This window comes from Capricornis sumatraensis, chromosome 18, assembly GCF_032405125.1.
Source record: "Capricornis sumatraensis isolate serow.1 chromosome 18, serow.2, whole genome shotgun sequence".
Lineage (NCBI taxonomy): Eukaryota > Metazoa > Chordata > Mammalia > Artiodactyla > Bovidae > Capricornis > Capricornis sumatraensis.
This window is the reverse complement of record NC_091086.1, coordinates 77427879-77496206: the sequence shown is the minus strand read 5'-3', so window position 1 is coordinate 77496206 and position 68328 is coordinate 77427879. Positions and strand designations below refer to the sequence as shown.

General features: G+C 66.8%; 2 protein-coding genes across 3 annotated transcripts in view; one reads left to right on the top strand and one right to left on the bottom strand.

Moving 5' to 3' along the window:
* Window positions 1–4762, top strand: part of NKD2 (NKD inhibitor of WNT signaling pathway 2) — a 21218-nt gene extending 16456 nt beyond the window's left edge. Inside the window, exons 4-10 of the mRNA XM_068990646.1 lie at window positions 504–564; window positions 946–1073; window positions 1396–1491; window positions 2047–2194; window positions 2686–2770; window positions 3143–3270; window positions 3390–4762. Of these exons, the coding sequence (XP_068846747.1) occupies window positions 504–564; window positions 946–1073; window positions 1396–1491; window positions 2047–2194; window positions 2686–2770; window positions 3143–3270; window positions 3390–3940 (1197 nt within the window). The 3' untranslated portion in view covers window positions 3941–4762. The remainder of the gene's footprint in view (window positions 1–503; window positions 565–945; window positions 1074–1395; window positions 1492–2046; window positions 2195–2685; window positions 2771–3142; window positions 3271–3389) is intronic.
* Window positions 4763–8898: 4136 nt separating this feature from the next.
* Window positions 8899–47696, bottom strand: SLC12A7 (solute carrier family 12 member 7). 2 transcript variants are annotated; one of them, XM_068990664.1, is made up of 24 exons: window positions 47573–47696; window positions 33397–33491; window positions 32941–33063; window positions 30331–30477; window positions 29217–29271; window positions 27922–28052; window positions 27382–27623; window positions 26671–26882; window positions 25614–25781; window positions 23492–23590; window positions 22798–22855; window positions 22329–22503; window positions 21766–21884; window positions 21577–21675; window positions 21212–21331; window positions 20515–20619; window positions 20035–20203; window positions 16179–16374; window positions 15800–15969; window positions 15005–15136; window positions 14395–14502; window positions 13937–14115; window positions 10629–10762; window positions 8899–10314 (listed from the first exon to the last, which is right to left on the bottom strand). In XM_068990664.1, exons 1-24 carry the CDS (start codon window positions 47694–47696, stop codon window positions 10223–10225), a joined length of 3252 nt encoding a protein of 1083 aa, XP_068846765.1. In that variant the 3' UTR covers window positions 8899–10222. The 2 variants fall into 2 exon arrangements, with proteins under 2 accessions (XP_068846765.1, XP_068846766.1); XM_068990665.1 differs by lacking the exons at window positions 30331–30477; window positions 32941–33063; window positions 33397–33491; window positions 47573–47696 and adding exons at window positions 13370–13384; window positions 29948–30013.
* Window positions 47697–68328: the final 20632 nt, after the last annotated feature.

The window sequence follows — 68328 nt, the reverse complement described above, 5'->3', positions numbered from 1 at the left end:
GGGCCGGGGCCGGGTGTAGGGGGTGTCTTCTGTCTGCGCCCTCAGCCCAGCACCCCAAAGGAGGCGGCCCCTGCAGCCCCGGCCCCCGGTTCCTGGGCCGTGCGGGGGCGCTCCCTGGCTCTTGTCCAGCTGGGGCGGGAGGTGCCGTGTGCCGGCCAGTGAGCTCGCCCGTTCACGGCCCGGCTTCTGGTCTGTGCCAGCTTTGCTCAGCAGAAGCCGGGGTTCCTGCTGCCTCGTGCCCTCCGGTGAAGGCCGGGTCCTCGGTGGGGGATGCAGGCTCGACTGAGAAGCACGGGCCCGACCTGGGCCCTGCGTCTTGCCCTGGAGGCGGTTCTGATGGAGCCAGCCAGCCCGGGGTGGGCGCGTCATGTTCAGAGCCCGAGGCTGAGTGGGCGTGGAGGGGCTGGTGCTCCTGCACCAGGAGCGTGGCGCCCAGGAGGCTGGTCCGGTGCCCGCTGAGCCCGGGCGGGCGTCCACGGTCTGCGCCGCCCTTCTCCCTGCAGGAGCTGCTGGGCGAGGACCCCAGGGAAAGGCCTTTCCACGACGGCCAGCGTCCCCTCGAGGGTGAGTCCCACTCCCCAGCCCTCCCTAGCGCCCCTGCCCTGGACACCCGGAACCACTCTCACCCCGTGCCCCTCCACTTACCCCCCAGACCCCGGCCAGCCCGGGCTTGAAGCTGCCGCACCAGGTGGGCAGGACAGGGGGCCGCCCCAGGCTGGGGTCATCCCAAGGGCTGCCCTGGCCTCCCTCCCAGGCCGCGTGATGCCCTGCGCCCGGACTCTTGGCTCAGACCCCTCTCGGGGGGGTTCCCACCGGGGGGGGTCCTACCCACCCCCCTGCCCCTGGGGACACTGGGCCCGCCCCCACCACCTGTCCCTGGGGACGCTAGGCCCACCCACCCCTCCCCCGGGCCGGGACGCTGGCCCCACCCCCAACCCCCCGCAGTGGTACTGCCTCCTGAGAAGGCCGAGGCGTGCGAGGGGCCAGGACAGCTCTTCTGCTTGGACGATGGGGAGAGAGCGGCGAGCCGCGAGGGCGCCCGCGGGCTGGGCAAGCGGCACCTGAACGTGGACGTAGGTCTTTGTCCCGCGCCCCCTCCTGTGGGTGCCCTAATGCGGGGTCCCTGTGGCTCCTGGGGCGGCAGGCCCTGCTGGGCAGAGGGATCCCCTGGTGCCTGGCCAGAGATGCAGCTGTGACCCCACGAAACCCACGGGACTTTCCCGAGCTTCAGTGCCAGAGCCGCGGGAATGACCCAGAAGCCAGGCCATGCACGGACTGTCCCGTCTGCCTGCCTGGCCAGGAGGGGCGGGAACTGGTCCCTGGAGGACGGGGCAGGGTTGGGGGCCTTGCACGTGGGCGAGGATGACCCTGTGCCCGTCCCCCCGCACCCCACAGGCGGTCCAGTGTGACGTCTCGGTGGAGGAGGACAACCACCAGGAGTGGACGTTCACGCTCTACGGCTTTGACAACAGCGGCAAGGCCACCAGAGAGGTGGCAGATAAGGAGGCCTGGGCCCCACGACGGGGACATGGCTGGGCCCCGCAGGCGGGAGGAGAGGCAGGGAGTTTTCCGGGCTCAGGCTGCGGGGAGGGAGCCACCGCGAGGCAGGACCCAGGTCACCCGGCAGGGCCGGCTGGAGCCTCGTCTATCCCCCCGTGCCCAGCCGCTGTCTGCTGCCCCTGGTGGAGCCCGGCACGCCCGTCTCTGCCCTGGCCCGCAGCCCCTCAGCAGGGCACTGCGGGTCCCGGGGTGCCCCGGCATGCGGGGCCCGCAGAAGGAAGCAGACGTGGAGGACCACCGAGGCAGCGTGTCTGAGTTAGAAGCGACTCTGATCATTCGTTGCTCACTAAGCCCTTTGAACTCAGACTCAGTTTAAACTTGAGAAGCTCAGAGAGGCATGGTGGCCCCATCAGGGCTGCGGGCTCAGGCCTCTCGTGCCTCCGAGGTGGAGAGGAAAGGGGTGGGGAGGCCGGCGGCAGGCGGTGTGGGCGCTGCGGGCTGGCCCCCAGTCCTCCCGTGCCCTGACGTCCGCCCGCCATCCCCCAGGACATGTCCAGCCTGATGCAGACCATCTGTGAAGCCGTTGACGCCTCGGTCCACCACTGCTCGGGCAGCAGCAAGACCCTCCGTGTGAAGCTGACCGTCAGCCCCGAGCCCTCCAGCAAGAGGAAGGACGGGCCCCCTGCCGCCCAGGGTGAGGGCCTGGGCTCCCGGGCTGGCAGCTCCCTGCGCAGGTGCCCCGGAGGCCCTGCCCTGCGTGTGGTCCCCACACCCCCGCCCCACGCTGCCACCCCCTCCCGAGGGCCCACTCACTGTGCGGGATCGGGGGGTGTTAACTATGACCTCCGCTCAGCGACCCCTCATGGCAGAGGGCTCCGTGGCGTCCTGAACACGGAGAGCGAGCCGAGGGCTGGAGACGGTCCCATGAAGGAGAATGAATGCGTGCAAGAGGGAAGGTGCGCGAGTGAGTGAGGCGTGACCAGCACGAGTGGGCAGTGATGGGCGAGTAAGGGAGTGGCTGGACGTGCGGGTGAACGAGGAGCGAGCGGCTGGACCGATGCTCGAGTGAGCGGAGGTGCAGATGAGTGAGTGAGCACGCAGGGGCTGGTGAGCACCTGAGCGGAGTGAGTGAGGGACGGGGAGCCGGGTGAGTGAAGGCTGCCTGCCCGCGTCCCCCGCTTTTAGACCGCGAGCCCAGTCGCTGCAGGGCGGAGGCGGAGCTCAGTGAGGACCCCAGGGTGGCCGACAGGAGGCTGTCTGCACATGTCCGGTGAGGGCCTGGGCCCCGGCTCTGCTCCCCTTGGACGGGAACACCCTGGCCACACGCCTGCTTCCCACAGGCCTCAAGGGCTGTCCCCTCGGGGTGGCCTCGGGCACTCCCTGCCATCGGGTGGGTGGCCGGCCCCCGGGTGGGAGCTGGGCAGGCCCAGTGTCGTCTGAGAGGCCGCAGGGCTTCACGGGCCCGCTTGCTTCCGGGCCCCATGGTTCCACCCCTCGAGGGCAGCGGCCACAGAGCCCTCGCCAGCTCCCAGTGGACAACGGCGGCACCAGGGTCCTGGGGCCCTGTGGGCCCTGCTTGTCCCTGACCTCGCGGGTCAGAGCGCCGGAGATCAGAGCTATATCCCTCTCCTGCTCCTCGCAGGAGGCCCAACGCCGACCCCCAGCCCTGCTCAGAGCGGGGGCCCTACTGCGTGGATGAAAACACAGAGCGGAGGAACCACTACCTGGACCTGGCCGGAGTCGAGAGCTACGCGTCCAGGTTCGGGCCAGGTGAGTCCCGGGGGCCCGGGCCCTGGGCGGCAGGCCTGGGCGTCGCGGGTCCTGGCAGCAGCGAGCCCAGCGGGACAGAGCCGGCCCCGTGGAGGTCCTCACAGCTGCTGTGTCTGCAGGGTCCCCCCCGACGCAGGCCCGGCCGGAGCCCCCCGCCAGGGCCTCGCACCCACAGGGCCGGTCCCGCTCACAGGAGTCAGACGTGCACGCTGCCCACCATCGCCGCTGCCCGGGGCTGGCCGAGTTCGCCCTGCCGGCCGCTGAGCCGCTGCCCCGGGCCCTGGACCTGCCGCCCCGGCCAAAGGGCCCCGAGCGGCCGTTCCTGAGGTCCCCCCAGGGCTCGGGCCGGCCCCCTGGCGTGCCCAGCGGGCCCAGGCCCGGGCGCTCCTTCAGCTTCCACCCGCCCGCCCCCCTGCCACAGGCGCCCCCGGAGGCCCACCCCCTCCCGCAGCCGCCGCCCCCGCCCTACGGCCACCGGCGGTGCCGGCAGAGGGCGCGGGAGGGCCACTCGCCGCTGAAGGCCGTGCCGGGCCCGCCCGCGGCGCTGGAGCAGGAGCTGCCGCCCTCGCTGCTGGGCGAGGCCTTCGCGGGGCCGGCCATCCAGCGGCATGAACACCATCACCACCACGAACACCATCACCACCACCATCACCACCACCACGCGGCCTAGCGCCCCCGGCCCGGCTGCCCTCCACCACGCGGCCCAGCGCCCCACGGCCCACCCACCCTCCTCGCCAGCAGCCCGAGGCCATGCTGTCCCCCAGCCGAGCTTTCTGTGTCGTCCCTAAACACGCGTTCGCTTCGAGATGCCTGCACCCGCTTCTGTCGTGATTCCAGCATGAGGCTCAAGGGCAGGAGGGAACTGCCGGCCACTCCTGGCCTGTTTTTTTCCCTGCAGAGCAAGCGCTGGGGGGGCTCCACTGGGAGGGGGCGGGTGGGCGTGCGAGCCTTCTGGCCGCCCGGGACTGCTTGGACGGGGCCCTTGCGGCCCCTACAGCTCGTCCGTCATGAAGCCGGGAGGGCGGTCAGGGAGCCCCCGCTGCCCGAAGCTCCAGGGTGTGCGTGGCCCGCAGACGGGGGAGGCAGCTCCCCTTCAGTCGTCCGGGAGCCGAGAGGAGGTAGGCTGTGGGGGTGCCCCCAGCACCCTGAGAAGACGCAGAGGCCGCGGCGGGGCTGGGGAGGTGTGGGTTCCCCGAGAATACATGTGGACAGCTGGGCGGAGGCGGCCTCCCATCCTCCATGGACTCGAACGTACCCCATGGAGCGCCGCGCACAGCTTCAGCTTCGGGAAAGCGCCGTTCCTGCTGGCAGGCCCGGAGAGGGCTGCAGGGAGCAGGGCGCCCAGCACCCTGGAGCCCCGGCCTGTGACCCCCCGAGGCCCGACGCGGCCACCGCTCGGCCCCAGACGAGCCGCTTGTGACTCCGTGCCGCTGGTTTTGTGTCTGCTGCCTTGGCACTGTCTTTACGGATGAAGCCGCTTGGTGGTCGACCTGTGATGCGTTTTCCCGTCATAATAAAAATGCGTGCATTTGGTGACGTCACACCTCGTTTTCACGTGAGTTTTCAGTAGAGTTGATCGGTGTGCCTCTGCCAGCGCATGTGGCCACAGGTGGGGACAGCTGGCCGCTCGGCCGGGACAGGCGTGCTCTTCGCGGACACAGCGTGTCCGTGTCTGTGACCTGCAGGCAGGCCACAGCGCCATGTGTACGGCCCACTCTTGCCCTGCGTCACTGCTCCCAAAGCGAAAAAAACCTAAGCCTGGAGCTGGGTTTGTGCCACGCGTGCGCGCTTGCCTCGCCGCTTCATCATGTCTGACTCTGCAGCTCTGTTGACTGTGGCTACCAGTGGGTTGCTATTTGCTCCTCGGGGGATCTTCCTGATCAAACCTTTGTCTTGGAAAGACCCCCTAAGCCTGAGATTGCGTTCATGCTAAGGGGCCTCTTCGGCTGCCGTCTGGGGGGCTGTGTGGACCGAGGTTAGGCAGCAGCTTTGGCTCTCTGGATGAGAATGTCTGGAGAAGGCGGCGCCCTGCGACTCTGGGCCTCCCCCTCCAGACCCTGTGTTTGCAGCTGCTTGAAAGACCCCTTGGGGTTCCCCAGGAGCTGGTCGTCCGTGAGCTGTGGCCTGCACACTCGGGGAGGAGCTGGGGTTTCATTTCAGGGTCTCGGGAGGAGCGGGCCGGGCCGGGTTGGCCCAGAGGCCCACAGCTGAGCGGGCGGGGTCCGGCCTCCTCGTGACCGCATCTCGTGCGGTCGTCGTGAGCCCCGCTCCATGTGGCCTGCCCCTCAGCCTCGGGGACCCACAGGACTGTCCTCCCCAGCCCTGGCCTTCCTCCGTGCACAGACCCGCCCAGCCCTGCCGCTGCCTGCACCACCCTTGGGCACAAGCTCGCCGACCCGGCAGCAGCATGGGGAGGTCTGCACTGGAGCCGGAGCCCAGACCCTGGCTTTAAGGACGAAAGCTAAGGGGAGGCCACCCTCAGATGGACCCGAAGCAGAGCGTGTCTGCGGCTTGTGGCTCTCCGAGGACGGACGCCCACCCCCACCGACCCCAGCACGGGTCCAGGTGGCGGGAGGGACAGAAGCCGCGGGACAGCCACCACGCATGGGGTCCTGTGTCACACGGACGCGGCGACCAAACGCCCACGTGCGGACGGCGCCTGTCTCCCGGACGCGGTGGTTGCCCTGGGGCTGGGGGCTGGGCCCTGGGACCACCCAGGTCGGGAAGTGGACGCCCTCCTGGAAGAGGCTGTGATGGCCAGAGGGAGGTGGGGAGTCGGGGGGCCACGTGCGGCCCGCTTCAGGGGCAGCCCCTGCCCGCTGACCGGAGGCCCCAGGGCCAAGTCACTCTTGCTGTGCACCAGGAAGGCCTCGTGGTGACCAGTCGAGGGAGGAGAGATGCCTTTTGTAACAGAAACAAACAAAAAACGAACTTACTCGTTTAGACCTGGCTCCTGGATGACCTCAGAGCTGGGCCAACCTGTCTCACGTTTTCGAAGCCCCTCTGGAGGGCGGCTGCCAGACGAGCCTAGTGCTGAGGGGGCGAAGGTCCCCAAGACTGCGGTGCGGCCTCGGTGCCGCCCGATTCCCGGGCTGGCAGTCGGCTCGGCCACCAAGCCCTGGTCCCGGGCAAGGAGCTCTGGTGCCCCCGTCCCCTCCCATCCCCCCTGCCCCCTTTCTGGACGGCGAGGCCCAGGTGCACTCCATCGGCAGCTCCGGGCGGGCCTGCCAGGCCGGCGCCACCCGTCTGGACCCTGCGGCCTGAGCTCGGGCCTGTGCTTCTGCCTTCCCAGCTGAAAGGCGAACAGAACACAGCCTGCTTCCCCGGTGTGGCCGTGCAGACCAGGGCCCAGCTGGCGCCCAGCCCGGGGGTCTCCTGCCTCCAACTGCCTCTGAGCACAGATGAGACGAGTCCTTCACGGCCACAGCCAAGGCCCCTGGTGTGGGACATGGAAGGTGGGCCTGCCCAGGGACCCCCAAGCCAGGACCCCACAAGACCCCGGCCCACCCCACCCCAGGCCGCACACGACCCCCAGACTCCACACGACCCCACATGACCCGGCCCACCCCACCCCAGGCCCCACACGACCCCCAGACTCCACACGACCCCACATGACCCGGCCCACCCCACCCCAGGCCCCACACGACCCCCAGACTCCACACGACCCCACATGACCCGGCCCACCCCACCCCAGGCCCCACACGACCCCCAGACCCCACATAGCCCCACACGACCCCACACAACCCCACACGACCCTGTCCCAACCCACCCCAGACCCCGCATGACCCCCACACGACCCCACAGGACCCCAGCTCAGCCCATCACCACTCGCCGTCACCACCCTCACCCCTCAGGCCTCTCTACACCTGAGATGACCCCGAGCCGCAGCCCACATGCCCCCACCCCGTGCCAGCCTTGCCTGCTGCCTGGCCCCCGGCTTGTCCTGGACCAGGCCCCTCTCAGGAACCAGTGTGGGGAGTGAGCGGGCAAGCATGTGGAGAGTGAGGACACGGCCCTCCGCAGCCTCCACACCCGACAGTGGCTGGGTCTGGGCCTGAAGGGTGGGAAGGGCAGGCCCCCCGCCGGCATCAGCCAAGCCCTCCCTCGGGCTCCAGAGCTTCCGCTCCCACCCAACACCCCCGGCGCCTCGGGTAGGGTTGGGGGTGGGGCTGGGAGGGGTCACTGCCCTGGGAAGAAAAAACACAGACAAGGCCGGGGCCCCAGCCGCCTCTCCGCCCCCTGAAGAGCCTGATGCTGCAGCGGGTGGGCCACATCCCCCATGGGACAGGCGATGGGAGGACCGTGGTCCACACGCACCACGGAAGGGGGTGGGAAAACGGTACCTCCCCAGGGACTCAGCAAACAGCCGGGCAGGGACACAGAAGGGATGGACAGGCCGCCAAGGTCTCAGCCAGTGCCGCTTTCCCTGGGGGGCGGTGGGGGGGCTGTACTGATGAGAGCCCGGGGCTGGGGGACGAGAGGGGGTCTGGGGGGAGTGTACTGATGAGAGCCCAGGCCTGGGGGACGAGAGGGGGTCTGGGGGGAGTGTACTGATGAGAGCCCGGGCCTGGGGGACGAGAGGGGGTCTGGGGGGAGTGTACTGATGAGAGCCCAGGCCTGGGGGACGAGAGGGGGTCTGGGGGGAGTGTACTGATGACAGCGCGGAGCCCAGTGGGGATGAGAGGGGGTCTGGGGGGAGTGTACTGATGAGAGCCCGGGGGAGGGGGACAAGAAGGGGTCTGGAGTGCAGGAGTCAGATGTCGCTGGGGAAACCGGGGAGGTATGGACCCCAGTGCAGAGGTGGGGAATCGGCCTGGAGACCAAGGGGTTATGTCCTCCTCGGAGCATTTTTTGTGACCTGAACAGACTGCACGCCCACCCGGCCTCTCGCTCCGTTACCCCTTGTCTGCCCCATCGCCCATGCCTGTCTCTGGCTCCATTTCTGTGGCCCGAGGGGCAGCTGACCGTGGCACCCATCTCTCTCTCAGAGGGATGCTCTGGGCTCCCTGCGGGCAGTTCAGCCCCGCGCCGTCTCAGGGCTGACCAGCACCATCGAGAACGTGTACATCCTGCCCGCCTGTGCTCCCACATGGGGACAGCTGAGTCAGCAGGGACATGCTCAGCCACGCCTTCGTGGAGTCCGTGTCCACCGGCTATCGCGTCCACCAGCAAAACTGTTGGGTCACTCGGCTTAACCCCGAGAAGTGGCAAGAGCGGCCGCAGAGGTCTCTCCGCGTTCGGGCGCACCTGCTGGTCTCCCTCCCTCCCTCCCTCGGGTCCCTGTCTCAGGCGGGAGGGCCGTCACAGCCCCAGCCCGTGTGTCCGTACAGAGGGCCCCTCATCACAGTTCTCCCCCGATGATCACAGGTGGTCACCCCAGCAGACAGCAGGGCCTCACGGCCGGGCTGCCCACCTGGGTCTGGGGACAGCTCGGCCCATCACCCGCTGTGGTTACTCTGGTCTGTTTTTACTTCTTTCAGCCAGTTCACACGGTCACTCTTCCAGCATCTGGGTTTGCCCTGCTGATCAGACCTGAGGTCAACTCCAAGAGCAGCAGCAGACAGCTCTGAGTGTTTCCTTTCTAGGCTGAAAGAGTCATATGAGATCCAACACATTCGGATTCTGCACAATTTTATTCTTCTAACAAAATGATTACAACCAACCTAAAAAAAGGAAACAAGAAATCAACTCTAAATGGCTTGCGGTTCCATGGCTGACGGTGGAAAGGCCGCCAGTGAAGACACAGACAGGGCAGGGGGCCGCGTGCCCCTGCCCCACGCCAGCCGGGGCCACGGGACTCGGGAGCGGGGCCCGCGGGCCCTCCCCAGATGCAAGAGGGGGCCGGAAGCCACTGGGCTGGGTTTCCCTGCTAACTCAGCCCTGAACCAGACCCCCGCCCACCCGTGGTATTTGGCACTAGCTGTGGCCGCTGCACGCTGCCCAAGCACCCCTCGGGCGCGTCCGGAAGCTCAGCCCCGCCTGACCTGAAATCCATGGACCAGGCCGATTCCTTGGGAGCCCACAGAAGCCAGTGGCAGCAAGGCTGGGCCATTTGGGGCCCCTTCCATCGAAGCGATCTCCGTACAGACAGCTTTTACCAGTGAACCCCCCGCCCCTCAGTGTTTAAATAAATAAATAAGCTGTAAGGAAAGAGAGGCACACAAGTTACTCCAACAACGCACAGTGGGTGTGACGGCGCGCGCAAAGGGCAGGCACAGCCAGCCACTGGAAGGCATCGCGTCAGCGGCCTGGGGCCACCCGTCAGTACTCTGAACGGGGCTGGGTGCCTTGGCCGCAGCCTGACCCCTCCAGCGTGAGGAGTGGGAACCGGGGTCGCTGGGGCAAGTGTGCTTCAGACGCTCATGCGTGCGGGGCTCTAGGTCCCAAAGGCGTCCCCGCCGTCTCCTGCCGTTTCCTGGAGCCTCAACCCAGGCGGGGCTGCAGCTGGAGAGACCCAGCGCCCAGGGCCACCCAAGGTCTGTGCGGCTCCTCGGGGGCACCTGGGGCAGGGCTCAGAGTAACCCTAAGTGCGCATCAGCCCAAAGGCCCAGCTGGGGAATCAGCTGAGTCTCCGGGGGCTTCCCGCCTCGGGGAGTCAGCTCTGAGAGTCCATCTGGGGGCTTTCCGCCTCGGGGAGTCAGCTCTGAGTCCGTCCAGGGACTTCCCGCCTCTGGGAGTCAGTTCTGAGTGTCCATCCAGGTGCTTCCCGCCTCGCTGGGCCACATGAGGTGGCTGCTGCGTTCCAGTCTCTGCCAGCCTCCTGGAGGGAGGGAGGGAGGGAGGGAGGGGCCCGGGGGGGTGGACACAAGGAAAGCTTGAGTGGATGCTGACGCTCGGCCTGGACAGGAGCGCCTGGGGGCATTCTAGCGACTTCCACGGGATGCCAGCACCAGCCAGCGTGCTCTGCGGCTCCATCAGCACGCCTGCCTGGCCAGCCAGCAGGATCAGGGCCCTAGGAATAGATGGTGACCACCTCCCGGCCACTGCCCCTGACCAGCAGCACCCTGTTCAGCCCCTCGGTCAGGACCTCAAGGAACTCCATGTCTGCGGCAGGGCTGAGTTAAGGACGCGCCGGCCCCAAGCAAACGCCAAGGGAGCCCCTGACTCCCCAAGAGCCGCGTCGTCTGGACCCGGCCGGAGGTGGAGGAAGCTGGGACCCAGGTCCTTCGGGGTGGGAGACTGGGGGAGGGGGAGGGGCCCTGTCCGCCCACCAGGACCCCACATCCTGGGCTGCCCAGGCCGACCCTCAGCCCACGGCAAGCGCTCCTCCGCTCTGACCCCCACCCCGGGTGCCTCCACTGAGCAGGGGGACGGCGCGGCATGGTGCGCCCTACGGGGACAGTGTCAGTGAAGGATACAGTTCTCGTCCCCCTGCCGGTTCTTGGGGGGCCCCGGCATGTTCAGCAGGACCAGCTGGGCGTCCTGGGACTTGTCGAGGACGACGCCGTTGAGCCGCACGGCCGTGTGCATCCTCCTCACGTTGGACTGGTTCCTGGGGAGGGAGGCACTCACTCAGTACCTCCAGCCGCGTCCCGGGCCCCGGCCCACTCAGCTCCCCTCAGAAAGGACAGGTGGGCACAGGTCCGACCCGCCGCACAGAGAGCCCCAGGGGCAGCGAGTCCACAGGGGGCTGTGATGACGCCCGGGGAGAGCTGGTTTCCATGCTCCGAGCACAGCATGAGGCCTGCGGAGGAATCGTGGACCGCAGCCTTTGATCAGCACAGCCCTTCGGCGAAATGAAGCCAATTGCAGCCACCAATTACCAGGAGGGAAGCAGGGAAACGGAGCTCTTGGCTTCCTCTCTCCAATTTTGTCTGATAAAATTACAGGCTGGGCCTCTGTCCACGGCAGTCGGGGGTCTTTTGTTATAAGAACCATGAATTAGTTGCCGGGATGGACCACAATTACTAGTGCGTTTGGGGGCAGTGACCCCAGGAATGGGCATGTGATATTAAAGGGTCCCTCTGGGTTAAGGGTCTGAAAATACATATAATCTAAAAATTAGGAGTCTGGGGCCGGACAGACCCACGCCTCCCAGACGACGGGCCCCGTGGAGGGCAGAGGCTGGGCAGCCCGAGTGTCCAGGGCATGAACAGAGACCAGCTGTGAGGCCACCGACAGGGACGGGCGGCCGGGAGCTGAGCCTGGCAGGGAGGGGCACTCAGGCCAGGGCTGCGGCGCCGCGGGTGGGGGCTGCTGGACACACGGAGGAGGACTCATGGCCAGCCTGGGCGCGGGGCTGGAAACCAGATCCCCGCTCCGGATGGTGGCCCAGAGAACACCGGTGACCACACCCCCGGTTCACGGGGCCCAGGGAGGCCCCCTCGGGGCGGGCACGTGTCAGCGGGCTGACCACCACCTTCTGGGAGTCCCTCCTGCTGACTCCAAGGAGGCGCCTGGGGGAGGCTGTCCCCGAGCCCGCCTCCCACGCATCCTGCTGGCCCCCGGGGCACACGGGGCGCGGGCCCAGGGCTCATGGCGCCTTTTGCGGAGACGGCCGCTCCTGTGTCCACAGACGTGTGTTTGTTTTTCGGCCAGGAGGCTTTGCGTGGAGAGTGCTCTAAAGCCACGAGAGAACAGCGGGCAACAGTGTTCAGCCCTGCGTTCCCGGCTCGTCTGTGGGTCTTGTACCCTCCGTGCAGCCCACTCGGGTTCAGGGGCTGGAAGTGCAGTCCCGAACCCCACGGCTCTGCAGGGCGAGCAGCCAGGGCTTCTGAGGGAGGGAAGACAGCCCGGAAGTCACAGGGCGCCAGGGCAGATAGGCACGGACGGACAGCACCCCCAGCCTGGAGGCCCAGCTCCAGAGGTTCACTCACATCCCTGCCCCCAAGACTGAAGGCGCCGCCTCCTGGGGACAAGGCGTGCCCGGCGCCGGGCAGACGGAGGACACACCGTCCAGCCGAGCCAGAATGTGGAGCCTGAGCCCCTGGCCCCAAGGGACGTGGGTGAACAATCACTGCAGTTTCGGGCACAGCCAGCCTCCGCTCCACTGCAGAGCCGCTCAGGGCCATCCTGGCCTGGTCCTCATGCACTACCCAGAGAAGGAATTCCGGGTATGCGCCCTGAGCGGCTCTGGACAGAGAGAGCAAACTAAACAGGAAATTACTGAAAGCCGGGGGGGGTGGGTAGCAGCACATGTACACGGACACGCAGACACAGGTCAGGCACACGTACACAGACACGCACACACAGGTCAGGCGCATGTACACGGACACGCACATACAGGTCAGGTGCACATACACGGACACGCAAACACAGGTCAGGCGCATGTACACGGACACAGACACAGGTCAGGCCTATGTACACGGGGACACACACACAGGTCAGGCGCCATGTACATGGACACGCACACACACACAGATCAGGCACGTGTACACGGACACGCAGACACAGGTCAGGCATGTACACAGACACGCAGACACAGGTCAGGCGCATGTACACAGACACGCAGACACAGGTCAGGCACATGTACATGGACACGCACACACACACACATCAGGCGCATGTACACGGACACACACACAGGTCAGGCACATGTACATGGACACACACAGTCAGGAGCATGTACACGGACACGCACACACACAGATGTGCACACAGGCCAGGCACACGGACATGCACACACACACACGAGCACACACACAGGCCAGGCAAAAGTAAACAATGGACACATGCATGCACGCACACAGGCCAGACACACGGACACGGACACGCAGGCACACAGGCCAGGTGTGTATACACATCATGGACACGCAAGTACACACACACAGACATGCACACACACAGGCATACACACAGACGCGCACACAGGCCAGGCATGTGTACACAGACATGCGCACACATAGGACCGAGCACACCCACACATAGGGTTGCATGTGTACACACTGACCCACACGTGAGGCCAAGTAAATATGCATAGAGACACGCGTGCACAGACCAGGCACACACACATACTCACGGAAGCACCCACACACTGGGCCCTGCACACACACGGGGCTGTGTACACACTCGGACATGCACACGCAGTTCACGGGGGTTGTGCGTGCAGCGCATGCCAGGCAACCACGTCTACGAGGTCCGGGGTAAGGGGGCGACTTACAGGTTTCCCCATTCTCTACACGGGAGAGAAAACGGAGAGTGTGTTACTTCAGGAGAACACACAGCGTGCGTCGCACAGCTTCTAGCTCCGCCAGGCCACCCTTCTCAGCCGACAGCGTCCTTCTCAAGGGGACGGGCCCCTCGGACCCCCGGACCCTGTGGCCAGTAGGGCTCCGTGGCTCAGCTCCAACGCCCAAGACTCTGCAGATGCTGTCCTAGCCTCCCACCCAGGACCCCTCCATCTCCCAGGCCCAGCCACACCGCACACTAGGTCGGGGCCTGCCCCAGGGCTCTCAGCTCAACGCTGCAGCCGTGAGCCAAGCAGGGCTCGGGCCCCGGGCGGAAGGGCAGCCTGGAGGGTCCCTACTGGAGCTTGGCCCTGACCTCTGGATGCTGGGACCCCCACCAGGGACACCAACGGCAGCCTCACTGGGCTCCTCACCCACACCCCCGCTAACTGCGCCCTAGGCTGCCCCCCCGCCCCGACCGCTCACAGACCGTGTGGGCTGCGGCTCCTGACGGACAGCGGGGGACCCCTCAGCTGCGGTCGGGGCAGCCTGACACTCACGGCTTCAAGCTGAAGAGGTCCTTGAACCCGGACACAGTGGCGTCCTTGTTCCGATGCTTCTCGGCAACCAGCTTCTCCTTCGTCCAGGTCATCTGCACCCTGTCGGGCGTGGGCGGGGCCTGGGCCCTGGCAGCCATGGCCGAGTGGGAGGCCGTGTTCCTGTCGTGGATCAGCTGAGCCTGGCGGGCATGGGGAGCACGGCCTCACTCACCGGCCCGCATGATTGCGGGCACACAGGGCTCCCGAGCGCACGGGGCTGGCCCGGGGCCGCAACGCTCTCCAGGACAGGAACCAACCCCCATGGGGAGAGCAGCCAGCCGGCCCCACAGACCCAAGACGGACACAGCAACGCGGTCCCTGAGCCCAGGCCCATGAGGGCGTGACCTCGACCACAGCAGAGGGGAGGAGGAGGGCCAGGCGTGGAGGCGAGACGCCCCGGAGACCAGGACCCTGCGCACCTCGCGCTCCCGCTCCGTCTTGGACAGCTGCATCTGCTTCAGCATCTGTGAGCGCTGCTCCATCATCAGCGTCCGCTCGTAGGTGAAGGCCGAGATGTCGCTCTCCACCTGCAGGCCCGAAGCACGAGGCTGACCCCTGCCCCCCGACGGAGGGCCACGGCCCCCTGTGGGCGCAGAGCCTGGCCCCGGCGTGCCCGCCCCAGGTCATCATGACTGAAAGCCCCTGCCCTTCCTGGGGCCCTGGTCACGGACACACGAGAGGCCCTCCGCCCTGGCTCTGGGCACAGGCCCACCTGCCCGCACAGGACCGACGGGAGCCTCTCACTGGCCGCGGGGCTCGGATCCTGACTAGCGGCTGGTCTCGCGGTCACGTTCAGTGCAGGTGAGTCTTCCTGCGGTGAACTCACAGCCCAGCCACCCACAGGGAAAGCCTCAGGGAAAGCTACACTGAGGAACTCGCTGCAAGACGCCCAGCCCTCCTCGAAGCCAGGCTCACAGAGACAGACAGCGCCCGAGACGCAGCCGTCCGGGAGCTCACGACGGGCTCCGGGGATGGCTCCACCTGGGCTGTGGGGATCGCAGGCCCCGCCCAGCGCCCGCCGGCCCTCACCATCTCCACCACCTCCACCTCGGCGCTGATCCGCAGGTGGTACAGGAAGGTCTGCAGGTCCTTCTTCATCTGGATGCTGTTGTCGTCCACCTGGGCCACCGTGAAGATGCGCATCTGGCACTTCCTCCACACCTGGGGGCGGGGCCGTCACTCCTGCCTGCTGCCGGGACCACCGGGCAACCCCGCCCCCAGCGGCCCCGCCCCTGCGACCCCGCCCCCAGCGGCCCCGCACCCCGCGAGCCCACCCCGGGCGACCCCGCCCCCACGACCCCGCCCCCCACGAGCCCAGCCTCAGGCGATCCCGCCCCTAGCGACCCCACCCTCTGGCAACCCCACCTCCAAAGAGCCCAGCCTGGGCGACCCCAGCCCCGTGCCCCCGCCCCCAAGAACCCCAGCCTCAGGTGACCCCGCCCCCAGCGACCCCAGCCCCCAAGAGCCCAGCCTCGGGCGACCCCGCCCCCTATGAGCCCAGCCTCGGGCGACCCCGCCCCCTATGAGCCCAGCCTCGGGCGACCCCGCCCCCTATGAGCCCAGCCTCGGGCGACCCCGCCCCCTATGAGCCCAGCCTCGGGCGACCCCGCCCCCTATGAGCCCAGCCTCGGGCGACCCCGCCCCCTATGAGCCCAGCCTCGGGCGACCCCGCCCCCTATGAGCCCAGCCTCGGGCGACCCCGCCCCCTATGAGCCCTACCCCATGTAAACCCTGCTCCTCCTGACCCTGCGTGCCTCCCTGTGCGGCCGCCCCCGCCCCGCCCCGCCCCGCCCCGCCCCGCCCCGCGCGGCGCCCCGCCCCCACCTTGTGCTGCCGCAGGAGGAAGGGCAGCAGCATGAGCAGGCCCCCGTCGTGGACGATCCACCAGACGTCGATGTGCCCGCCGCTCAAGCGCTGCTGGTTGTGCGGGAACAGGTCCACGTTCTTAGCCACCAGCAGGGCCTGCTGTGCGGCTGTGGCATCACGCACGGTGTCTGCAGGGAGGGGCGGTCACGGGTCACGCCTGGGGCCGCTGGGAGCAGCCAGGTGGGGTGGGCTGGGGTCCCCGGGCAGCCCCTCGGGGGCAGGGGCCTCAGGCCCACCACCCTGCGGCTGAGGCGGCCAGCCTGGATCCGCCCCCACCCCCCGACCTCCCCGGGAACCGCGAGCCCCTCTCCGAGCGGGGCGGGGGCCGTGGACCCACCAACGAAGTTCCTCCAGGAGGAGGGGTTGTCCTCCCGCTTCCAGGCCCCGGGCCAGCCCACAAGCACCGTGTTGTGCTTCATGGCCCCCAGGCCGGCCGACTGGATGAGGTGTGACGTGCCGTCCCGCAGGCTGGACGACACCACCAGCTGGCAGAAACCCTTGGTCTTCTCGGCGCTCATCAGGGCCCGGATGTTCTGCAACACGGGTGGGCGGGTGGCAGTCGGCAGGGGGCTGGGGGTACCCTGGCACCCCCACCCCAGGCGCCGGGCAGCTTCCACATAGACGTCACAGCCTCAGAGGCGGAGGCTGGAGGCTGAGCAGCTGGAGCCCAGGCCAGAGCTCAGCACGCTCGGGGCTGGCTGTGTACACGTGAGCACATGTGCGTGCACGTACCCATGGGAGCACGGGGGCGAAGGTCATCACTGGGACCGTGCGGTCACATCCCACCCACCCCGGCACGACACCCTGCCCCGGCTCCTGCTTCCTGGGGGCCAGGCCAGGATGCGTGGGGCCCAACAGCTCCTCCTGGAAGCCTGTGGAGCCAGCGGTTCAGGAGGGAGGCCAGCCTCCTGGACCACACACCAGTGCCCAACAGGCAGCTCGATGCCCAGGGAGGCCACACACGCAGGGACCAAGGGAGGCCTTCTTGATGGCCCAGACGGCCCAACCTGCGCTTGCCGGCCACCTCCTGGCCCTGCTGGCTGGCCCTCGGGGGCCTGGCGTGGGCCCCGCCTGAGCAGGAGCACGGCCCCGCGAGGGAGGCCTGGACACTGGGCCTCTGGCCTCAGAGCCGAGACAGCCAACCTCACTTGTCCTGAGCCCCTGCTGTGAGCACTTGTGACGGACACCCAGGAAACTTCCACCAACACGTCTCCCCTTGGCAGCACACCCCCCCTCAACCGCCGACATAAGCGACCACCTGCAAGGGTCCCAGCAGCTGGGACGAGGCCCAGGGCCGCCTCGGTGCAGCTGCACTGCTGCTTAGGACCCCTGGACACGCGCTCCCAGAGACCAGTCCAAGGGCTTGGCCTCCCCACTCAACCGGCTCAAAGGCCACACGTTCCAGCTCTGAGCCCGATGGTTTTCCAGATCACGGGTGGGAGTGCGGACCTCTGCTGGGGCTTCGAGGAGCCCCCGTAGGGTTCCGAGCAGCAGCGCTCTGGGGCCTCAGACCACAGCCCCACGCTGAACCCCAGTGTCCACGGTGAGCCCTCCTGCCCGAGGAGACCAGCCTCACCCACGCTCCCCCTACACCCGGCTGGCCCTCTGCTCACCGGATCATCTGATGTGGGCCCGTCCCCCCAGAACCAGCAGGGGCCCCCACCCAACAAGGCCGCCACTTCCACGAATGGGCTGACAAACACTGCCCAGGCTTCCTCCTGCAAAGCCGCGTGGGTGCACCCAGCAGACGCATCCAGCACGGCAAACCTGGGCACCCGACCACGGGCTGCCCGTGGGCCTCACCCCGAGGCCCCCACGAGCACCTCCACCAGCCCCTCCCCTGGGGAACCCACACAGGTCTGAGCTCCACCCCTGCCGGACACCTGGGGTGACCCCCAGCAGAGCCTCCCCTTCCCCCCAGCAGCGCCAGAATCCAACCACCGGCTTGGGATGGGACGGGGCCCTCGAGATAGAGATGACGGAGAACCCGAGTGGGGCGTCCCGCCTCCCCGTAAACCATCACGGAGACCAGAACCGAACCCGAGGCCCGCCTCCCCGTAAACCATCACGGAGACCCGAACCACACCCGAGACCCGCCTCCCCGTAAAACATCACGGAGACCCAAACCGCACCCGAGGCCTGCCTCCCCGTAAACCATCACGGAGACCAGAACCGAACCGGAGGCCCGCCTCCCTGTAAACCATCACGGAGACCAGAACCGAACCCGAGGCCCGCCTCCCCGTAAACCATCATGGAGACCCAAACCGCACCCGAGACCCGCCTCCCCATAAACCATCACGGAGACCAGGACCGAACCCGAGGCCCGCCTCCTCGTAAACCATCACGGAGACCCAAACCGCACCCAAGACCCGCCTCCCCGTAAACCATCACGGAGACCAGAACCGAACCCGAGGCCTGCCTCCCCGTAAACCATCACGGAGACCAGGACCCCGCAACACTGCCCGGCCTCGGGCGTCAGGAACCACCCCCACGCCAAGGACGGCGGATTCCACAGAACAGGACTCAGAGCTCATCTGGGAAAGGAACCCTCTGCGGCCTTTGTTGAAACGCCACAGGCGCTTGACCAACTGGGAGAGCAGTGGTTAAAAGCAAAATGAGTACGCGGAACAGTATTTCCAAAGTCGTATGTTTAAAAACAGCAGCCGGGGGAGGGCCAGAGGGACACGCGGGTGACACCCTCAGGGCTGGAAGGGGGGCCGTGACTCTAGCTGTGCTGGTGCCGTTTCAGGCGGCGCTGAGCTCTGACCCCTCGCCCTTCAGTGCTGGGCCAGACGCCCAGCTCCCCACCCGTCCCCAGAGATGCTGGGGGACCGAAGGGGCCACGGCCACAGAGAGAGAAGATGCTCTCTGCACAGGAGTGCAGCCGGAGGCCACCCCGGCACTATGAGCACAGAGCCGGCCCCCACCTGGGTGCGGGCATCGGGGCTGGGGCGTCTTCACACCAGATGCAGGGGCTCCAGAAGACAGAGCCGACACACGGAGCCGCTCTGCCGGCGAGGATGCCGCCCGGCGTCTGCACCAGGATTGCCGCCACGACCCGGGGTCAAGCCCACGGCCACAGACGACTGGGGTCCACGCCCAGGATCACAGCCACAAACCCACTGTCTACACCCAGAGCCACAGACGACCCCGGGGTCCGCACCCACGGCCCAGGCTCGCCGCCGTGATTTCGGTGTCACGCCCAGAGTCACGGCCATGCCCGCGGCGTCTACACGCACAGCTCACACCAACAGCTGCCACGTCAAACCTCTGGGTCATGATGACCCCAGAGAGGACGGCTGGAGCCCTGCAGACAAGGAAGAGGCCGTGACCCGTCCCCCACAGGCTGCGTCAGAAGCACCGGCCCCCAGGTGGGTCCCCGGGGCTGCCTGTCCCACCGCTGAGGAAGGGGGCGGATGCCTCAGGATACACGGGCTGAGACCCTCCGAGAGGCCGGGGCCGCTCCAGGCACTCTGGGGGACCTCCGGGCGCAGCATGGTTTATAAACAGATGGACGCCAGGCAGCCCACACGCGGGGACAGCAGGCGAGGGCGCCCACGGCGGCCCACACCCCGCAGCCGGGCAGAGGTGAGCGGGGAGGCCGGACGGGGCTTGGGGACTGCTGTCACAGACCCCTCCTGTCTCAGAGACAGAGGCGTAGCTGGAGAGGAAAAACAGCTGGTGGCGGACCACCTGGAAATGCCGCTGGCGGGCGGAGGTGACGGGACAGGCCACGCGGGGACAGCCACGTGGCGCAGTCACTGTGAGCCTGAACTGTCCCCAAGACGGGGTTTGAGGGTTAGGGAGACCAGGCCACCAGGGCTGCCCCAGACCCAGGGCTGAGGCCACAGCCGCTTCAGCGGAGCGTCCCAGTCGGAGGACGGAGTGCTGGCTGGCCCCCGTGGCCCCCTCTGGACGGGCCCTGAAGCGGAGCAGAGGGAACTTGAGCCAGTCCCGCCCACTGGGAGTCCTGCCTCGGGGCAGCGCTCAGCCAAGCCCACTGCCAGCCCACTGCCTGCCCAAGGCCTCTGGGTGTGCACTCCAAGTCTCAGTTCCCCTCCCTGCTTGTTCAGACTCAGAAACCACACCCGCTTGGAAACAAGAACAGAGCCAGCACAACCCAAGGGACGGTGGCGGGCGTGCGGTGCAAACACTAACAGGGCCGCCCGCTTCCTGGACGCCGGGCCGCCCACCTCCTCGGCCTGCTGGGCCTCCGCGTGCTTGTCCAGGAAGGTGCCCTCCAGCACGGAGCCCACGATGGTCAGGCCCTTGCCGGCCTTGAGCTGTGAGGTGAAGGAGAGCAGGCGGGGGTGCTTCACACGCTGCTCATCGTCCAGGTTCAGCAGGACCAGCACCTGGGGCCTGGGGGGCGGGGCGGGCGTTACCGCGGCATCGCAGTGCCAGCCTGGGAGAGCCCAGGTTCCAGGGGGCAGCCTCTCCCAGGAGTGCGGAGGTGGGCAGGCCCCCCCCCTCATCCATGGCGGGGCCCCAACTAGCTCGGCTCACCCCTGCACCCGACGCCCCGACCAGAGATTAGACCCGAGCTGGGTGGCCGGCTGGGTGGTCCCAGCTCCCAGTCCCACTGCCCTAAAGGGGGGCACCGCTTCCCTCCGTGAGGCCTGGCCTCAGGACAGGGCGGGGGGCCGCTGAGCGGCGGGCGCGGGCCGGCTCACCTCCAGTTCTTGGTGTGCAGCGGGCCGTGCTCCACGTGGAGCAGGGCGTAGCGGGCGGCGTTCAGCGACAGCCCGCGGATGCCATCTCCCCATTCCTTCTCCGCCCTGCAGGGGGGGCGCGCGGGGATGAGGCCCAGCCCCCGGCCCACCCGGGTGGCCCCGCAGGCAGCCAGCCGGGGGCCGTGGGGGCCTTTCGGTGCCTCTGTGACAAACAGGGGGGCTTCCCGGGCTGGGCAGGAACGGGGCAGCAGGACGAGGGGCGACCTGTGCAGAATGGGGGTGGGGGGTGCAGGAGGGGCAAGGGCCCCAGACCCTCCCTCCACGCTTGGAAGAGCTGGACGGGGCCTTCAGGCTGCGCCCCTGGAGGCCTCTCATCGCCTCAAGCCCAAGAAGCCCCCAGGTCCCACCTCCCCAAGGCCTCTGCTCCCGAACGGGGCCAGGGTATCCAGGGAAAATGCCCCCGTGATGGACCCAGGGCTCTGAGATGCAAGGGACCCGCCCATCGCTTAGAGTTCTATGGGGACCCTTTAGAAACGCTGTAACCCGCCACACGCCAGTGCCGTCATTAGATGGATCTCACGGCTTAGGGACATGCTGCTGAAACAGCGTGGCTTCTACCCTGGGACACAGACAAGCCCAACGGCAGGGCGAGACAAGCACGCGGCAGGCTTGGGAGGGCGCGCGGCCGCCGGCTCACCCGCGGTACTCGATGTACTTGTAAATGCAGCCGGCGATGAGCATGGCGCAGAGCGCGTAGTACCAGGAGCAGATGAACATCAGGGCGAAACACAGGCTCATGCCCAGGAAGGACAGCGCCCTGCGGGCGGCAGCAGGCGGCGCTCACCACCCAGCCCCGTGCCAGCGCCCGAGCAGCCGCCCGGAGGCCTCCCCCACCCCAGCAGGAGGACCCGGGCCTTGGTGCCGGCCGGGGCGCGCCCGCCCGGCCGTCCTGAGGGCTGAAGCAGCCCCGGGGCTGGGAGACGCCCGGTCCAGGAAGGGCGGCCGGGGCCCCGGGGGCTGCCCCCCACGCCCCCGGGAAGGCAGGAGCAGCCCCGTGCTCACCAGTGGTAGTACTTGAAGCGCGGGCGCCAGCTGGGCGTGCGCAGCAGCGTCTGCAGGGCGCAGGCCAGGTTCACGAACATGTAGCACATGAGAAAGAACCTGGGCGCGGGCGGCAGCGTGAGGCCCGGGCCCCGGGGTCCTCCCAGCCGCGCCCGCACCCGCGAGCAGGCGCCCCCGGTGGCCACTCACATGGACAGGATGGGGGCCACGCTGTCCAGGGAGGCGATGAGGATGCCGGTCTCGCAGATGAGGGCTGTGAGCAGCAGGGCCCATGTGGGCTCCCCGTTGGCCTTCCCGTGGCCGAACACCTGCCGGGAGCAGGGCGTAGGCGCCGGAAGAACGCTCACGTGCGGGCCAGAGACAGAGACCCTGCGTTCAGCTCAAAGGAGGCCTCGGGACTGCAACGCCAGGACGGACCCCACACAGCCACAGCCAGGAGAGGCCAGAGCGCGGAGCCCGGGGCTCCCGTCGAGTGCCGGCTGGGGGCACAGCCTGGGAGGGCCCCATGGGGACCGTGGCTCCTGGGAGGAAGCTTTGCCCCCCGCCTCCTTCCCGCATGTGGTCCGGGATGGGAAACCCAGAGCCTGGGGCAGACACAGAGCGAGACGAGAACACAGGCTCCGGGTGGGGTGGCCAGGCTGGAGGCGGGGACCTACGTCCCCCAGCCTTTGCGCTCAGGGGCAGACCCCGGGGCCTCAGAGGCAGGCTTCCTGGAGGGGGGGGGGCGTCTCACACTGATGGGGGGCGCTCACCTGCAGGAAGGGGACGATGGAGTCCCGGGCGATGGCCTGCAGCAGGCGCGGGGCCCCAGTCAGGCTCTGCAGGCCGGCCCCACAGGTGGAGAAGAAGGAGCCGATGACGATGACCCAGGGCGACGGCCAGGCCAGCATGCCAATGACGAGATTCCCCTGCAGGGCCTCCCCAAACCTGAGGGGGCAAGAGTTTCCAAAGTGCAGCTGAGGACAGAGACCACCTCCCAGCCCCCGAGAGGGAGTGACAGCCCCCCGGAGCCCCTGCACCCAGCTCTCCTGGAGGCCAGGGTCGCGGTGTGGGCTCTAGGCTCCAGTACAGGAGGGATGCACAGGCCTGACCCCAGCATGCTGGCCGCTGGGACACCCTGACACGCGAGACTGGACACCTTGCCCTCCCCAGTCTCAACACTAGTCATCAAAGAAACCAGTGCTGGCCCAGGAGCTCCTGCAAGCCATGAGCGAAACGTACTTATCTCGCAAGATCACGCCTTCGATGCAGGCACCGAAAAGCACGATGCAGGACAGGTCTGCAGCTGGGGTCAAGGACGCGGCAGGCAGCACACGCTGGCCACAGGCGGGCCCGCACCAGCCCCCGCCTGCCCACCCCACTCGGGTCGTGGCCCCCCTGGACAGGACACCTCGGGTCAGTCGGGACGGGCCTGGCCCTCGTCGTGACCACTGCTGGGACTAAGCGGGAACCCTCACCAGCTGGGGAGGCGTGAACTCGGGAGAAACGGCCCCCCCGGCACGGCGACACCAGGGACCCCCGCTCGACAAAAGCGTGGCTCCGAGCACACACGTAGCTGCATGTGATCACGCACCACAGAGCTGTGTGCTCACGTGCAGTCCCCAGGCAAAGCCACGCTCTTCAACCAACCCAGGCTGGAGTCCAGGAGTCAGGGCAAGGCCAGCCCGGCCCCTCCGAGGGCGGGGGTATGGTCAGGGCAGCCCGACGCTGCCTAGAGGCAGGGGTGGGGGGCACCTGGAGGAGGCCCCAAGGGCGCGGCCACAAGCGGAGGACGGTACAGCCGCCCACCCTCCCACGCTTGGCCCCCACGCCCGGCTCGGCCCCCACACCGGGCCCCCATGCCCAGCCCCTACGCCTGGCTTGGCCCCCACACTGGGTCCCCACACCGGGCCCCCACAATGACCCCCAAGGATACAAATGAAAGACGTGGTCACGATGGCCAGGATGGTCCCCGTGGGGATGGACTTCTGTGCATCCCTGAGGTCCCCGGACCGGTTTGAGCCCGCCATGATGCCTGTGGGAACAGAGGGTGGTGATGGTTCCCGGGCAAACCTGGGAGATGCCGCCCGCCCAGCCCCGTCGGGCAGAGTCCAAGCACGGTGGGGGGCAGGGGGGCTTCCTCCCAACGTATGGGAGAGACCCCAGGCTGCACGGGGCGGCTGTCGGCACGCTGGGCCTCACAGGCCGGGCTGGACCTCACCGTACGCCGCGAGACTGCAGGGCACGACAGTGTCCGCAGGATCAGCCGCCCGGCCGTGAACCAAGTCACGGCACAGAGCAGGGCACGGCTCAGCCCAGGCTCAGCCCCGGGCTCCAATGCCAGAGCCAGCCTCTGTGAGCATCCAGCTCGGACCTCGTCCCCTGAACGCCGTTAAGCCCCGCAGCCGGGAGTGAGAAAGTCCCTGGAGGCTGCTGCCAAATGCTGACTCACCCCCAGGCCAGGCCTGGGTCAGTGCATGGCCCGGCCTCAGCCCCCCACCCCCCGCAGGGAGCAGCCTCCACCTCCACCCGCATCGCTCTGTCCAGCACATAAACTCTAAGTGAGTCCACCTGAGCTCAGAGCACGTCCTCACAGAGGCACGTCTGTCAGCGCCTGTGATCCCAGGGGTGGCCTGAGCAGAGCCCGTGGGTGCGGTGCCACGGGGCATGGAAACACCCGCACCCACAGAGGAGGCTCCTATGCCCTCGTCACCGACAGGTGGGGAGAAGGATCCCCGAGGGGCTGGACCCCACCCCAACTACCGCCTAAGTGAGGTGTGACCCACTTCCACGGGGAGGCTAGACATGGGAGCAGGAGAGACGGACACACCACCACAGGCTGCTCAGTTGGCTGGGGGGCCAGGGGACCACGGCCAGGCTGAGAGCTTCCCAGGAGCAGGTGTGTATGCGTGTACTCACACGCGTGAACCTACGGACAAGTGTGCGTGTGCGTACGCGTGGGGGTGGGGTGGCCTGCACCCCAGTCCCTGCAGGAAGACTCAGCGGACTCTCTCGTTGAGCACGAGGACGGCGGCCTCCGACAGCCGTCGCGTCCACTGCCAACACCAAGGTCACAGGGCTTCTCTGCATAGCCTGGCCTCTCAGGAGGGCGTGGACGAACCTGCCTGACGCCACAAAGCTTCCCAGGCCCCCCACTCGGGACAGATGGGGAGCGGAGACCCTTTGGCTCATTTCTTGAGCCAAAAGGAACCGGCGGGGGGGGCCCTGACCCGCGGGAGCAGACGGGGGTTGGGGGCAGGAGAGAACCTGACCCACGGGGGCAGGGATGGGGACGGGGGCAGGGGGGGCCCTGACCCACGGGGGCAGGGATGGGGATGCGGGCAGGGGGGGCCCTGACCCGCGGGGGCAGAAACGGGGACGGGGGCAGGGGGGGCCCTGACCCACGGGGGCAGGGATGGGGACGGGGGCAGGGGGGGCCCTGACCCACGGGGGCAGGGATGGGGATGCGGGCAGGGGGGGCTCTGACCCACGGGGGCAGAGACGGGGACGGGGGCAGGGGGGCCCTGACCCACGGGGGCAGGGATGGGGACGGGGGCAGGGGGGCCCTGACCCGCGGGGGCAGAGACGGGGATGGGGGCAGGGGGGCCCTGACCCGCGGGGGCAGAGACGGGGACGGGGGCAGGGGGGCCCTGACCCGCGGGGGCAGGGATGGGGGCGTGTGTGGGAGCCGGGGGGCCCTGACCCGCGGGGGCAGAGACGGGGATGGGGGCAGGGGGGCCCTGACCCGCGGGGGCAGGGGTGGGGGCGTGTGTGGGAGCCGGGGGGCCCTGACCCGTGGGGGCAGGGATGGGGGCGTGTGTGGGAGCCGGGGGGCCCTGACCCGCAGGGGCAGGGGTGGGGGCGTGTGTGGGAGCCGGGGGGCCCTGACCCGTGGGGGCAGGGATGGGGGCGTGTGTGGGAGCCGGGGGGCCCTGACCCGCGGGGGCAGGGATGGGGGCGTGTGTGGGAGCCGGGGGGCCCTGGCCGGCGGGAGGAGAAACGGCGGCGGGGGTGGGGGCGGGGGGCGGCGTGCGCTGGCCCCGGAACTCGGGCCTCACCGGTCACGGATGGGAAGTAGATGCCGACCAGCATGGTGAAATAAGTCATGATGTCGGTCAGCACGTAGGGCAGCCCGCGGGCTCGGGCCTCCTCCGGCACAGCCACCGAGGGCACCCCCTTCTTCTCCACGAACGCCCCCTTGTCTGCGTACGCGCTCCACAGGTTGTCTGCGGGGGCAAAGGCGGCTCACAAGACCCCAGTACTGGCCCAGGGCTCAGCTCCCCAGCGCTGACCCCGCCTGGACAGGGACGCGGACTCAGAGCAACTGAGCCCAGAGAAAATTACATCTCCTGACAGCCGAAGCAAAGGCTTCAGTGCTGGAGTCTGAAGAAGACACCCATCACGGACAGCAGCTGTGCACCAACACGCTGCCCGACCGCCACCCTCCACCTCTTCATTAACCCCCGACTGCTGCTCCGCAAGCCAAAAGCTGGGGGCGTGACGCCGGGGCCTGACCTGCCCCCTCCACGGCGTCTAAGCTTGGGGAGCACTAGCCCGGGGGGCCCAGAGGGTCAGCAATGGGGGGTGCAGTCACACGGCCACCAGCAGGACAGGAGGACAGGGCCCCAAGGAGTGGGCGTGGATGCCCAGCAGCAGAGACCTGCTGGACACTCACCCAGAGGATGGACACTCACCAGGGGGGGACGTTCACCTAGAAGGGGCCACTCACCAGCGGGGGACACTCAGCAGGGGGGACACTCAGCAGGGGGACACTTACCGGGGGCGACACCCAGAAGGGAACACTCAGCAGGGGAGACACTCAGCAGGGGGGACACTCACCCAGAAAGGGATACTCACCTGGGGGGACACTCAGCAGGGGGACACTCAGCAGGGGGGACATTCACCCAGAAGGGGACACTCAGCAAGGGAGACACTCACCCAGGTGGGGACACTCAGCAGGAGGGACACTCAGCAGGAGGGACACTCAGCAGGAGGGACACTCAGCAGGGGGACACTCAGCAGGGGGACACTTACCGGGGGCGACACCCAGAAGGGGACACTCAGCAGGGGAGACACTCACCCGGGTGGGGACACTCAGCAGGGGGGGACACTCACCCAGGAGGACACCGCTGGCCACACCCGGGATGCCCTGGATCTCAGTGACGTTGTTGTGGAGAAAGTACTGGTCACAGGAAGCGCTGTCCGTGGAGCCGTTGCAGAAGATGCCCCAGAGCGCGGTGGTCGCCGAGATGTTGTTGGCGGTGTGGACTTTGGCACAGACGTCGAAGCCACGTCGGGACAGCGTGCGGTTCCCCAGCAGACAGACCCTGGTGGGGGCGGGCAGTGACAAGCCTCTGCTCACTGTCCCCCTCGGTAACCGAGCGCAGCTCAGGGGTCTCTGCTACAGAGGTGTCCACGAGCGGCGTGCCCCGGTGTGTCCCACCACTCTCTGCTCTGGGGCGTCTGACATGGTGCGAACAGCTCGCCCACAGGCGCACAGCGGCACACAGCAGCTGGGGGTGCGGGACTCAGGGCCAGCGCCTCCCCCACCAGGCGCCCCCTGGACCAGCCCCATGTGGGCGGCATTGGGGCTCGCTCGCTCGCTCGGTGACCGGGGCTGCCGCCTTCAATCCCGAAGGGGACAAGGAAGGGGCTCCGGTGAGGACAGGCCTCGGCTGGGAGCAGCGCGGTGCTGCCAGACGGGCCCCAGGCCTGCCAGCCCGTCTTCAACCCAGCCAGAGCGCCGACGGCTGTGGACACGGCCCAGCCCCCGGCCCGGCCGACATGCTCAGCGGGTACAGCCCCCAGATCCGGGGGAGGGCTCACGGGATGTCGGGCGGGTCGAAGGCGGTCTTGATGACGCCGGCGTAGATGGCAAGGATGGAGAGCACCACACAGGCCAGGAACACCAGAGCCAGCTTGTTGACGTACTTGACGCCCACGAAGACCACCGTGGCCATGAGGGCCAGCGTGCAGGTCCCGTACACGCGCATGTTGTGCAGCAGGGCTGTGGCCTCGCCCCCTGCGCCCTCGGGGTGCACGATGGCCGCGCCGGGCGAGATGTAGGTCTGCAGGGCGCAGGGCACAGGACCAGGTCGGGAAGGCTGCCCACCCTGCCAGTGGCACCCCCGGGAGCAGGGAGGGGCACCCGCCCTGCCAGTGGGACCCCCGGGAGCAGGGAGGGGCCGGGGCACTAGCGCCTCCCAGAGGGCCATCTCAGGGGCTCTGTGCTGGGTGTCCCCCCGACCCCATGAGCCCCCACACCCGCAGATGCCACTGGGACAGACCCTTGAATCACCCGACAGGGACATCGGATGCCCACCAACGTGCTGGACAAAGGAACCCGGGCCGAAACAAAGCACTTACCAAGAAAATCTCAATGGTCCCCAGAATGTACATGGCCCCTGCAAACGTGGTGCCCAAGTAGAAGCAGAGGCCCACGGCCCCCCCGAACTCCGGCCCCAGAGACCTCGATATCATGTAGTAAGAGCCACCCGCTGCAAGACATGCCAGACGGAACCCGGCAGGTTACGCACGCGCCAACGGGCTCATTCCAGAATGGGGCGCGAGGTGGCGGGCAGGGGACCCGCGTGGCATCCACGGGTACCTCCTCCCAGAGGGTGGCCGACTTTGGCCGCCATGACTGAATGAGGTGCAGCTCCAAGCAGGGCCCAGGGCAGAGACCACGGCGGCCGGCACCTGCGTTCTCTTAACTTCACCCAAGAACACTTAGGAAGCTGAGTCACCTGCTCCACGTCTCACCTCTGGGTGTGGTGGCACCCAGCTTGCCAGCCCACCCCTGTTCCTCCTGCTGGCGGGCTGAGATCCCACTCGGACACCGACCAGGGGCCGTGCATGGCAAGGGGCACCTGGAGGACACCTGAGGGCGCACACCCTCCTGAAGAGTGGCGGGTCCCTCAGGAGGCTGACCACAAGGCCCTCCTGGGACCCCCTGGCCACCTCCCCCAGCCCCACGGCGCTTTGGCAATGACTTGCCTCAGGAAGAGAACCACAATCTGCAGGAAACCAGAATCCAGAACCAAAGAGACACCACAGCTTGTGGGGCGCCAGCGTGAACAGGACAGGAAACACCACGGAGGTGTCTCGGAGGAGAAACCCAGTCTCACAGGGACCCTGGGTGTTCGGGCTCCAGGGGACGAGCCGCAAGTACACACCCCACCTGGCCTCACAGAAGCCCCAACGCACCTGGGGCTGGAGACACAGTGGGCAGGGGGGTTCCCTGTTCAACCTCCCTGTTCAAGCCCTGTCTCTGCCCATGGGGCCCCTGGAGGGCAAGCCCCCCTGCCGTCTGCCCCTCGGGACGCAGGCTCCCTCCCACCACGGGACTGCTCTCTGCTGTCCCGAGGCCACCCGGTGGTGGGGGTGCTTCAGTCACTCGGCCGTGTCCGATGCTTTGCGACCCCGTGGGCTGCGACTCCTCTGTCCATGGGATTCTCCAGGCAGGAACTCTGGAGGGGGCTGCCATTCCCTTCTCCAGGGACCTTGCCGACCCAGGGATCCAACCCGGGTCTCCCGCACTGCAGGCGGGTTCTTCACCACTGAGCCGCCTCGGAAGCCCGAGGCCACCCAGGGTGCAAAGGTCACAGGAAGTGGCCACGCAGCCCCTCCCCGCCTGGCCCGGCTGCCCACAGCTCCCCTACCTGGGACCACACCGTTGGTCGCGATCGCACTCATGGAGATGGCGGTCAGCATCGTCTGCGGATAAACAAGGAGCCCCTCAGAAGACGGACGGTTTCCAAGACACCTCAGCACGAAGATGGCGCCAGGCCCGGGCAGGGACACCTACAGGCCAGCTCCCAGCTTCTGACCACAGAGGGGCCAGGCGGCCACGTGGCTGGGGCACTCAGGACCTCGGCTACTTGACCCCCAACGTCGAGCTCCTGGGATCACCCAGGGGTTCCCCAGCTCAAGGCCCTCCTGCCCTGAAGGGCTGGCTTCTAGTGGGTGCCCACTCCCCGTGGGAAGCAAGGGGCCCCACTGAGATGCCCGTTTCCCGGGAGGATGCGAGGGAACCCCGTGGAGGCACACCTCCTGTGACGTGCCCAGGACCCCGTCTGTGCACCCCCACCCACGGGACCACGGGACCCTGTCCAGGGTGGGCCACCTCCCCCCACCATCTGCACAGGGGGCCACACCTGCGGGCTGCAGGGCAATCACTTCACAACCTGGAAACCGGATGGAGCAGCCCCAGGAGGCTCAAGGCCTCGGCAACCCGCTGGCCGGGTCCTGCTGCGAGCGATTCCAGCTCACGAGGCCCTGCTCTGTCTCCCGCTTTCAGCGGTTTTGGGGGAGATTCTTCCAAAAATGCTCCCAGGGGCACTAGGTGCAGAACAGCGTGGTGCGACCCCACCGTGACCCCTCATCTGCTCACTGGGTCCTCTCGGGCTGGTGGCGCTCGCGGTCAGGGAGGCTGCATGGCCCTCCTCGCCACAGGAATGGAGGCAGGGCCAGGGCAGGGGCCAGGGGCCACCTGAGAGGGCCTGGTGCACCCGGGTCTGAACGCGTCACCAGTAGGCGTCCCCTCCTGCCAACAGGAGCCCCGGGAATCACCCCGAGGCTCCCAGCGGGCAGGGGAGCTGCTGCAAGCGCAGGGCGGCCAGCTGGGAGTGGTGACCGTCCAGGGGCGCTCACTCACCCTGCTTCTGTGGAGACCTCAGCAGCCCCCAGCCCCACCCACCCGTCAGCAGCCAAGGGCCAACCTGCCCACGGGCCGGCCCCCCACGCACAGCCGAAAGTGGGGGCCCCCCCACTCACACAGGTGCAGCACATGGACACGACCAGGAAGGACTCCAGCACGCCCGCCGCCCCCACGATCCACGTGAGGCGCAGGAAGAGGATCACGCCCAGGATGTTCTGCAGGCAGGGCAGGTAGACGCCGATGAAGGTGCCCATGCCGGGGCTCTGCAAGGGGCGGGCGCCGTCAGGGCGGGCGGGGGCCGCGTGCACGCCGGGGGACGGGGAGACACGCAGAGGCCGCCAGGGCCGGGCCGGCCCCTCCGCCAGGAGCCGCGTGCACGCCCCGGGCTGGGCCGGCCCCTCCACCAGGAGCCGTATGCACGCCGGGGGACGGGGAGACACGCAGAGGCCGCCAGGGCCGGGCCGGCCCCCTCCGCCCAGGAGCCGCCTGCACGCCCCGGGCCCCGGGACCATAAGCCCCAGGGAGGCAGAGGATGCCTAGGGCTCGGACAGAACCCGGAGCAGGATCCCCCACCTGGGGCAGGGGCAGGCTCCACCCTCCTCTCCTAGTAGCGCCACGAGAAGGTGGGGAGATAGAGCGACCTGCCCAGCACGCCTGCACCCCATTTCTCAGGAGACCCCAACTTGGAAGAAGAGAGGCCGGAGGAAGGACCGGGCACTAGCTGCCAGGCCCCAAACCACAACAGGCACCCGCTGGGTCCTGACCACAAGATGGATGTCCAGCGAGGGGAGACCCGTGAGGGTGCAGGGGGCACGTGCTGCCTGCAGGCCACCACTTCCCAAGGGTCCCACCTGCACGGGGCCCAGACGCAGTCTGGTAGAGGAGTTGCCCCACTGCGGGGTAACTGTGGGAGGGCGCGTGATGAAAACGGCCGGGACCCTGCACAGACCATGGCCCAGGAAGCCCCCCGGGGGAGAACAGGGCCGACGGCCAGCGAGACCCCAGCGTCAGGGCCGGGGGCCAGCCCGTTCTGCCGGCGGCCGGCGAGACCCCAGCGTCAAGGCCGGGGGCCAGCCCGTTCTGCCGGCGGCCGGCGAGACCCCAGCGTCAGGTGGCCCGCTCGGGATCTGGGGTCACCTGACCAAGAAGAGAATGTTTAACTGGGGGAGCAGCTTAAATTCTGGTGAGCAAGAGGAAAAAAACTGGAGGACCAGCTTGCAAAAACACTTCCCATGAAAGTGGCCAGGCTGCCTGAAACGCAGCATCCCGTGGAGGCTGGGGAGACACAGTCCAGCCCCAAGACACCCCCTCCAAGGAAGCCAGGGGGGCTTCTGAGGAAGACTGGGCGGGCGACACAGGAACGCCTGCAGAGCAGATGCCCCGGGAACTGACTCTGGGCTGCGCCGATGCCGGGCAGGCTCAGCCTGAGGCCAGGACAGCCCCACAGCCTAGACCCCGAGTGTTGGCGACTGACGGTCAAAGCAGTTACGGGGGGAAGCTGGGGGGACTGGGGGCTCAGGGCCTGGCGGCAAACGAGAGGGTGATGCGAGGCCAGCCCCCAGCCCAGCCAGGGCCAGCAGCTGAGATGAGCCCCGTCCTGAAAGGCCACTCAGGGCCCTCAACACTGCAGAAGAGGCCACTTTGAAGGATCAACCCGAGTGGTCCCCAGGCCCAGGACATGACAGGCGCCTGGACCCTGGAGAAGGCACCTTCGGGGGATGGACACCCCACCTCGGTGCCCCTCAGTTGGAGGGACCCACGCTCAGTCCTCGGTGGGGCGGTGAGGGCATCCGGCAAACCCGGCCACACAGAGGGTTATACAGAGAGTCCCAGGTGGCCTGCGGCACCTGCTCCCAGCCCCCGGGGGACGGAGGCCGGGGCCGTCTGCCCGGGACACGAGTTCACAATCTCCCCTGTGCACACAGGGCCTCCGCGGGGACCCGCAGGCAGCTCAGCTCATCTTGGGAGAGTCCCAGAGACAACGCTCAGAAATAAGGCCCCTGGGAAGGCGGGGGCAGGATAGGGTCCATGACAACCCAGGGAGTCGGGGGGCCCAGGGTGGGGGGGGCACCGTAGCCTGGGGGCCGGGGCAGGGGGCAGTCGCAAGCCAGGAGGCCTGGGACCCGGGGTGGGGGGCACCTTGTCCTGGGGGCCCAAGGGCTAGGGGGCGGCTGCAGGGTGGGGGGCACCTTGGGCTGGGGGCCTGAGGGCTGGGGGGAGGCTGCAGGGTGGGGGGCACCTTGGCCTGGGAGCCTGGAGGCCCAAGGGCTGGGGGGCGGCTGCAGGGTAGGGGAAACCGTGGCGTGGGGTCCGGGGCAGGGAGCGGTTGCAAGCCAGGGGGCCTGGGACCTGGGGTGGGGGGCACCTTGGGCTTGGGGCTGGAGCCTGGGGTGGGGTTCACCTTGGCCTGGGGGCCTGGGACCCGGGGTGGGGGGCACCTTGGGCTGCAGGCTGGTGCCCGGGTGGGGGGCACCTTGGCTTGGGGGCCTGGGACCCAGGGTGGGGGGCACCTTGGGCTGCGGGCTGGTGCCCAGGTGGGGGGCACCTTGGCTTGGGGGCCTGGGACCCGGGGTGGGGGGCACCTTGGGCTGCGGGCTGGTGCCTGGGTGGGGGGCACCGTGGCCTGGGGGCCTGGGACCCGGGGTGGGGGGCACCTTGGGCTGCGGGCTGGTGCCTGGGTGGGGGGCACCGTGGCCTGGGGGCCTGGGACCCGGGGCGGGGCGCACCTTGGCCTGGCGCCGCCGGCTGTCCTCTGCCTCCTCGTGCTCCACCACCCCCTGACTCAGGTTAGTGTAGTTGGCCAGCTTGTTGAGCAGCGAGGACACCATGGGGTTACTGTCCATCTCCTCCTGTTTTGGGGCCGAGCCGTGGAGTCAGTTACCCATCCCCACCCCGGAGATATCGCCCAACTGACCAAATCAACCACCCGGGGGGTGCCCCCGCTCCGTTTGCCCTGAGGCCCACATATCCAAAGTGGGCAGGGGGCTCAGGATACAGCCCAGGGGTCAGGGGTTCGAGGTCAGAGCTCCAGGCCTCCAAAATCGCCCAGGTCCAGGCCCTCCGAGGGGCTCCCTGAGGCCTCGGTGGGGGCCCTCCGTTCACCGTGAGGCCGGGGTTAGGCCTCTCGTGTGGAGGACGGCTTCTCCCGCCACCTCCCGCTCAGAGGGGGAAGTGAGGTTCACCTCGAACAGCGCCATGTTCTTCCCTTCGTAGACGCTCTCTGTGTCCGCCTCCCCATGGCTGATGAACGGGCTGCTCTCCCTGGGGTGTCCGTCTCCTGCGGGGCAGGGTGCGGTCAGACGGGGCGGGGCCCGGCGAGACGGGGCGGGGCGGGGCTCAGCGAGATGTGGCCACACGGGCCCGGTCAGACGGGGCGGGGCTCAGTAAGACATGGCCACAGGGGCGCGGTCAGATGGGGCGGGGTGTGGTCAGACGGGGCGGGGCTCAGCGAGACGTGGCAGGGGCGCGGTCAGACGGGGCGGGAGTCCCGGGGAGGGGTGAGGGGGGCGGTGACAAGGGAACCGGCCCCTCTCGACCTGGCTCTCACGCCCTCGGTGATCTGCCCAGTCGAGGGCGCCAGGCAGAGACGAGGCTGAGGGCAGAGCTGGGTCCAAGATCTTGGGGTCCGGCTCCAGCATCACAAGTTTCCCCCAGGACAAACATCTCCTGACCAGCGGCTCCCGCCAGCCTGGCCTTGAGTGTCAGCGGGGACCGGCCTTTGTAAGGAGGCTCTGCCCTGACAGCGCCTCCGTCCCCCGGGCCTGGGGACCCCGCCCGCTGGAAGCCCCGCCCCGTGAGGGGCCTGGAGCCCACACGCAGCACCCACAGGCGGGTGGCCCACCGCAGCCCTGCCGTCTCCGCAGCTGTTCCTGTCGGGAAGGCCTGGGCCGCCAACCGCATTGCGAGTGTATGGAGACCACTGGCATCAGCCGTCCGCAGAGCAATGATGGGTCAGCCCAGACCCTCAGACACGGGCCTAACGGTGTGCTCCAGCGCAACATGAGCAGAAAAACCAGGTGGGCACCGCTCTCAGCATCGCCCTGCCTCAGGACCAGCGCCACTCTGGGAGCCGCCCGGGACACAGGCGAGCTGGAGTGGCCGGGGCCTCCTGCACGTCAGCGCCACCCATGGGCCCGCTGCAGCCGACCCAGCCCTGCTGAAAGGACTGAGCGGGGACTCGGGGAAGAGGCACCCAAAGCTGGCTTCTCTCAGGCCCTGGGCCAGCCCCAAGCCCGGCCGCGGCCGAGAATCACCCACTCACCAGGCCATCGGGGGTTGGGGTGGGGGGTGACTCACAGGTGATCCCCAAGTCCCCAGAAAAAGCCCAGCCCAGACGCACAGGGCAAGCGTGTTCCGTCCGTCCACGTCCCCACGCCTCGCCACGAGACAAATAGGAGCTGCTGAGGCCCAGAGGTCGCCCCCTGCCGAGCCCCCCAAAATCCAGAGGCCCCACTCAGCTCCACGCCCCACCTCCCAGGCCTCCTAGCCCCTCCCCAGAAGCTGCCCAGGGCCCAGCCCGTGGAAGCACTCAGCGGGCAGAGCCCTGGCCCCTGCTGGATGGACCCGCACTGCCCGCTGCCAGCCCCGGGGACCACCGTGGGGGCACAGGTCCATGGGTCCCAGAGATGGGGTCAGTGCTTGCGGGGGGGGGGGGGCATTGCCAACAGACGCTAGGAGCACGGGTGAGAGCTGGAGGCAGGGACAGGGCTGCCCACGGTCCCTCCAGCTGCCCACATGGCAGGGGTGGTGCCCAGACGAGCCGACCACCCAGCAAACCAAGGTCAGGTGAACGCGAGGGTCACGGGCTGACGACACCCAGGAGAGGACGCGCCTGCTGGGGCTCCTGAGCCCCAACATGAGCTGAAAGCCAAGTGGGGACCACCCTCCTCAGGAGAGAGGCCACGGGGGACAGAGACCGGCTCCAGAAGGCTCAGGAAGGTTCCAGAAGGGGGCGAAAGAAGACAGAAGCGGGGCGTCAGGGTGCAGAGCACAGCCCGGCGCTTTTCACGAAAGATGCTGTTGGGCTGATGGCGAAACCCAGGACCTGCACTCATTCACTGCAGGTCCTGGTGCCTGTGACTGGACCGCAGGGCTCGCGAGAGGAAACGCGCCTGTTCTGGGAGCCGCAGTCGGCACAGCGCCGGCGCCTGCTCTCGGCAGACGGGACGGAGCGCGAGGAGGGGCACCAGGGAGCGCGGGGTGGGAGGGCCAGCGCCCGGGGGACGCGCAATCCTGCGCTGAGTGTGTTCTCTGAAGCCGAGGTTCTGGCGTCAGGGTGAAACAAAGCCCACAGCACACACCTATGGACCCCGTTTCCTCCCCAGGGCGTCTTCACGACTCAGGGGTCGGGCCTGCCTCTCTGGCGTTTCCTGCACTGGCACGCTCTCTGCCACTCGCGTCACCCGGGAAGCCCTTTAAGAAACACGACGGCCTTCAGCTGCCCTCAACTGGGCGAGCACTCGCGCCTGAGCGCCCCCTCCCTGCTTGGCCGGCGTCTCGGGCAGCGCGGCCCCTCCCTATCTCCTTCCCGCCGGTCACTCAGCGTCCTTTCCCGTCCCCAGGACCGTGCTTTTCTGGTAATCACGATCCTTTTTCTGGTAACGAGAGGCCGGTGTTTCCAACTGAGTCTCTGGCATAAACGGAAGCTGCAGAGAGCTGTCTGCGGACGGGACGCTGGAGGACATGCAGGCAGGCCCAGCCCCAGGCGCCGGCCGCCCCCGGAGGGGTGTCGGGTTCCCCGACTGCCCGACCTTGCACAAAGTCACGGCCCCCGCCTGGGTCTTGTATTTCTCAGCCGGGAGAGGCGGCTGGCGCGGGAGGGGCCTCCGCTCTGCTTAGCACAAAAGCCCTGGGGCGCCCACCCCAGCCCCCACCTTGGAAGCACAGCCTGTGGTTGGGGGTTCTCTGGCAGGTCGACCTGAAAGCCCTTGGGCACAGGGCGGCCGGGCACCTGCAGAGGGTCTAACTCCCAGGCACGGCTGGGAAAGCAAGCGGCGACCTCAATCGGGAGCTGGGACAAGCCCGCCCATCCCCCCGACCGAGGGGGCTCTGAGACCAGAGGCTGGAAGGGAACAGAAGGGGCCGGGGCACGGGACAGGCCACCACCAGGTGTGCGGACCCGGGCCAGGTGGATGTGGTAGCCACACAGGACGACATGGAGACTGGGAGACGACGCCACGAACACCCCCCAAGCCAGGACGGGCCGCATGCTGCAGGTGGGGCGAGTGTGGCAAGGGCGTGCACACAGGAAGCCCGGCGCCTGGGGGGGCCTCTGCTGTCCCACCTGCGGCTTCTGACCACGGCGTAGACGCCACGTGCAACACGCACAGAGGACGTGGGACCCACAAAACGCACCACAGGCACAGCGGCACACCCCCCGAGCGTCTCCTAAACCCCCGGCCTGGAGGCCACCCCCAGCACACTGCGAGCCTCGGTTCCCACGGGGAACCACCGTCTGCACCGCTCATCCCTCAACCAGGACTCGCTTGCCTCCCTTCCTGGAGACGTGGGCGGGGAGTCAGCCCTCGAGGCGCCCCCAGGGCTCGGGCCCAGCACCACGGAGACGCACACGCGGGGACAAGCGCCTTCCCAAGCAAGCGGCGGCCACGGGTGGGGGGCTTGGACCAGGCCGGGGGCAGCCTTCCCCTCAACCCGCTCCAGCCGAGACCCCTGACTAAAGGTCAAAGAGCAAGGCTGGGCTCCCCGGCGGCCCAGGGGTGAGGAGCCACCTGCCAAGCAGGAGACATGTGTTCCAGCCCTGGGCTGGGAAGACCCCACGTGCCCTGGAGCCTGTGGTCCACAGCAAGAGGCGCCGCCACAATGAGAAGCCGCTGCTAGCTGCAGCAGAGAAGGCCTGGGCAGCAACGGAGACCCAGCACGGCCAAGACAAAGAGCGCAAAGCACCCACGCACAGAGATCAGGGTCGTAATTAAAGGGAAAATCCAACGTTTCCACCTGAGGGGCTCACCTGTGCTTCCACAAGATGGAAGCACCTGTCACCCTGAATCACTATCACTTCTGAACAGCGCCCACTTTCACCTCTCAAGGGAGCAGCAGGTCACAGCTCCCGCGTGCACAGAGGAGTCCCTGGCACGGAGACCCCCAGGGCCTGAGCCCTCCGTTCACATGGCGGCTCTGAAGGGCGGGCGTCCTCCTGGGGCCCAGACCCCGCTCCAGGCTTGCAGCCCCGTGCGCACCCTGCTTGTGCGTGATGACGGGGCCCCAGGGCCAGCCCAAGCAGAGGGAATCCCGGGGGCCCCGACGCATCCATCCTCCTGGGGCAGGTCCCCCGGTGCCCCCAAGGGCCCAGCGGCCTTCAGGCCATGTGACGAGGGCGCCCCGGGTGCAGACCAGGTGTCCGGGCCAGGCCGGGCGGGAGGGCAGGCCCCACCCTGCTGTCCCCAGGCATGGCGCTCAGGACAGGCAGCCCCACGGGTTAGCGTGGGGCAGGTTAACCCCCACGGTTAACCCCACGGGCAGGCCAGGCTCGCGTCAGACGTCTAATCACAGAAAGGCCTGGAAACCCTGGGGCGGACCCCCACCGCCCCCAGCAGAGCTGGCCCGTCTGTCCGTTCCCCCTCACACGCACAGCCCACCTCGGTTCACAGGCGGGGCCCCCTCAGAAGCCCCCAGCGTGCCGCAGCTGGGGCTCACCCCGCACGCTGACCCACCCCGTGGCCTCCACGCTTGTCATCTGCCCTGCAGCTGGCTTCCCCGCACCAGTTTCGATGCCCCACTGATGGCTCCACGAGATGGAAACTGAACCCCGGATCAGTAAACGTGAGTGGGGACCAGGGACGTGTGGGACGCAGGGCCCCAGACTCGGCTGGGAGGTCTGCACGGCGTTCTGGCTCCTGCTCCCTGGAGGAGACTGGGCGTCCCTGTCATGATCGCGGCAGGGCCTTCCGCAGAGCGTGGGGGGTGGCCGGGACCAGGCGGGGGCAGAGCCTCGGTCAGAGCCCTGCCCGCCGAGGTCCCGAGGGCAGCAGCTCCTCTGCCTCCATGTTTGGGGTTCAGCACGAGTCTCGGGAAAGGCCCCCAGGCTCAGGGCCAGAGGCGCTCCCGAGGGTCAGCTGGCCCACGATGGCCCCCTCCCACCACCAAGCATGGGCGGCCTGCACAGGGGTGCGGCCGACGGGGGCACCCAGCCCTCCCGTGGGTGCAGGGCACTGCCAGGACAGCGGCCCCGCCTGCCAACCTCGTGGTGAGCCCGGCTGGCCACTCCCTGAGCTCCCCATATGGCCACAGCCCCCGCGGCGGGCTCTCCTCCGAGTCACCTGGGGCTCGGACCAGGAGTTTTAGGTCCCACGACACTCAGAGTTAACGAGCGGCCCCTGCCCTCCGTGCTCTGCGGCCAGGATTGACGCTGGATCTGAAATCCAGGGCCTGGACACCAGTGCACGCCCCAAGGGGCACGGGCCAAGAAGGAGCGCCCTGCGATCAGGCTGGAGAATCAGGACCGCTCGAGCCCGGGGGCTACGCTGCTCCCACAGCAAGCCCGGGGCTGAAGCCGTGACTCGCTCTGCGGCAAAGACAGAGGCAACCCTGAGAGGGGAGCAGCAGCCAGGCGCCCCCACGGCCCCTCCAGCCGACACCGCCCCCGGCACGGCATCTCCCCCAGCGTCTGTCCTGGAGGGCCGGCCGGCCTCCCCACCCAGGGCTCCGGCGGGAGACGGATACTCCAGCCCACAGCTGGGAGCCGCGAGGGGGGCAGCAGGTGGATGGGCTCCAAGCCCCCCAGAGCCTCCGCAGGGGGGACGAGACCCCTGGACCCTTTGCAGAGGGGACAAGCCCCCCAGAGCCTCCGCAGGTGGGGACGAGCCCCCCGGAGCCTCCGCAGGGGGGACGAGACCCCTGGACCCTCCGCAGGGGGGACGAGCCCCCCAGAGCCTCCGCAGTGGGGACGAGCCCCCCAGAGCCTCCGCAGGTGGGGACGAGCCCCCCGGAGCTTCCACAGGGGGTACGGGCCCTGAGTCCCCCAGAGCCTCCGCGGGGGGAACGAGCCCCCCAGAGCCTCCACAGGTGGGGACGAGCCCCCCAGAGCCTCCGCGGGGTGGATAGGCCCCGAGCACCAGAGCCTCCGCGGGTCTCCCTGACGCTCGCTCTTGGCCTGCGAGGCCCCTGTGCCATCTCAGGGAGGACCAGACGCTGAGACGCCATGTGCTAGGGGCCTGGCCGGGGGACCCCTGGGTTGGCAAATTCAGTCTCTCTCCTGTGCACCCAGCCCTTCTGCCCCGCCCCGAGCGGACCCCACCACCAACACAGCCCCCCTGCCACAGCTACAGGCAGCGTCGTCCCACGCCCGGACCACAGTGCCAGGCAGGAGGCGGGCCCGGCACCCTGCCCCCACCTGGGAGTGCCCTCCACACGCGTGTGCCTGGCATCTGGCTGGCCGCCCGGAGCCAGCGCCTGGTGGGCGGGGGAGCTCAGTGTGGAGAGGCGGGCAGGGCCTGCTCACGGCACCTCCAAAGGGCCCTCGTGAAAGGACACTCACTCCCGGGGGCATCCCACCACCAGCACCCTGGCGTGACCAGGAGTGAGCCGAAACCCGCAGCGGGCGGCAGGGCCACCAGCTCAGCTGTGTCCCGCTCACCGCCTGCTAACCCACCACCGCCTCTCACACTGCCCCACAGAGCCCAGGGACAAAGGTGCTCCTGCAAAACACCTAGGACGGGGGGGGACTCAGAGAAGGACTCAGGAAGGCTCCAGGGCGGGAGGAACACGGCTGCCTTTCAACCAGGCCCGAGGCCGCGGCCACCCCAACAGTTGGGCCGCAAAGAACCTGCTGAGACGAGGCGGCTCCGGGCATCTTGGCTACCAAGAGGCGCCAACACCGAGGAGCAGCCGGACACCCAGGGTGCACACAGCCGCACGGTCAACACACGCATGTGGGACGGGGCACAGCTGGGCCCTCCAGAACAGAGTGTGTTCCAGGGACTTTCCTCCCATCTGGACATGACCCCGTGCCGGGTGGTGAGGGCCGCCGGTGGACTCAGGGAGCCTGGCTCCCTGCCACCCCTCCGTCACGTGGGGGCCACGGCCGCTCTGGCCACTCCTTTCTCGAGGATCCGCGGCTGTGATCCCAGCCTAGGTGGAGCACAGAGCTGGCACAGCCAGGGCCGAAGGCGGGAGGCGGGCACCTCAGCAGCCTCCGGGGACGGCTCCCGTTACCGGCACAGGCTCCATCTGGCTGTGGTCAAGACCCTCTCAGAGAAAGGAGGAAACCCAAGAACCACCTGGGGCTCCTCTCCTCTGATGCTGGCTCCACACGATCCCTCCCCAGGGACCGTCCCATCCCGCGAGCCTCCGGAGAACTGGGCCTGACCCAAGGGCCACCTCTGGGACAGGCTGGCTCCAGGGCAGGAGAGCAGGCAGGGTGAGAAGCCTCAGCAAGGTGCGGAGTCTCTGAGGGGCCTCCCGACCCCCTGGGGGACAGCCCACTCCAGGGGACACATCAGAGATGGTACCCTGGGGGACAGCCTCACACTAACCGCGTGCAGACCCCAGACAGGCTTGGCTGCAGAGCAGCTGCAGGCCCGCAGGCCCGTCCAGCTCCCCTCCCAGCACACAGCCTGAGGACAGGTCACGGGTCCCACCCTGGCCACACGAAGCTCAGAAACGGAACTTACACCTCCCCCGACTCTGTTCTCAAAAAGAAAACACCCCAAAAAGCGGAACCTAAGGCAGCGGGGGCCCGCCTCTGGGCTCGAGCAGAGACGCGGGCAGCTGGCCCTGTACAGACGCCCAAGGCCCCAGGCAAGACCCAGCACCAACGGCTCCCACCCACCCTCCGGGGGCACGGCTGCGGACCCCCGCCCCCCAGCCACAAGGGCACCTGGACGGGGCACTCACTGGGGCTCCTGGCAGCGGGCTCCGGGCCCAGCACAGCGCGGGCTGCCGTGGACGGGGCAGCAGTCATGGATGGGGGAGCCAGGGCGTCTCATTCCTGGGCTGGTCCGACCGCAGCACAGCTTATCTGCGCAGACCAGGCCTGGCTCTCGGGGAGCGCCCGCTTTCTCATGGAAGAAACGTGTTAACCCTTCGCGCTCTGCTCTCTGCAGACAGCGCTGCCCCAGGCCGCCCGCCGCAGCCCGCAAGGCCCCAGGCCCAGCTGCCAGGCCCAGCTGCCGTCCACTCCTGCCAGGCCCCAGACCTGGCCTGGCCTCCGTCTCACGGGCCCCAGGGTGGGGGTCTCCCGCCTTGAGCAGAAGTCAGTGGCTCCAGAGACAACAGCCCACACTCACCGCCGGACGGCAGCCTCTGCCCTGAAGCCGCCCACGTGTGCAGCTGGGGACGGAGACCCCGGGCGGCCGGCCAGCGGCACACGTCCACCCACAGCCTGTGCCTCTGATTCCCACCCTGAGCCCAACCACGGGCCCAGGAAAGGTACCCCCGCCCGAAGCCGCAATCCCCCCGCACAGCAATGCAGGCCAACCCAGGGGTCACCCGGCCAGGCACCAGGGCCTGCTGGGGTCGGCTCGAGACTATGGCCGCCGGGCAGAGCCCCGTCCCCACGGACAGGTTCTCCAGGAGTCAGGAAGCAGAGGGCAGCCCCCTCGCCCACGGTGTTAGGCCTGGCAGACACCACTGGCCACCCCTGTGACGCCCTGAGCTGCAGCAGACCCAGACCCTGGGGGACCACGGCCCTGATAGGTCCATGAGCTCATCACCGCCCCTGGCCGGCCCCCAGCGGTCCAGTGAGTCTCCCCCATCCCCCTCCTCCAGGCACAGCTTGCCAGCCCACCGCCCGCCTCCACGCAGGGGCCGTGGTGTGCTCAGTGACACAGTCATGTCCGACTCTCTGTGACCCTGTGGACCATAGCCCGCCAGGCTCCTCTGTCCGTGGGAATCTCCAGGCAGGAATACTGGCGTGGGTTGCCATTTCCTCCTCCAGGGGATCTTCCCGACTCAGGAATCGAACCTGAGACTCTTGTGTCTCCTGCATTGCAGGCTGGTCCTTTACCACTGAACTTCCCTGGTGGCTCAGACAGTAAAGAATCTGCCTCCAATGCAGGAGACCTGGGTTCAATCCCTGTGTTGGGAAGATCCCCTGGAGGAGGGCATGGCAACCAGCTCCAGGATTCTTGCCTGGAGAATCCTGTGGACAAAGGAGCCTGGCGGGTTGCAGTCCCTGGGATCACAGAGTCGGACGCAACGTAGCAACTTCACTTTCTTTCCTATCTTTCCTTTAGCGCTAGCGCCACCTGGGAAGCCGGAAACAGCAGACATTTAGAGTCAAGCACTTGAGTCCCCTCCAGTCCTAGGGCGAGAAGGGGACCCCACTCTCCAGCAGGACTCGGGGCGCCATCAAGCAGCAGGCCCCGGGCCTGGAGCAGCAGCGGCTCCCTCCAGCCCAGCCGGCCGCCCCACCCAGGTGCCCGGCCTGGCACACTGGGCAGAGTGGCCCCTCCACACACACACCCTGCTGGCCTTCGGGGCCCCTTCTTCCCTGATGGAGCCCGTGGAGCACACAGGCGCCCCTCTGCCTGGGGCTGCCAGGGACCCACACACCGGGCAGTGCTCCAGCCAGTGCCCCAGACACACACAGACATGCACAGACACGCACAGACACGCACAGAGACACCACAGAGACACGCAAAGACACACACAGAGACACACAAAGACATGCATACACAGAGACACACACAACAGACACACAGACACACACAGACACACACAGACACGCACAGACATGCACAGACAGGGACACGCAAAGACACACACACGCATACACACAGACACACACAGAGACACGCAAAGACACACACAGACACACAAAGACACAGACACACACAGATACGCATACACACAGAGACACACACACGACGACACACAAAGACACACACAGAGACACACAGACACGCACAGACAGACACACACAGAGACACACAGACACGCACAGACACAGACACACACAGAGACACACAGACACGCAGACACACACACACAGACATGCATACACACACACACAACAGTCACACAAAGACACACACACAGACACACGCAGACACGCACAGACATGCACAGACACACACACACAGAACAGACACACACACACTCACATGGCATCAACCCCGACGGGACCCGGCGCCCTGCCTGCTCCAGGCCGCCTTCCCAGGGAATCCCCCTGGGTAGGCTCACTGTCCCGTGGCTTCAGGCCCTGAGTCACTGCCCTGAGGTGGCGGCCTCAGGCCAGGCTCCCCTGCGCCCCACTTGGGGCTGCATCCCAGGGAGCTGAGTTTCTGGAGGGCAGACTGCAGGTCTGTGTGACTGTGGCCAGCTTGCCTCCCTTCGCTCTACTCAGGCAGCCAGGCCCAGCACAGGACACACGTGCCCCCAACACCGGAGGGGGCCGCACTCGCAGAGGGTGTGTCTGCAGGGCCAGCCGTTCCCGGCTCGAGGCCACAGCCCACCTATGAGCGGAGGCAGGTGGGTGCTGTCTTCCCCCAGATGGAGCAGCTCCCAGGGCAGGGGGCCTGCAGCTCAGAGGCCCCCAGGGGGGACTGTCACAAGGCCGGGGCACAAGCACCCACCAGATCGGCCTGCAGCCCCTGCTCTCTACGTGGGCGGCGACGTGGCTCCCTGCCAGGGCACAAGCGGCCCCTTGAGAGGCCACCCTGCCGCCCAGCGGCTCGTAAAGCTCCAGTCTCCCCTTGCACCCTAAATCACGAGCTGGTTCCTACAGCCACCCTCGCCCAGGGCGACACAGAGACGCGGTGCTCACTGATGCCCTGGACCACGACGGACCAGGCTGGACACTCCACAACCGCCACTGAGCAAACTGCCACTGCTGGGAACTAGTGCCCAGCAGCCCCGGGCCAGCCCGGGCCCTGGGGGGCTGCTGTCCGAGGCAGGCCCTCGGGAGGATCTCTCACACCCACTCAGGCGGCCAGCACCGCTGCTGTCCACGGCCCAGACGCCCACCCAGCACAGCGTTGAGATCAGGGGTCCGGGGGCGTTCCAGAGGAAAAGACCCCAGGGCGGGGTCTAAAGCTCCTCACAGAACTTGCAGGCACGTGAGCTGAGACCGGCCTCGGAACCAGGCACAGGCGTCTGAGCGGGGCCAGCACGGCCCACGGGGGACAGGCGCCCCCGGGAGGCAGCACCTCCAGCCCTCCGACCAGACGCAGGCACCCCAGCACACATGAGCTGGCCCCGGGAACTTCCACGGCGAGGCCCGCACACGCCTGCAAACACGCACACATGCAGGTCTGCAGGGCTCGGCAGGGAGATTCAGAATGCTCCTCCCAGTTTCCGAGAAAAGGACCCGTGCCCTGGAGGTGGCCCCGGAGCCTCGACGGGCACGGGGAGGCCAGGACGCAGGCCACCTGGCCCGTGAGCATCCAGGCCTGGGCTGTCCTGCGCCTTTAAAGATGGAATCTGGCCCTCCCACCCCCTCCATCCAGCATCACAGACTCCCTGAGCGAAGTCCAGAGCCCAGACCGCCCACAGATTCCCATGGCGGGGGTGCCGGACACGGGCCGGGGTCAGCCCTTCCTGCTTAGCGTCCACAGCCCTTCCTTCCTGGAGCCCGGAGACGGGGCAAGGCCGCACGCCTGACCCGCGGGACAAGACCCACACAGGCTCGTCTCGGGCTCCTGCAGCTGCGCTCACGTCCTGCGCCTGGTCGGCCCATGGGACCAGCCCCTGGAGGGCCACGGCCACACCAGGCAACGGGCAGCACAGAGCCTGCTCCCCGGACCCCTCAGTCCCAGCAGGACCCAAGACGATGCCCCCAGGGCTTCTGGGGTAGGCGGCTCGGCTGCCTTCACAGAGGTCAAGGAAGCCCCCAGGTGACCCTCAGGGCTTGAGCCACAGAGCAGGAAATCACAGGAAAGGCATCCAAAGAGGAACAGCCAGGAAGGAAAGGGAAGTGAGAGCAGAGCTGGGGGAGGGGAGAGTCTGCGGGAAGACGGGCAGGACCGAATACCCGGGGGGCACACAACACCTCCCAAGTACTGGACACCCCCCCACTGCCTGCAGGCCTCCCCCAGCTCTAAAGCCCAGGCCTGCCAACCCGACTCAGCCAAGGTCAAAACAACAGCAGCAGCGCAAGGTTGAGACTTGGGTGTCGGCCGCCGCACCCCGATGGAGGCCCGGGCCTCGGACAGCCAGGAAGCGGGCCCTGGCTTCACACACTGACCACAGGGCCCCACGCAGGCCTGCACAGGGGAGCAAGCAGAGCGCAGGAAGCAAAGGCAGCCTGGGCCGGCCTCCACGTGTCACGGGCTCACGTGCCAGGCCCGTGGGCTCGGGTGGGCAGACTTGGGCTGGTCCTGCAGCCGTGTCAGCCAAGTAGGCTGCAGAAGTGAGCCCAGCCCCTCCCTGGGGGCAGCCCTCCCCCAGCCCTCAATCTCCAGCCTGCTCCAGGTCAGGAGGGCCTCCCTGAGCTTGTCTCATCAGCACCATCAGGAGGCCCACCCAGAAAGCCAGGTGCCTCCCCAGGGGTTCAAGGGCCAGCCACAGAGTTGGGAAGGATCTTCAGTGACCCTGTGATGAGTAGGCACGGCCTCGGGCTGGGCCAAGGGGGCAAGGACCCCGCACACGGGCTCAAGCAGAACGTGAGCTGCTTCCCGGCCGCCCCGTCACACTGGCAATGCCTCGGCCATCACAAGGCCTCTCTGGGCACCACTGTGGGCTGACGGCTGCAGGCAGACTCACAAGGCAGCAGCCCACCTGCCTGCAGGGCCACAGGGGCTCAGCGCAGCGAACCAAGGCCTCCGCGGCCACTCCTCTAAGGCGGCGCGAGTGAAGGACAGAAGTCCCAGGTTCAGTTCTGCGCCAGCTCGTTCAAGTGCCAGGCTCAGCTCAGACCCCGGAGGGCTCGTCAACAGGCACGCGAGACGCCCACATGTGACCTTCGCCGGGGTCCCTGCCTCTGAACACGCAAGCAAACGCGATTCTAGACAAGCCCAAGGCAGGGGCTGAAGTGGGCTTGGTGGAGAAAGCAGGAGCCTCAGACGGAGGGCGGGCGGGGTGCTCACGGCCCCCCTGCAGCCACGTCCAGGTCTGCAGACAGCCACTGAGGCCCGCCGGAGAAGGGGCCAGCGTGTGGGGGAGCGCCCTCCTGGGGGGCGGCAAAGGGTCCCCTGAGGACCCGATGGCTCCCGGGGGCCAGGGAGGTGTGGCTCACCTGGGAAGGCCACTGGCCCGCTCGCCGGAGCCGCAATGGGGGGGCTGGGCTCAGGGGCTCTACCCGCAAGTCCCGCGGGCTTTCCACCAGGCAGGCGGCTGGAGCCCTGCCCAGTCCCATACCTCTGAGCAGGGGAAAGCAGGCAGACCCCAAGGGAGGGGGCAGGAGCCTGCGGAGCCGCCCTCACCGGCCGGGACGGTGCACAGCCCCAGGAGGGATCCGGCCTCTCGTCCTGGAGGCGGCTCGAAGGACCTGTCGCCTGCCCTGGCGTCACCGTCTCTCCTGCCCGGTCACCTGCTCCCTGATGCTGCAGTGACCCCAACTTCGACGGGGCACTGAGCCCGGAGATGAGGGGAGCCCCTGGGCGGTCCACCCACCCCCTGTAGGGAAGTCAGGGCCTGGAGCCCGGTGATGGAGAAGCAGGCCAGGGATCCCCACCCCACCAAGAGAAAGCGAAAGTGCCAGGGGCCTCCGGGCTCCAGAAGCACGGCGGCAGGAGGACCCGCGTCTGAGCACAGCTCTGTGGGGGCGATGGAGGCCTTTCCCCGCCCAGCAGGGGCCTGCTGTCCTTCCAGCTCAGGACCCCACAGGGCAGTGGGCTGGTCCTCCCGGCAGCTTATCTGCCTGGCGGCCCTTTGCCCCAGAGCGAGCGGAGCGCAGTGGAGCAGAGGCGGCCGGGAAGGAAACAGGCAGGCACTCCGCCCCCCTCGGCCTCTCCGGGGGTGGAGGTCACACCAGGTCACCTGGGGGGCCTGGGGACGCTCTCGGAGAGACCCCCCCTCCGTCTCCACAGCTACCTAGGGCGTCTCGCACCTCCTCATGAAACCTCCCCGAACTGGGGAAAGGTGCATTCTGCGTCCCGGGCCGGGGCGGCGTGGGGGAGGGACAGGGGGGCGAGCACACGCGAGCCCAGGGCCCCTGAAGCCTTCGCCCGGCGCCCCCCTCCACGAAGCTCGGGGAGGGGCCGCGGCAGGCAGCAGACGGGGCGGCCAGAGGGGAAGCGCAGGGGCAGGCAAAGTGGTGGGAACTAGCGAGGAGTGAGAGCAACCGGCGGGGCCGGAGAGCAGCCCCACAGCCCTTCTCGGCGCGCCGTCCGCCTCCCCGCCCCGCGGCCGCCCCTCCTCCCGAGCCGCCCTCCCCTCCGGCCCCGGCCTCCCCCACCCGCCCGCCGCCCCGCGCAGCCGGGCCTCCGCCTTTGTCCCGCGGGCAGGTGCGGCCGCGCTCACCCAGGCTCGGGCGGTCGGGCTCGCCGCCCTCGGGCGGGCCTGGCGCCTCGTTCGGCTCCGCCGCCTCCTCCTGGCCGCCGTCCGCCCGCGCCTCCACGGGCACCACGGTGAAGTTGGTGGGCATGGCGAGCCCGCAGCCCCGGGCCCTCTGCGCTCCCCGCTCGGCTCCGCGCGCCCGGGCGCGGCTCCGCCCGCTCCCGCCGACGCGGCCGGACCAGGGCGCAGGGGCGGGGTCCGCGCGGCCCGCCCCCGGCCCGCCCGCCCCACGTGACCGCACCTGCCGGCCCGCCGGCCCCGGGCGAGTTCGTGCGCCCGCAGCCGCGCCGGGCGCCCTCCGCCGAGAGCCCGCCCCCGGGCCCCCGGCCCGCCCCGCCCCAGCGGCTGACTTTCGGTTCCCGAGCTGCCCGCGTTGCCAATGTCCGGCGCAGGCCTCTGCCCGCTCAGCGCCCTCGCTGCCAGCCCGCTGCCCGAAGCTGGACCCCTTCCGGCCTCACTGCCCCCTCACCCGAGAGGGCGTCTCCCCTCCCCCCTGTCTGGCTCACCCAGAGCTCGATTGAGGGAAGCGCTTCCCGGCGAGCAGGGGGCTCTGTCCACAGGGGACACAAGCGGGACACAGGTCGCCAGGCGCTCTGCCACGGGGCCCGAGGCCCATCCCTGCCGGCTCCGGGAACCCGCCCTGCCGGACCCTGGCGGTGTGGTCTGGGGAGGCCCCTGGGAAAGGGAAGCTAGGGCATGAAGGGCACAGGTGGGCCGCCAGACCCAGGGTGCCACCTGCCAGGTGGCCTCCAAGCACCCTGTAGTCTCTTAAAGACAAGAAATCTGGCAACGGCTGAAAGTCCATCGAAGAGAAATGAGTTCAAAGAGTTGCAGCAGCTGGGTGCCTTGGGTCACCCCAGGAACGTTTTTACAAAAATGGGGTGAAGCGTGTTTGGTGTGGGCAGCGAGGTCAGGGCACTGTAGTGAGTCAAGCAGGCCCAGATCCTGTTTGGAAAGGCCTGGGGCTGCTCCTGGCCTCAGGCAGGAAAGTGAAAGTGTTAGTTGATCAGTCTCGGCTGACTCTTTGCTACAGACCTTATGGGATTCTCCAGGCAAGAATACCGGAGTAGGTTGCCATGCCCTCGTCCAGGGGACCTTCTGACCCAGGGGCTGAACCCGGGTCTCCTGCGCGGCAGGCGGGTTGTTTACTGAGGCCTGGGGGTTGCTACAGAACTTAGGCAGGAGGCTTTATCTTGATCACTGTTCAGGGATCTGGCTGTGCATTCCCCTGCCTTGGGTTCTTGTCAACAACCAAACCGCAGAGAGCCAGGCCCAGAAAAGCCGATCCCCATGGAAGACGCAAGAAGCAGTGAGGCAGTCCAGACTCCCAGCCCGGCCCCGGATGGCTGGGCCCTCTGGGAAGGCTCCCCTGTCTCCCGCCCCTAGCCGGCACCAGCCTTCTGAGGAGGGGTGCAGCTGACCCGGGCCACCCCCGCAGCCCAGCCTGTGCAGAGGGGGCTCTGCAGGCCTGTGGAAGGAGCCGGCATGTCAGATGGCAGAGGTCGGCCTTTTTCAGTGTCAGCTGGCTTCCAAATGAACTTCCTCGTTCCGGAGCAGAGTCCCTGCTGGGACAATACTGTCAGCCAGTCTGCCCCTGAAACTAGGCAAACAGTTACAATGAGGCCCCCAAACACAAAGGCCGAAACTCCTGGAGGTGACCTTCAAAGTATCTAGTGATTGAGAAGGGAAGGACTCGACAGGAAAAAGCCGAGCCGAGGCTCAAGCTCCGGGCTGCGGGTGGTGCTGGGCGGCTGTCCACCCCCTGCAGGTCAGGGAGGGTCCCCAGACGTTCTCTAGGAAGGGCCAGCTCCCTGCAGAAGATGACACCACGGATGTGGGGCTGAGGGGTGGGGGCAACAGACCCTCTCCTGCCACCCACGAGGGCCCTGCACACCGTGGCTCAGAGAGGGGTCACCCCTGCCCCAGGCCTGGGACCCCCCCCCACACACACACCAAGCCAGCCTGGGGCCTCCTCCAGACAGCAAGCTCCCCGCCTGGAGAGAGCGGCAAACCCAAGGGCCGACCCCAGGCCCTGCCGGCGGCCTCTGGCCTCAGCTTCCTCATCTGGAAAGCCGAGGGGTGGACCTCCTGGCAAGCTCCCGGGGCCACCACTAGCTGAGACCCCCCCAGGCTGTGAGGAGGCTGGCAGGCCTCCTGCCCTCTGGGCCCTGCCAGTAAAACCCCCCCGCCAACCCCCGCCCACAGGCGGCAGTAACTCGGGGTGGCAGTCGGTGCTGAGCCTGCAGAAGCCTTTGTTGGTGACCCTGCATCCAGCCCCGCCACACACGGTGACCCCAAGTCCAGGCCCCCCACCGGGGGCTCCCCCTTGGGGACCCGAGTCCCGCACACTCAGGAGCCCTGCATTTCGAAGCCGCCAGCCTGGCCCCAGCTCGCTCTGGGTCCGGTGGAACAACGCCTGGCTCCTGAATCACGTCGTTGCTACCTGAGAAGCAAACAAAGCCCAGCCCTCTTTCCAGGTGAAAGGGCTGAAGTGGGGGTGGGGGTGGGGGGTGCGGTGGGTAGGGACCGCACGGGGCACGTGTGAGTCCTTGCACATTCCTGTCAGTTTGGGATTTTTTCAAACTAAGAGTTTTATAGCTCTCGGTAAATAGATTTCCTTTTTTCACCATATGCAAGAGACAAACGTCAAGGACCTACTTATGCGGCACGGGAGCCTCTGCTCGGCATCTTGTAATACACCGCGAGGGAAACAACCTGAGAAAGAGCGCGTGTGTGACTGCACCACGTTGCTGGACACCCGAAGCCACCACACCTTTGTAAATCAGCTGGACATCAAGTGAAACAGCCGAACGGACAACAGAAGCGCCTCGTTTCCAAGGGGCCTCGCGGTATCTTGGACGCTATCTCCACGCCCTGCTGTCCCCCGGGGAGGCCCGCCCCGCCTGTCCCCGCCTGTCCCAGCCCAGGACGTCAGCTGCCTCCTGGCTGAGTGGCCGGCTCATCCTGGTGCCTGGATGTCCCAGGCCCGCCCACCCTGCCCCTCGGCCTCCTCCGGGGAGCTCAGCACACACAGCAGTGGGTGGCACCTCCCTGCAAAGTCCCTGTCGGGCCGCGCTGAAGACCAGCAGACCGCCAAGACCTGGCGGGGCAGAGGAAGGGAAAGAGCACATGGCTTAGCAAGCCCAGAGCCTGAGCGCTGGAGGGCTGGGAGCCAGTCGCCGGGCAGACCATCCGGGAGACCCCCACGGGGCCGGTGGGGCGTCTCACCTCCCGCCACCCAAGGCTGGGGGCCCTCACGCTGGCGGGCAGTACCCTCCTCGCCATTATTGTGACCTCACCCGCAGGACTCCCGAGTTAGAACAACCGAGGGCTCCCCACTTCCTTCAAAGTCCGAGACGCATCCTGTCCTCTAACTCCACAAGTAGCCTCTTCAAGGAATCTCGAACAAACGTTCGCCGTCAGCTCTGGGAACAGCCCTCACAGGCCCTGGCCGGGGTGGGACGCGGGCGGGGTGGGGGGAGCACAGCCTCGGGTTCCCGGTTCCTGCCCGCGTCCCACCAGGAGGACCCAGAGCCCCTGATGAGAGAGCGGCATCCCCACCCCGAGAAACTCGGCCCTGTAATTTGAGGACTTTGCAAAGAGCTTTCCAAACTGCAGAGAAGGGATGGGGCTGGCAAAGAGAAGTACCGGGCCTGGCCGGGCCCCACGGGATTCTGGGCCCTCCGCCCGCAGGGCATTCGGCCGACTGGGCAGGCTCAGCCAGGGCTGAGGAAGGGCGCTCTGGGCGTGGCGGACCCTGCGACGGGGACGCCCCCGCCAGGAGAGAGGGTGGGCCTGGGCAGAGGTGGGACGGGGTGGGACACGGCCAGAACAGGCCGGGGCGGGGCTGAACTGAGCTGAAACCCGCAAAGACGCCGGCCGTTTCTGGGGGTCATTCCAGCAGGTTTATTGGGAAGAGGGTCAGGGCCCAGATCTGCCAGGGGGCAGAGAGGGAGGGGGCCCAGCTGCCTGGAGCCCCAGCGCCTTCAAAGAGGACGCTCACTGCCCACCTCGGGGAGGGTCCCGGGAGGGCGGGGCCGCACATGACACCTGGTCCAGCAGGCCGGCCCTGCAGCTCTTTTGTGAAACCAGATCTGGCCTGTGAGACCCTCCCTGGGAAAGCACATGTGCTTGTCTGGACCTCAGACTGCAGACAGGAGCTGAGAGGTCCCAGGCAAGCTCGAGGAAGTCCTCCCCAGTCCACAGGGTGCTCGAAGTCTCACCGAATCACTGAGGGCTGCACCTCTGACAACACGGCGCTTTTCAAGCAGCAGGACCCGGGGGTACAAAGGCCAGTCCTGTGGTCACTGCGGGCCCCACCTAACCCTGTGCTGGGGCCCCAGAGGGGCTGGAAGCCCGGAGCCCTCATCACCCCGGACCCCAACCCCCTGAGGGCCGTCAGCCCCGCAGGGATCCTGGGAGCAGCCCCCGCCCTCAGCCATGCCTGTGTGTGACGCCACCTCCCATCCACCCCGGTCCGCAGCTCCCGTCTTTTCTCACCCTCGGCCTGGCCGCCAGGAGCAGAGGCGACCCTCAGGGCCTCGGGGCTCTCAGCCCAGTCTCTCGCCCCTCTACCCCCCTCTGCCATCTTTGGGCAGCCCCCAGCCCCCTGCACACCCACCCACCCCCAGCCCAGGCCTGGGACAGCTCGGGGCGACATCAGGGCACAGCCGCCCTCGCCGGACTCCCCAGGGAGTTCCCGGGTGGGCCGGCACCAGCCTCCTGTGCCAGGACGAGGTGAGAGGCTGGGGGGCTTGACAGGAGTGTCAGCTTCAAACTCTGGAGCCCCTGAGCTCCCTTCAGGCCCGACGGCTCCCCTTCGCTGCTTGGTCCTCCACCCCGGCCCCGCGTGCAGGTGGTTCCCAACAGCGGTCCTCCTAAAGGGCGTCAGGTTCCACGCGCGGCACTGGGGTCCCCTCAGGACCTTCCTGTTGACGCGGTGACCAGGCTCCCATCTCGCCCCTCAGAGTGCCGTGGGTTCCCTCAGGGCTGCGGGCAGAACACCCGCGGGGTGGCTCCGGGCTCACCATCAGGGAGGCCCCAGGCCTGCAGCCTGAGCTTAGGGCTGCAGCAGACAGCCGTGCTTAGCCGTACTGGACTCTGTGACCCCATGGGCTGTCCGGGCCAGAATACTGGAGTGGGCTGCCACGCCCTCCTCCGGGGCTTTCTCGACTCGGGGACCAAACCCACACCTCCTGTGTCTCCTGCACTGGCCGGCGGGTCTTTCACTGCCGAGCCTCCTAGGAGGCCCACTCGGGAGTGGAGTGGAGGCTGGGGACTCTGTCGTGACCTGGGACACTTTTCACGAGAGGACCCTAAGTGGTCACTGGGGACAGCGACCACCTCTGTGCATCACAGACACGACTGGGGCGGGAAAGTGGGTGCAAAGCCCACGGCAGCCGCGGGCTGGGCAGCCAACCCAGGCCTGTGCAGACCCTGGAAGGACCTCCCAGCAGAAGGGCAGGCACCGGGCGGGTGAGGGCGGGGCACGGGGCTCCCTGACTGGCAGGTGTGCAGACCAGGCTCTGTCACCACCCAGAGATTCCACAGCACCGTGTGGGCCCAGAGACACCCAGGTGTTCCCAGCAGCAGGCCGGGTCGGTCCACTGCAAGCAACGCACAAGCCCTGCCCACAGCCACCAGTGAGCGGGGAGTGGGCCCTTGTGGTGGGCTGTGCGAGGCGGGAAGCCAGAGGGGCCACACCATCCTGCCCAAGGTGGGCTGTGCGAGGCGGGGAGCCAGAGGGGCCGCGCCATCCTGCCCGAGGTGGGCTGTGCGAGGCGGGGAGCCAGAGGGGCCGTGCCATCCTGCCCGTGGTGGGCTGTGCGAGGCAGGGAGGCCAGAGGGGCCGCGCCATCCTCCCCACGTGGCAGCCGGGAAGGAGGACCAGCAGCTGGCACAGACCGCTGCCGGGATAGCGAGCTGGACGGGGCTGGGTGGGGCTCCAGTGTGGATTGGGGTGAGCCGCCCTCACCGAAGGAGAAGGACCATCGGACTCTTTACCATCTGAGCTCCCAGGGAAGCCGCCTGCTGGGCAGGGCCCCACAAATACTCCGCCGTGTTCATTCACATAAGCGCGTGGTTAAGCAGCCACTACCACCATCTCCATTTCTGGGACTTTCTCATACTGCAAAACTGAACTTTTCTCCCTTAAACATCAGCTCCCCACCCCCGCCCCACCCCAAGAACCCACCGCCCTATGCTCCGCCTCTGTGGGTCTGACTATCCGGGTCCTTAGCCGGGACCCGCTCAGTGCCTGTCCTTCCCTGACAGCAGAGCCTCGAGAACCTTCCATACTGGGGCCTGTATCAGAAGGTTTTTTTTAAAAAAATAATATTTATCTATTTATTTCGCTGCTCTGGTTCTCAGCCACAGCATGTGGGATCTGGTTCCCTGACCAGGGATCAAACCCAGGCCCCCTGCTTTGGGAGCTCGGAGTCTCGGTCACCAGATCACCAGGAAAGTCTCAGACATCCTTCCTTGGAAGGCGGAATCCCATTCCAGAGTCTGAATGGGCCGCACTGTGTTTATCCGTCAGCCACTGGCAGACACCTGGGTTCCTTCCACCTCTGATCACTCACTTCACCTCGTGCTCCCTGTTGGGGTCGTGGGGGGCGCTTCCCAGGGTCTGTGTCAAGTAAACACGAGCATTTAAACTATGGTCCCTGTGGGGACGAGGTCACAAAGGTGCGCACACGTGCACACAGCCCCCGGAAGGAGACAGGAGGCCTCTCAGCGGCCGACCCTGACCAACAGACGGGGGTGCCGACTCTTGTGGGACACTCCTCTGGGCCTGCTGCGTCTGGTGACATGCAATGGAGACAAAAATACCTCACAATCTTTTAAATGAAACAGCTGCTGAAGCCCGCAGATAAGTGGGCCACCCTCAAGTGCCCAGGGCAGTGGTTTCTGCCCTATTATTACCCACAGCGCAGATAGCGAGACCAGGACCTGCCCCAAGGTCATGCCACCCGTCCTGGGCCCAGAGAGAGGACTGCAGCCGGGCTGGGGGCCGCACGTGGCTCTGGCTGACTCCCGGGCATGAACCTCTGAGGGACGCTTGTGCGTGTCGCAGGGGGCGGGGACGCACGCAGGCCTTGCTGTGGCCAATTCTGCTAACCGTTCCCCACACGGGCTGAGCCGTCACCCTGAGTTTCAAACTTCGGATCTGCTCTGGCAAATTGAACCAAACCCACCTCTCTTCTTGGCTTTCTTTGATTCCCTGAGGAGAGAGAGAAGGGAAGTGCGTTTGATGGACAGTCTCTGGGTTGGACAGCTATCTCTCGGCTTAATGACCTCATTCAAACCTTAAATGCTGGGCTCGAGTCACGTGAGCATGGAGAAGGCTGTGCTAGCTCGTAAGTCCCGCCTCTGTCTACAGAGAACGGCTTTTTGTATAAAAGCTACAAGCCATTAATTTCTATTTTCTCACGGCAATGAGTTAAAAATACATTTTAAAAATAAGCTCTGATTGCCGCTGAAGTTTGCCAAGGTCACACAGGCCTCAGACTCAGAATCCACCAGCTCAGGCTGTGCCCAACACAAGATCCAGGTCCTTCGAGAGATAAGCTCGGCGGGTCAGACCCTGTGATATGAGGGAACACTGAGCCCAGAGGAAAACAAAACCCAGGGCCAGACCTTCTAATTGCTACACTCCCGAGGAGAAAAGGGACGCAGGACAGGAAAGCGGAACCAGAAAAGCCCCGTGACTGCAGCTTGGGAGGGGTCACGGGAGGGGCCGGGCCGGAGGGGAGAGGGTCACGGCAGGGGCCAGGCCAGAGGGGAGGGGGTCAAGGGACGGGCCAGACCAAAGGGAACGGGGTCACAGCAGGGGCCGGGCCGGAGGGGACAGGAAGAGAGTTTCAGGCACCCTGGGACAGCAGCTCCTCGGGGTTCCCACGCCAGCAAGGATGGGCATCGAAAAGGAAAGACGCACACACCCCAGCGTTCACTGCAGCGCTGCTCACAGCAGCCAGACACGGAGACAGCCCAAGTGTCTGGACAGAGGAATGGAGAGAGACGTGGCCCGTAAGACGACAGAATATCGCTCAGCCGTAAAAGCAGGTGAAACAACGCCGTTTGCAGCAACGTGGACGGACCTAGAGATGATCACACTAAGTGTAGTGAGTCAGAGAAAATGTATCGCTTACATGTGACTCTTAAAAAAAAAGACACAAATGACCTTATTTACAAAACAGACACTGCCCCCACCCCAGACAAAGCAAACTGAGGGTTCCCAAAGGGGAAAGGGGGGGGTAGACTAGGGGCTGAGGATGAAGCGACACCCGCTGCTGAATAAACACCACGGCGCCCAGCAACCTCTGTCTCAGGGAAAGTCGCAGCCTGACGGGCGGCGCGGAACTGGCATGATGGAGCCGCAAGAAAACACAGGACCCCGGCCGGCATTCCACTCACAGAAGCCAGGGACACCTGCTTCCAGTTCAGTCCAGTTCAGTCGCTCAGGCGTGTCCGACTCTTTGTGACCCCATGAATCTCAGCACGCCAGGCCTCCCTGTCCATCACCATCTCCCGGAGTTCACTCAGACTCACGTCCATCGAGTCCATGATGCCATCCAGCCATCTCATCCTCTGTCGTCCCCTTCTCCTCCTGCGCCCAATTCCTCCCAGCATCAGAGTCTTTTCCAATGAGTCAACTCTTCCCATGAGGTGGCCAAAGTACTGGAGTTTCAGCTTCAGCATCAGTCCTTCCAAAGAAATCCCAGGGTTGATCTCCTTTAGGATGGACTGGTTGGATCGCCTTGCAGTCCAAGGGACTCTCAAGAGTCTTCTCCAACACCACAGTTCAAAAGCATCAATTCTTCGGCGCTCAGCCTTCTTCACAGTCCAACTCTCACATCCATACATGACCACAGGAAAAACCATAGCCTTGATTAGATGGACCTTTCTTGGCAAAGTAATGTCTCTGCTTTTGAATATACTATCTAGGTTCGTCATAACTTTCCTTCCAAGGAGTAAGCGTCTTTTAATTTCATGGCTGCAGTCACCATCTGCAGTGATTTTGGAGCCCCCCAAAATAAAGTCAGCCTCTGTTTCCACTGTTTCCCGTCTATTTCCCATGAAGTGATGGGACCGGATGCCGTGACCTTCCAAGGCCTGCATTATTCCCCTGCCCCGAAACCAGGTGAGTCAGAGGCAAAGATGCCGGCTGTCGTCAGAGGTCGGGGCCCTGGGCTGTGCCCTGTCACCCGACCCCTGGGCCAAGGGCCTGCGGGTGGGGCTCAGCCCACCAGGGGCGGGAGGGGGGGACATGCTCGCTGGGGCAGCCCAGGGCACAGGACTCTGCTCTCCCCTGAAAACCCAAGAAGCCTCTGATGTTGCCTGAGGACTTCCTTTCTGGATGTGATTCAGAAAACAGGATGAAAGTCGCTCAAAAGTGCACCCGTTCGGTTTGCAGGAGTCTCGTCTCGTGACTCTCTGCTGCCCCGCCGAGGTGGCCGATGTGGCAGCTCTGGAACCAGCAGGGCCCCCGGGCGCTGGCTCCAGCCAGGCGGCCAGCAGGGCCCCCGGGCGAGGCTGACTGCAGGGAGGTGTCCCCTCGCTGAGCACCAGGGTGGGCGCTGGGGGAGCTTCACGGGGCAGGAGAGCAGGCAGGGGGGCGAGGGAGGTTGGGAGGGCTCCGCTCAGGCCTCCATGCCCAGGAGCGAACACGCCGGGCCCGAACCTGCCCAGCCTTCTGCCTGGTGCCCCCGAGTCAGGTGGGAGGACGCGGAGAACTTCTCCCTGCCCTGAAGCTGCAGCCTGGGACACACGTGGGCCTCAGCCCGGAGAGGTCCCCGGGGAGGAGGCGGGGAGGCGGAGGACCCGAGCTACCAGGGTGCCCGGGGGGGGGGGCCGGGGGGGGGCGCACGGCCCAGCCTCGGGGGGGCGGAGCTCAGGAGGACCCCGAACCAAGGGGGACCCCCAGGCCGGTCTGATGGGGGCAGCCGAGGGGGCCTGAGGGCGGGCACCACGGAGCCGGCAGGAATCTGTCCGGGGAGGGTGGTCTGGGCAGGCACTGAGGTGCAAGTGGGGAGACACCGAGCTGAGTGGGGACTGGCCGGATGGGAGAGGGTCTGGGCATGAGGGTGTGTGGCAGGCTTGGAACCTGCTGGAACGTCTCTGCCTCCTGGCCTCCTGGCAGGATCTGAGAGGAGCCAGGCTGAGCAGCAGAGGCCCAGGAGGCCCATGGACAAGGCAGCTCCCCCCAGGGACGCGGGCCGGAGGCAGAGCTGGGCAGCAGGCCCGGGTACAGGCTGGGGCCCCCTCGGTGCCCTCCCCGCCCCTGCTGGCTGTCTGTTACTCGCCCGACAGTCACCAGGAGGCCCAGGGGCCTGGACGCTGCCCTCCAGCGCTGCGGCCCCTCTGGAGGGCTGAAGAGGAGGCCAGCACTGGCTCCACTCGGGGAAGGTTCTGGAAACTCCCCTCCCCTCTCGCCAGGCTCCAGCACGGGTGAGCTCTGAGGACCCCGTGCTTGGGGACATGCACGGGTCCCAGGAGGACAGACCCTGCGACTCGCTCACACAGGGGCCCAGAGGAATCGGGCTCCTGGAGGGCAGGGGGTGGCGGGCAGGGGCGGGGAGTCAGTGTTCACGGGGACGGCGCTCCAGCCTCACAGGACGAGGAGGGGTCACACAGAGGGTGGTGTGATGGGGCTGTGCGCTGAGAACGTTTCGGGTGGTAAACGCCGGGTCGCGTGCATCTCAGCACAAACAGGAAGCAAGGCTCGTACACGGCGGCAGGAAGGGGTCGGTTCTGCTGGGTGAGGAGCCCACATGTGGCCACAGGGGCCGTGGGAACCACGGACGAAGGCGTGTGCACACGCGTGTTACCAGCAGGCCCCGTGAGCGCAAACCTGTCCCCCTGCGGAGGGGTCGCCAGAGGCCAGGTTCCAGCTTGAGCGGCCAGAAACCGACCCCCCTCCCGCACACACACCTGACCTGCCCCGGGGCGGGGCGGCAGGCTGAGCAGGGCCCATCAGCTCAGCCTAGGGGCTGCGAGAATCTCAGCTCTCGGCGTAGTGACAGGACAGAGCGCGCAGGTGGTCAAGAGCAGGGGCCAGCGGGGCCCGGGGGACTCTGGTCAAGCCAGGCAGGGCGCGAGCCACGTCTGGAACGGCCACGGGGCCACCGCACGGGGGGTCAGGTGCGCCTGGCAGGCAGGCAAAGAAGAGAGGCCGCAGCTCCCGTAGCTGGTGGGGGGCTCTGTAGCCCCCAACTCAGGGCCAGGCCACAGGTGAGCCCCCAGGCCCAGCTGGCTCAGCCCAGGGCCAGCAGGCCATCCCAGCCCTCAGCCTGCTCCCAGCGGCCTCCCCAGAAGGTCCCTGCCCCCGGGCGGACTGCACAGTGGCAGGAGGAGCTGTACCCAGGCTCCTGACCCCCAGTTGGCCGCCCCCAGGGTGCCCAGTCTCCCCCAGACGGTCCTCTCGCTGCTGACGCGGCCCGTCCTGTGGGAGGCCAGCCTCCTCCGCTCAGGACATCCCCATCCAATGCCTTCTGAGGCCCTGCCTGTCAGACCAGGACCAGCACAGCCCCTACAGACACACGGACACACAGACGTGCGGGTACAGACACACGAACACACATATGAACACAGACGTGCAGATACAGGCACACAGACACACACTGATCACACCGATCTCCCACACGGACCCACAAGTGCACGCACAGACCCAGGACACCCCCACAGACACAGACACACCACCGTGATCCGGGCCTCGCTCTTGTATCCCCACGGGGGTGCCCGGCACCAGCCTGGTCTCCACTCACCGCAGACACCCTCCCCAGGCCTCTGCCGCCCAGGGCAGGGAAACGGTGGGCCAGGGTTGGCTGGGCAGGCCAAGCATCAGGGGACACCAGGGCAGGGCTGTGCCCTTGGGGCAGGTGGGGGCCTGGGGCAGTCGGGAAGGAGCCTGGGGGGTGCAGCCTCAGGTGCAGACGACGGGAGGCCCAGCAGCAGAGCCCCCACCCCACCCTGGCGCAGGGGCCGGTGGGAGAGCGAAGGCAAAGGGCACTTGCATCTGGGGGGTGTTTCCTCCACTTTGTGAACCTAAAAGAAGGAAGAATCCCTCCCCAGGCCCACAGGCCTCCCCTGGGACCGTGGGGCCGTGGCCGTGACTGTGACCCCGACTGGCTTGGGAAGGCAGCCTCTCCCGCCCCTCCGGGGCCTGTCTGGGGGCCGAGGTGATGGAGGCGGGGGCTCCTGACTACATCTGCAGCGGTTTCCCAGGAACAGAACTGCAGCCCCAGTCACGAGGAGGCCCAGGACCCGGGTGACACTGGCTCAGAGTGAGAGAGAGAGAGGCTGGCGTGGGCCGTCCAGGAAGCCCACGGGCAGGGCCGTCCTCCAGGCTGGTGGCCAGCCTGCCTCCCCTGCTCTCTGTTAGGCGGGTCTCCCACGGGGGCTGATGCCCCAGGCCCAGGCGTCACCCCGCAGGTTGTGCCCTGGCGCCTGCAGCCGCGGGGACTTTGCTCTGGACTGAGTGCCACTCAGCAGGGCCAGCCACTGTGCCTGCGTTTCCACCCTCCTGGGCCCCCTGGGGCTGACTCTGTCTCTACCGCGGGGCTGTCCACCCCACAGCCATGGGGGCCACACGCTCCTCTCCGGAAACCTAAAAACAAGCCCCCGGCTGAAGCACTCTGGTCCCGCCCCGTCCCGCGTGGAGCCCCATCAGCAGTGTGGAGACTCCGAGGGCAGGCGGCCAGCTCACAGGAGACCACGGATGCTCGGCCCACAGCCTCTGCCTCCTCCAGCCCAGGAGCCAAACCACAGCCTCAGCGGCGATGGGCCCCCGCGGCCACTGATGCGCCTTCCAGCTCAGGACCAACCACCGGGGGTCCGGGACTCCTCTCACCAACCTGGGGGGACGCTGCCTCCCAGCCCCGTTGGTTTCCCTGGCTGTAGCCTGGTCAGGACACCTGAGACCCCCCCAGCTGGGATGTCCTTTCCCCTCCCCTCCCTCGCAAACGAGCGCCATGGCGGGGCCGAGCCCTCGCCCCGGGAGTTCCCCACTCCTGCGCACAGCAAGGCCTCTGCGCTGCCGCGCTTGGTGGACAGTGGCCCCCGAGGCCCCTCTTCCTGCCAGCGGCCCTTGCAGCCAAGCCCTGCCTCCCACCCCTTTCCGTTCAAGAGCATCCTCAGGACCCCCGGCCAGGGGCAGGGAGCTGTGTCCCCCGCGCCTTAACCAGGACCCCGCACACAGCAGGCAGCCCACCCCCGGCCGCATTTCTGAGACCAGCACCATTTCCCACCCCACAGCATCACCCGCCTTGCCTTTAGGTTGGGATGATCCCCAGGTTGAGGCTTGTGAAGTCCAGGCAGACACTGCTCCGGGGAGAAGCCGGGGCACCATTCTCCGCGTGGTGGCCCCATGGTGCTGGGCACCTCGCTACCTCGGGCGGTCCAAGGCCCTCCTGCCACCCTCACCCACCTTGCTCATGTCCCCTGGCCCTGCCTGACCCGTTTGGACCTTTGGTGACCACTCCCAGCCTCTGGGGCCAGTGAAGTTGCCCCCAGGGTAACTCAACCAGTTCAGTTCAGTTCAGTTCAGTCCGTGAGTCGTGTCCGCCTCTTTGTGACCCCATGGACTGCAGCATGCCGGGCCTCCCTGTCCATCACCAGCTCCTGAACGTGTGGGGCCCCTCGAGGACTGCAGGCTGCAGTGGGGCCACTCCCTCGCGGGGGCTTCTCTTGACTTGAGGGCCTTCAAGGGGGTCACCAGCCCCGGCCCCATGGGAGCAGGGTTGGGGGGGAGCCCAGCCGCTTGCGGGCTGCACACTGTGGTCAGGTCTGCTCCGGGCAGCAGGTCCCAACAGGCCCTGTTTCCGCGGGCTCCTCGGTCACCCCTCGGCCCACAACAGGACACAGCCACCCCCTCCGCGGGGGCCCAGGGTCACTTGGCGGGGGTCTCCTCCTCCTCCTGGGGTAAGCGGATGGGGTGGGGGGGTCCCCGGAGACAGAACCAGGCTCTGGTGATGGAAGAGGAGCCATCTGGGGCCTCAGCTACTTTGTCACTGAAGCCTGAAGACAGGCTTGCCCTGGGGTGGGTCTCAGTGATCAGTGATCTTCAGGGAAGGGAGAGAACAGGAACTAAGGGTTCAGTATAAAGCAGTCTGAGCCCCTCCTGAGGGCCCACCCCGGGGCAGGGGAGGATGGTGTTGACCGGGGTGACTTCCATCAGCTCAGGCCTGGGGTCTGCGGACTCTGCCCCAGTCCTAGGCTGAGTCCTCTGCTCAGGCCCCTTCATGAGCATGCCTGCGCCCTTAGTTTAAAACACCCCCAGTCTCGTTGTTTGGGGGAGACCCCAGGGTCCTCCTCACTTGCTGTAACACCACACCCTTCCTCTCCCGCCCTGTGACTTTTGGCTCACACCCACCAAGAGGTTCCAGATGTTCAAGCTGGTTTTAGAAAAGGCATAGGAACCGGAGATCAAATTGCCAACATCCGCTGGATCATAGAAAAAGCAAGAGAGTTCCAGAAGAAACATCTATTTCTGCTTTATTGACTATGCCAAAGCCTTTGACTGTGTGGATCACACCAAACTGTGGAAAATTCTTCAAGAGATGGAAATACCAGACCACCTTACCTGCCTCTTGAGAAAGCTGTATGCAGGTCAGGAAGCAACAGTTAGAACTGGACATGGAACAACAGACTGGTTCCAAATAGGAAAAGGAGTACGTCAAGGCTGTATATTGTCACCCTGCTTATTTAACTTCTATGCAGAGTACATCAGGAGAAACGCTGGGCTGGAGGAAGCACAAGCTGGAGTCAAGATTGCCAGGGGAAATATCAATAACCTCAGATATGCAGATGACACCACCCTTATGGCAGAAAGTGAAGAGGAACTAAAAAGCCTCTTGATGAAAGTGAAAGAGGAGAGCGAAAAAGTTGGCTTAAAGCTCAACATTCAGAAAACGAAGATCATGGTATCTGGTTCCATCACTTCATGGGAAATAGATGGGGAAACAGTGGAAACAGTGTCAGGCTTTATTTTGGGGCTCCAAAATCACAGCAGATGGTGACTGCAGCCGTGAAATTAAAAGACGTTTACTCCTTGGAAGGAAAGTTATGACCAACCTAGATAGCATATTCAAAAGCAGAGACATTGCCAACAAAGGTCCGTCTAGTCAAGGCTATGGTTTTTCCAGTAGTCATGCATGGATGTGAGAGTTGGACTATAAAGAAACCTGAGCCGAAGAATTGATGCTTTTGAACTGTGGTGTTGGAGAAGCCTCTTGAGAATCCCTTGGACTGCAAGGAGATCCAACCAGTCCCTCCTAAAGGAGATCAGGCTTGGATGTTCATTGGAAGGACTGATGCTGAAGCTGAAACTCCAATAGTTGGGCCACCTGATGTGAAGAACTGACTCATTGGAAAAGACCCCGATGCTGGGAAAGATTGCAGGCAGGAGGAGAAGGGGACGACAGAGGATGAGATGGTTGGATCATCACCGACTTGATAGACATGAGTCTGAGCCAGCTCTGGAAGTTGGTGATGGACAGGGAGGCCTGGCGTGCCGTGATTCATGGGGTCACAAAGAGTCGGACGCAACTGAGTGACTGAACTGAACACCAAGAGGCGCCACCGGTTTTGGGGCGACACCGGGACCAGCCATGAAGCCCTCGGGAAGGCGGGTCCAGGGAGGCCGTGCCAGCTCCTGGGCAGCAGAGCGGGTGCTCGGGACGGGGTAGGGCCTGGGCTGGGCCTGCTGCCCCCAGACCCCTCCGGCCCTGTACTTGCTGTCGGTGGTGCCCCCGTGCCCAGCCACACCTCCCAAGCAGTGCGCACACGAGGCCTGGAGCACGGCCGTGACGACGCTGCCCAGGGGTAGGCCCTGGCGGGTCCAGCGAGGTGGCGTCGGGCACCCAGGCTCCTCTGCACCGCCCCGCAGAGCCAGGGTGCACCTCAGACAAACCCGCCCAGCCCAGCAGGCACCCCTCGAGAGCGGGGTCCTGTGGGTGCTGAGACCTATAACCACGGGCGGGTGGCCTGACTCAGAAACCGTCCGCTTGGCTCTGGGGCTGGAGGCTCGCGCGGGGCCGGGGCTCAGGGGAGTGTGCGTCCTGCCTTGACCAGCTGCAGGACAGCCGAGGCTCTGAGGCTGCAGGCAGGCCCTCTGCCCTCGTCTTCCGTGTGCCTGTCTCCCCGCCTCCATGTCTCTCCAGGATCCTCGTCTTGGAGCCAGGGCCCTCGGTGAACCCAGGACGCCCTCGTCTTCTCCAGACCCTGAACCACGTCTGCAGAGAGCCTTCTTTCAGGAAGGGTTAGGGTTAGGGCAAGGATGTGTCTTTAGGGATCACCATTCAGCCCACGGGTGGCACCAAACCTGGGCCCCACACCCCGCCACGTGCCCGTAGCAGGGGCTGCGGGCTACACACACGGGGCGGGCAGGGCAGGGCGCGGCGTCCAGAGCCCCCAGCCCCCACCAAGGGCGCACAGGCCAAGGAGACTCTGCACACGGAGGCCTGGCCCGCCCAGCAGACGAGGCTGCTCTGCAAGGTGGCCTGCCTCCCAGATGGGCCATGTGACCGCGCCGGACACCTGGGCAGCCGGGCTCCACACTTGCGACCCGACTTCAGGCCTGCATATCTTACGAGTGTCCATGAGCCCCCCACCCTGCCGTCCTAGCCCCCCACGTTCTGACGCCTTCACAGCCTGCCCTAAAACAGCATTTCCAAGGGCACCTGGGTACACACTCCAGGCCTCCAGACGCTGCACCGTGGCCGAGAATGTCCTCACCTCGGTGCATCGAGGTCGGTGGGCACAGACCCCCCTCCCCGGCCAGGCTGGTCCAGGCTGAGGGCCTCACGGCTCCCCTGCAGTGTTCAGCAGCCCCCCGAGACCCAAGGGGCCCCCACACCTGTCAGACTGGGAAACCCTGCAGGGCCGCGAGGCCCAGGCTGTGTTCACAGGTCAGGACTCCGAGGAGGGTGTGCGGTGGAGCAGGATCCGGGGGCCTGGGGACCCCTCCCTGCGGGCCAACGGAGGGCCCTTGTCCACGGGAGGGCAGGGTCTCTCCTCGCGCAGGTGCGGGGCAGGACCCAGGCCCCTAGGACCCTGCCGTCCCCGACCTGCATGGGCTCGGATGGCGCTGGCTGGCTCCACCCAGCCCTGGAGTCCTCCCGACCACCGTCTGGATAGCGGCCACATCTGCGGGTGGTCGCCTTCAGCTTACTAACAGCCCTGGGCAGGTGGGCACAGGCGTTCGGGCTGGAGGCGGGTGGCTGGCATTACCTGCAGGCTCCACACCCCGCCCCGCACCCCGGGGAGGCGTCCTTCTGTAAACAGGGGACGCGGGCCCCATGCGCCCGGCATAGTCTTGCTCAGCGTCGCTGCCGGCTCTGCTGGTGAATCCAGGGGGACGGGAGTGCTCGCGTCTCCAGGCAACGAGCACAGGAGCCGGCTCTGGGGAAGGTTCAGGTGGCGGGGAAGAGGGCCAGGAGCCTCGGTGCAGGTGAGGCAGTTCCCGGACACCCGGCCGCGGGGCCCCTGCGCCCCGTGGCCGCCAGAGTGCCCCGCGGGGAAGCGGGGGAGCCACCCGGGGGCTGAGGGAGCACAGAGCCGGAGCACGGGGCAGGGTGCGTGGGGAGGTCGCCCCTCTGTGTGCCTGCGTCCCGAGCTCCCCGTCTCGTAAGGACAGTCGGGACGAAGGCTGCCCTCGTGACCGCATCCACCTTAACCGCCTGTTTAAGGCCCGTCTCCAAACGCAGTCATGTCCTAAGGTCCTGGGGGTCAGGACCCAGGCGGAGGAACGCTGGGGACACCAGCCAGGCCGGCCCACTCGTCGGTCACCGCAGAGTCCTGGGGCATCCGCCCCACCGCCGGTCGTCCCGCAGGCCCTGCCTGGCCCCTCCCCCGCGGCATCCCGGGCGCCCGGACCATTCGGCTCAGCAGCCGCGGAGCACACGGTTAAGTGTCTCGTTAAACTAATTAAACATTTAAAGACTAAATCCTGTTCCTGGGTTGCACTGGCCACGTTTCAAGGGGTCAGCGGGCACCTTCCCCCCTTCTCTGTCCGCACCTTCCTGTCTCTTTATCTTCCTGTTTCTCCGTCTCTCTCTGTCCCCCAACCCCGGGCTGAAGTTACCGCCCAGGGTGCCAGGCAGTGAGCTGCCCACTGACCCACCCCCACGAGCCCCGTCCCTCCACAGCCCACACTCTGCCCTTTGGATGCATGTGGAACTCAGTGCAGACAAACCGGCTGAATGTCGAGAGAGGAGAATGGACTTTACTCGCCCGTTCCCCCCGCGAGGTGGCCACCGGGTCCTGGGCGCTTGCTTGCAAGGCCAACAGCGGCCGAGGAGGCTGCGGCCCTGTGCCGGCTCCCCTGAGGCCTGGGGGTGTGACCCACCTGTGCAGGGGCAGGGCTGGGGAGCCTCCAGTTCCCAAGAAGTCCCCCTGGAAGGGGGCGCCCCGCACAGCCCAGGAGATGAGCCCACGGGACGCTGGAACGTCCCAAGCACTCCCTCAAACAAAGCAAGAGAAGCCCCGAGCTGTGCTGTGGGTGAACCTCCCCGACTCGTGGCCTCTTCTACCCCAGGGCCCCCTGCTCCCTGAGCTCAGGGCCGGGAGTCAGGGAGGCTGGCACCACACCCTGTCTCCACTGAGGCTGCCAGAAAGCACCTGCCAGCCCCACAGACAGCAGGAAAGAGGGCGGCCGGACGGCGGGCAGGGAAGGCTGCCCGGCTCTGAGCCCATCACAGGGCCCTTGGTGCCACACACATGCACACACAGACACGTGCACAGAGACACACGCACACACGTGCCCACAGACACATGTGCCCACAGACATACGTGCCCACAGGCATATACCACACATGTGCCCACAGACACACACAGAGACTGTCCACACAGACACACGTGCACACACAGACATGTGCACAGAGACACACACACACACATGCACACACGTGCACACAGACACACGTGCACACAGACACACGTGCACACACAGGCATATACCACACACGTGCCCACAGACACACGCAGAGACTGTCTGCACAGACACACGTGCACACAGACACACACAGAAACTGTTCACACAGACACACGTGCACACACATAGGCACACTCCCTGCCCATGGCCAAGACACAGCACAGAAGTCAGCGCCGGGCCCTGCCTCCCATCTCTGCCTGCTGGGCCCCGCCTCGAGCGCCTGCACCCAGGCCCCTCTAGGGCACGAGGCTCAGCCCACCCCGGGAGGTTTGCTGCTTCCCGGGCGGAAGTGCAGGCGGCTCCCACCCCACTCTAAGCAGAGGACAGATGACAGCAGAGGCTGCGAGGAAGGGCGAAGAAGCCGAGAGGCCACGAGCACCCAGAGCCCGCCCGCCCTTCCCTCTGACGGACCCGACCTCCCGGGTCTGTGTTGGGGACCGCCAGCGGGGGTGGGGGTGTGGGAGGGGGAGTCCGGTCTGTGCCCCCAGCTGAGGGCAGCCTTGAGAACCCCACACATCCAGAGAGGAGGGCCCTGGGTGGGTAGGGAGGCTCAGGGGGAAGCCGCCCCTTCCCGCCGGGGGCTCAGACCCATGGGCAGCGCCAGGGGCAGCAGCATGGCTGGGCCGTCCTGACCTGCGCCCGCCCCTCCAGGACGGGAAGGGCCTCACGGGGAGTCCTTTGCGACAGAAAGGCCTGTGGACAAACACACTCTTGTGAGAGGCCTGAACGCACACCTGCAGAGAGCAATTTAGATTAAAAAGGACCGCTCCTGGGAGGGCCTTGTGGTGTGAGTTGAGTTAATCAATCTGGCCTCTCCCGGAAGACCGAAGACGGGAGACCAGGGTTCTCTGGGCGGAACAGAGCCTGGGGAAGGACTGACTTTTCCTGTCTGCCCAGCCCTTCTCCTGTGTTTCCATTTTGGGGGTGTTTTGTTGTATTGTAAAATCTATATGGCATGAAACAGCATTTTCAGCCATTTAAAAATGCACAGCTCACTGGCGTTAAGGACACCCACACTGTTGTGTGAACACCACCCCCACCCCCAGAACTCTCTGGTCTCCCCGAGGGAAACTCTGTCCTCAGCATCGCTGACCCCCTTCTCCCGCCCCAGCCCCCAGCCCCACCTCCCTGCTTTCTGTCCCCGAGACCAGGCTGCTTGGGGGCCTCACAGAGGCAGAGTCCGGCAGGCTGTCCCTTCTGTGTCTGGCTCAGCTCACTGAGCACAAAGCCCTCACGGCTCGCCCGCACTGTCGCAGAGGCCAGAGCGTCCTCCTGTTCCAGCTGGAGCCACATTCTCTCCTGCGTGCACACCACGGCTGTGGGTCTGCCCGTCCGGCGATGGCACCGGGCTGTTTGCACGCCGCCGCTGTGGACGCAGGTGAATGGAGTCCGTCCAGGCTCCTGCTCTCCGTTCCGCTGGGTCCACAGCCAGGAGTGGAGTCAGGCAGCAGCTCTGTTTAGTTTTTTGAGGAATCGCCTGGCCGTTTTCCGCAAGGGCTGCATGTTTTCTGCGTTCATCAGCCGTGCACAAGCGCTGCTATTTCCGCATCCTCGCCAACACTTGTGATTGTCTGAGTTTTTTTTAACAGCCATTTGGATGGGTAAGAAGTGGCATCTCTGTGGTTTTGATTTGTGTCTCCCTGATAACCAGCACAGCTGAGCATCTTTCCACATGCTTACTGGCCATTCATGTCTTCTTTGGAGAGATGACTATTTCAGACCTTTGCCCATTTTTTAGTGCTTGGATGTTGTTGTTACTGTTGAGTTGCGGGTGTTCTCTGTATATTGT

Coding starts and splice junctions, on each gene's coding strand:
- SLC12A7 (XM_068990664.1), bottom strand. CDS start 47,696: ATGCCCACCAACTTCACCGTGGTGCCCGTGGAGGCGCGGGCGGACGGC. Junction 22,504..22,797: donor GGCGTGATCTTGCGAGATAA/GTACGTTTCGCT, acceptor TTGCCCCCTCAG/GTTTGGGGAGGCCCTGCAGG. Junction 20,620..21,211: donor AAGTACATCGAGTACCGCGG/GTGAGCCGGCGG, acceptor CCCCCCCTGCAG/GGCGGAGAAGGAATGGGGAG.